The sequence below is a fragment of the Monodon monoceros genome, unplaced genomic scaffold, assembly GCF_005190385.1.
Source record: "Monodon monoceros isolate NGI ecotype Baffin Bay Population unplaced genomic scaffold, NGI_Narwhal_1 Super_Scaffold_5, whole genome shotgun sequence".
Lineage (NCBI taxonomy): Eukaryota > Metazoa > Chordata > Mammalia > Artiodactyla > Monodontidae > Monodon > Monodon monoceros.
In genome coordinates, this window is record NW_021703782.1 from 23,733,862 (window position 1) to 23,794,809 (window position 60,948).

At 37.1% G+C, this 60,948-nt stretch overlaps 1 protein-coding gene and 1 pseudogene across 2 annotated transcripts; both read right to left on the bottom strand.

Annotated features, from left to right (window-relative positions):
- Positions 1-30,698: 30,698 nt before the first annotated feature.
- ZNF484 (zinc finger protein 484) lies at positions 30,699-59,321 on the bottom strand. 2 transcript variants are annotated; one of them, XM_029204047.1, is made up of 5 exons: positions 59,217-59,321; positions 49,202-49,246; positions 41,007-41,133; positions 40,636-40,731; positions 30,699-34,199 (listed from the first exon to the last, which is right to left on the bottom strand). In XM_029204047.1, exons 1-5 carry the CDS (start codon positions 59,235-59,237, stop codon positions 31,873-31,875), a joined length of 2,616 nt encoding a protein of 871 aa, XP_029059880.1. In that variant the 5' UTR covers positions 59,238-59,321; the 3' UTR covers positions 30,699-31,872. The 2 variants fall into 2 exon arrangements, with proteins under 2 accessions (XP_029059880.1, XP_029059881.1); XM_029204048.1 differs by lacking the exons at positions 41,007-41,133; positions 49,202-49,246; positions 59,217-59,321 and adding an exon at positions 46,951-46,977.
- On the bottom strand, positions 31,472-31,782 carry LOC114884817 (annotated as a pseudogene).
- Positions 59,322-60,948: the final 1,627 nt, after the last annotated feature.

A 60,948-nucleotide genomic window follows, 5' to 3' on the forward strand; every position in this document is an offset into this window, starting at 1 on the left:
CATGCTTTTAAATATATAGATACTGAAACAGATCACATGAGCATGTACATGATATTTTGAATGTTTATGGGAATGTATGTATAGTTATTCATTTATTTATTAGTTCTTTCCCTGATACAGACAAGAAATTATAATATTTCAATAGCAATGTATACACAGCACCCAGATCTTGGTTTCTAATATTATCTTCTTCTATAAATAAATATGATATTATATTATCCTCATCTTCATGTATCCTTTATGACATTGCTAACTTGGGGCTAGGAAAAGAAAAATGAACCTGGAACACCTTGTGGCAGAAAATAAGAAGTACTCAAAAAAAAATGGGAATACATCCAAAGGACATAGGAGTTAGCCTGAAGGGATGCCCACTTGTCTAATATGAGATAATTTGAGCATCAAAATAAATAACGGGGGATGAAGGGAAGATAGCGGAAGAGTAAGACGTGGAGATCACCTTCCTCCCCACAGATACACCAGAAATACATCTACACGTGGAACAACTCCTACAGAACACCTACTGAACGCTGGCAGAAGACCTCAGACCTCCCAAAAGACAAGAAACTCCCCACGTACCTGGGTAGGGCAAAAGAAAAAAGAATAAACAGAGACAAAAGGATAGGGACGGGACCTGCACCAGTGGGAGGGAGATGTGAAGGAGGAAAAGTTTCCACACACTAGGAAGCCCCTTTGCGGGTGGAGACTGCAGGTGGCAGAGGGGGAAGCTTCGGAGCCGTGGAGGAGAGTGCAGCCACAGGGGTGCGGAGGGCAAAGCGGAGAGATTCCCGCACAGAGGATCGGTGCCGACCGTCACTCACCAGCCTAAAAGGCTTGTCTGCTCACCCGCCGGGGTGGGTGGGGCTGGGAGCTGAGGCTAGGGCTTCGGTCAGAGCGCAGGGAGAGGACTGGTGTTGGTGGCGTGAACACAGCCTGCAGGGGGTTAGTGCATCATGTCTAGCCGGGAGGGATTCCGGGGGAAAGTCTGGACCTGCCGAAGAGGCAAGAGACATTTTCTTCCCTCTTTGCTTCCTGGTGCGCGACGAGAGGGGATTAAGAGCGCTGCTTAAAGGAGCTCCAGAGATGGGCGCGAGCCACGGCTAAAAGCGCAGACCGCAGAGACATGCATGAGACGCTAAGGCTGCTGCTACCACAAACAAGAAGCCTGTGTGCAAGCACAGGTCACTATCCACAACTCCCTTCCGGGGAGCCTGTGCAGCCCGCCACTGCCAGGGTCCCGGGATCCAGGGACAACTTTCCCGGGAGAACACATGGCACGCCTCAGGCTGGTGCAACGTTATGCCGGCCTCTACCGCCGCAGGCCCGCCCCGCACTCCGTGCCCCTCCCTCCCCCCGGCCTGAGTGAGCCAGAGTCCCCAAAGCAGCTGCTCCTTTAACCCCGTCCTGTCTGAGCGAAGAACAGACTCCCTCCGGCGACCTACACGCAGAGGTGGGGCCAAATCCAAAGGTGAGCCCCAGGAGCTGTGAGAACAAAGAAGAGAGAGGGAAATCTCTCCCAGCAGCCTCAGAAGCAGCGCATTAAACCTCCACAATCAACTTGATGTACCCTGCATCTGTGGAATACATGAATAGACAACCAATCATCCCAAATTGAGGAGGTGGACTTTAAGAGCAAGATTTATGATTTTTTCCCCTTTTCTTCTTTTTGTGAGTGTGTATGTGTATGCTTCTGTGTGAGATTTTGTCTGTATAACTTTGCTTCCACCATTTGTCCTAGGGTTCTATTCGTCCAGTTTTTAAAATTTTTTTCTTAATAATTATTTTTTATTTTAATAACTTTATTTTACTTTATCTTCTTTCTTTCTTTCTTTCTTTCTTTCATTTTCTTTCCTTCCTTCCCTCCTTTAGACAACAAATCATCCCAAATTGAGGAGATGGACTTCGAGAGCAAGATTTATTATTTTTTCCCCTTTTCCACTTTTTATGAGTGTGTATGTGTATGCTTCTGCATGAGATTTTGCCTGTATAGCTTTGCTTTCACCATTTGTCCTAGGGTTCTATCAGTCCGGGGTGTTTTTGTTTGTTTTTTTTTAATTTTTTTCTTAATAATTATTTTCTATTTTAATAACGTTATTATATTTTATTTTACTTCATCTTCTTTCTTTTTTTCCTTCCTTCCCTCATTCCTTCCTTCCTTCCTCCCCCCTCCCTCCTTCCCTCCCTCCCTCCCTCCTTTCTTTCTTTCTTTCACTTTTCTTTCTACTTCTACTAATTCTTTCTACTTTTTCTCCCTTTTATTCTTAGCCATGTGAATGAAAGTCTCTTGGTGCTGCAGCCAGGAGTCAGTGCTGTGCCCCTAAGGTGGGAGAGCCACCTTCAGGACGCTGGTCCACAAGAGACCTCCCAGCTCCACATAATATCAAATGGCAAAAATCTCCCAGAGATCTCCATCTCAACACCAGCACCCAGCTTCACTCAACGACCAGCAAGCTACAGTGCTGGACATCCTATGCCAAACAACTAGCAAGACAGCAACACAAAACCACCCATTAACAGAGTCTGCCTAAAATCTTAATAAGTCCACAGACACCCCAAAACACACCACCAGACGTGGACCTGCCCACCAGAAAGACAAGATCCAGCCTCAACCACCAGAACACAGGCACTAGTCCCCTCCACCAGGAAGCCTACACAACCCACTCAACCAACCTTAGCCACTGGGGACAGACACCAAAAACAATGGGAACTACGAACCTGCAGCCTGCAAAAAGGAGACCCCAAACACAGTAAGATAAGCAAAATGAGAAGACAGAAGAACACACAGCAGATGAAGGAGCAAGATAAAAACCCACCAGACCTAACAAATGAAGAGGAAATGGGCAGTCTACCTGAAAAAGAATTCAGAATAATGATAGGAAAGATGATCCAAAATATTGGAAATAGAATAGACGAAATGCAAGAAACATTTAGCAAGGACCTAGAAGAACTAAAGATGAAACAAACAATGATGAACAACACAATAAGTGAAATTAAAAATACTCTGGATGGAATCAATAGCAGAATAACTGAGGCAGAAGAATGGATAAGTGACCTGCAAGATAAAATAATGGAAATAACTACTGCAGAGCAGAATAAAGAAAAAAGAATGAAAAGAACTGAGGACACTCTCAGAGACCTCTGGGACAACATTAAATGCACCAACATTCGAATTATAGGGGGTCCAGAAGAAGAAGAGAAAAAGAAAGGGACTGAGAAAATATTTGAAGAGATTATAGTTGAAAACTTCCCTAATATGGGAAAGGAAATCGTTAATCAAGTCCAGGAAGCACAGAGAGTCCCATACAGGATAAATCCAAGGAGAAATACGCCATGACACATATTAAGCAAACTGTCAAAAATTAAATACAAAGAAAACATATTAAAAGCAGCAAGGGAAAAACAACAAATAATACACAAGGGAATCCCCATAAGGTTAACAGCTGATCTTTCAGGAGATAGTCTGCAAGCCAGAAGGGACTGGCAGGACATATTTAAAGTGATGAAGGAGAAAAACCTGCAACAAAGATTACTCTACCCAGCAAGGATCTCATTCAGATTTGATGGAGAAATTAAAACCTTTATAGATAAGCAAAAGCTGAGAGAGTTCAGCACCACCAAACCAGCTTTACAATAAATGCTAAAGGAACTTCTCTAGGCAAGATACACAAGACAAGGAAAAGACCTACAAAAACGAACCCAAAACAATTAAGAAAATGGGAATACGAACATACATATCAAAATTACCTTAAATGTAAATGGACTAAATGCTCCCACCAAAAGACACAGATTGGCTGAATGGATACAGAAACAAGACCCATATATATGCTGTCTCCAAGAGACCCACTTCTGACCTAGAGACACATACAGACTGAAAGTAAGGGGATGGAAAAAGATATTCCATGCAAATGGAAAACAAAAGAAAGCTGGAGTAGCAATTCTCATATCAGACAAAATAGACTTTAAAATAAAGACTATTAGAAGAGACAAAGGACACTATCTAATGATCAAGGGATTGATCCAAGAAGAAGATATAACAATTGTAAATATTTATGCACCCAACATAGGAGCACCTCAATACATAAGGCAAATACTAACAGCCATAAAAGGGGAAATCGACAGTAACACATTCATAGTAGGGGACTTTAACACCCCACTTTCACCCATGGACAGATCATCCAAAATGAAAATAAATAAGGAAACACAAGCTTTAAATGATACATTAAAGAAGATGGACTTAATTGATATTTATACGACATTTCATCCAAAAACAACAGAATGCACATTTTTCTCAAGTGCTCATGGAACATTCTCCAGGATAGATCATATCTTGGGTCACAAATCAAGCCTTGGTAAATTTAAGAAAATGGAAATTGTATCAAGTATCTTTTCCGACCACAATGCTATGAGACTAGATATCAATTACAGGAAAAGATCTGTAAAAAAATACAAACACATGGAGGCTAAACAATACACTATTAATAATGAAGTGATCACTGAAGAAATCAAAGAGGAAATAAAAAAATACCTAGAAACAAATGACAATGGAGACACGACGACCCAAAACCTATGGGATGCAGCAAAAATTTCTAAATTCTTAAAAAGGCACAACCTGCCAAGACTGAATCAGGAAGAAATAGAAAATATGAACAGACCAATCACAAGCACTGAAATTGAAACTGTGATTAAAAATCTTCCAACAAACAAAAGCCCAAGACCAGATGGCTTCACAGGCGAATTCTATCAAACATTTAGAGAAGAGCTAACACCTATCCTTCTCAAACTCTTCCAAAATAAAGCAGAGGGAGGAACACTCCCAAACTCATTCTACGAGGCCACCATCACCTTGATACCAAAACCAGACAAGGATGTCACAAAGAAAGAAAACTACAGGCCAATATCACTGATGAACAAACATGCAAAATTCCTCAACAAAATACTAGCAAACAGAATCCAACTGCACATTAAAAGGATCATACACCATGATCAAGTGGGGTTTATTCCAGGAATGCAGGATTCTCCAATATATGCAAATCAATCAATGTAATATAGCATATGAACAAATTGAAAGGGAAAAAACATATGATCATCTCAATAGATGCAGAGAAAGCTTTCAACTAAATTCAACACCCATTTATGATAAAAACTCTCCAGAAAGTAGGCATAGTAGGCACAGTAGACATAGGAACCTACCTCAACATAATAGAGGCCATATATGACAAACCCACAGCCAACATCATTCTCAATGGTGAAAAACTGAAAGCATTTCCACTAAGATCAGGAACAAGACAAGGTTGCCCTCTCTCACCGCTCTTATTCAACAGAGTTTTGGAAGTTTTAGCTACAGCAATCAGAGAAGAAAAGGAAATAACAGGAATCCAAATTGGAAAAGAAAAAGTAAAGTTGTCACTGTTTGCAGATGAGATGATACTATACATAGAGAATCCTAAAGATGCTACCAGAAAACTACTAGAGCTAATCAATGAATTTGGTAAAGTTGCAGGATACAAAATTAATGCACAGTAATCTCTGGCATCCCTATACACTAATGATGAAAAATCTGAAAGTGAAATCAAGAAAACACTCCCATTTACCATTGCAACAAAAAGAATAAAATATCTAGGAATAAACCTACCTAAGGAGACAAAAGACCTGTATGCAGAAAATTATAAGACACTGATGAAAGAAATTAAAGATGATACAGATAGATGGAAAGATATACCATGTTCTTGGATTGGAAGAATCAACATTGTGAAAATGACTCTACTACCCAAAGCAATCTACAGATTCAATGCAATCCCTATCAAACTACCACTGGCATTTTTCACACAACTAGAACAAAAAATTACACAATTTGTATGGAAACACAAAAGACCCCGAATAGCCAAAGCAATCTTGAGCAAGAAAAACGGAGCTGGAGGAATCAGGCTCCCTGACTTCAGACTATACTACAAAGCTACAGTAATCAAGACAATATGGTACTGACACAAAAACAGAAAGATCAGTGGAACAGGATAGAAAGCCCAGAGATAAACCCACGCACATATGGTCACCTTATCTTTGATAAAGGAGGCAGGAATGTACAGTGGAGAAAGGAGAGCCTCTTCAATAAGTGGTGCTGGGAAAACTGGAGAGGTACATGTTAAAGTATGAGATTAGATCACTTCCTAACACCATACACAAAAATAAACCTAAAATGGGTTAAAGACCTAAATGTAAGGCCAGAAACTATCAAACTCTTAGAGGAAAACATAGGCAGAACACTCTATGACATAAATCACAGCAAGATCCTTTTTGACCCACCTCCCAGAGAAATGGAAATAAAAACAAAAATAAACAAAGGGGACCTAATGAAACTTCAAAGCTTTTGCACAGCAAAGGAAACCATAAACAAGAACAAAAGACAACCCCCGAATGGGAGAAAGTATTTGCAAATGAAGCAACTGACAAAGGATTCATCTCCAAAATTTACAAGCAGTTCATGCAGCTCAATAACAAAAAAACAACCCAATCCAAAAATGGGCAGAAGACCTAAATAGACATTTCTCCAAAGAAGATATACAGACTGCCAACAAACACATGAAAGAATGCTCAACATCATTAATCATTAGAGAAATGCAAATCAAAACTACAATGAGATATCATCTCACACTGGTCAGAATGGCCATCATCAAAAAATCTACAAAAAATAAATGCTGTAGAGGTTGTGGAGAAAAGCGAACCCTCTTGCACTGTTGGTGGGAATGTAAATTGATACAGCCACTATGGAGAACAGTATGGAGGTTCCTTAAAAAACTAAAAATAGAACTATCATACAACACAGAAATCCCACTACTCGACATATACCCTGAGAAAACCATAATTCAAAAAGAGTCATGTACCAAAATATTCATTGCAGCTCTATTTACAATAGCCCAGAGATGGAAACAACCTAAATGTCCATCATCAGATGAAAGGATAAAGAAGATGTGGCCCATATATACAATGGAATATTACTCAGCCATAAAAAGAAACGAAATTGAGCTATTTGTAGTGAGGTGGATAGACCTAGAGTAAGTCATACAGAGTGAAGTAAGTCAGAAAGAGAAAGACAAATACCGTATGCTAACACATATATATGGAACTTAAGGAAAAAAAAGTGTCATGAAGAACCTAGGGGTAAGACAAGAATAAAGACACAGACCTACTAGAGAATGGACTTGAGGATATGGGGAGGGGAAAGGGTAAGCTGTGACAAAGCTTAGAGAGAGGCATGGACATATATACACTACCAAATGTAAGGTAGATAGCTAGTGGGAAGCAGCCACATAGCACAGGGAGATCAGCTCTGTGCTTTGTGACCACCTGGAGGGTTGGGATAGGGAGGGTTGGAGGGAGGGAAACGCAAAAGGGAAGAGATATGGGTCATATGTATATGTATAACTGATTCACTTTGTTATAAAGCAGAAACTAACACATCATTGTAAAGCCATTATACTCTCATAAAGATGTAAAAAATAATAAATGACATTAAGGTGAATAAAATAAGAATCCAGGATTCCTTATGCATATAACAAAAGAGTAAAGGAAAGCATGGGTTAATTTAAAAAATTAAAGACAGAGAAAGGAAATATCTTTCTTATACTAGAAATCGTCTAGAAGAAGTGACATCACCAACATGGCAGGATAAGAGTTTCTACCATCTTCCCCCCAAAAGAAAACATATTTAGACAATTAACAATGGATAAGAGACATTTGTGGATGTCCAGGAGGACAGTTCTAGCACAGCATTGGAACAAAAAAAGAAAAATCTGAGAGTGGATGCATTAAATAGGGAAGATGAACAGTTTAACATTACCTGTATCAACCCTCCCCCAAGGCAGTTTATCTCAGTACCAAGAGGGAATTTCTTGGCCATGTTTTCTCCCATGGGGAAAAGCAAGCATATGAATGAGCACCCAGCTTCTTCAGCTCTGCAGGATGCTAAAAAACAGACCTACTTCTTTTTCACCCCACCCAGAATACTGAGGTGTGCAGTGAGATGAGGACAGGGAATGACTGGGAGAAGAGTAGCTACGTCTCTCAGAGGGCATCAAAGAGATGTGGATCCTATTAACTGCATTACAGGTTCCATCAGGGAGCCCACCCATGACTGCTGGTAATGCCTTGCCTACAGATCCCCCCAACTGACCCAATGCCTCACATGCCTCACTCACACATACCCTCACACATTGTGACCATCTCCCTGTGCATGCCCCCCCCACAGAATGGTGAGAGTGAGCCTGTGTGGAGGCCTAGTGAGCTTGCATAGGAAGCTGGCACAACTGCAGAATCAGGAGAAACCTCATAAACGTAGGCATTCAGCATCACCTTAGGGAAAGCAAACGGGAGGTTGTCCACACCCAACCTGGCTTTGCAGTATTGATAGAAGGCATACAATCTTATTGTTTCTCCCACAAGAGGCAACAAGAAGTGTGGCACCAGCATATCCATAGAAAAGGTCTGAGAAAACCTCAGAATCCCTAACAGGGCTGATGGAAGGTATTTCTGTCCCAAAGTTAGTCAGTAAAGATGGGAAGATGTCACATCCTCTTCAATACAAAGATAGCAATGCAAGACTTCAAGGAACATGAAAAATCAAGGAAACAGGATGTCACTGAAGGAACACAATAATTTTCCAATAATCAAACCAAAAGAAATGGAGATCTGAAATTTGCCTGAGAAAGAATTCAAAATAGTTGTTTTAAGGAAACTCAGGGAGCTACAAGAAAACACAGAAAAACTATTCAACAAAATTAGGAAAACAACACACAAACAAAAACTTTTCAGTTTAACAGAGAGATAGAAATAATAAAAAAGAACATATCGGGCCAAAGAGCATAATGCATAAAACAAACAAAAAATAGAGAAAATCAATGAGAGAGAGGATCAAACAGAAGAATCTGTATAGTAGAAGACAGGTTTCTTGAAATTATCCAGTCAGAAAACAAAGAAAAAAGAATGAAAAAGAATGAAGAAAGCCTGTGTGAACTATGGGATAAAATTAAGAGAAGCAATCTATGCACTATTGGAGTCCCAGAAGGAGGAGACAGGGAGTGAGGGGTAGAAAGCTTATTTAAAGAAGTAATAGCTGAGGGCCTCCCTGGTGGCACAGTGGTTAAGAATCCACCTGCCAATGCAGGGGACATGGGTTTGAGCCCTGGTCCGGGAAGATCCCACATGCCACAGGGAAACTGACAATGACCACAACTACTGAACCTGCACTCTAGAGCCCACAAGCTACAACTACTGAGCCCGTGTGCCACAACTACTGAAGCCTGCATGCCTAGAGCCTGTGCTCTGTAACAAGAGAAGCCACTGCAATGAGAAGCCCACACACCACAACAAGAGTAGCACCCTTCGACACAACTAGAGAAAGCATGCAGCAATGTAGACCCAATGCAGTCAAAAGTGAATAAATAAATTTATTTTTTAAAAAAAGCAATAGCCGAGAACTACCCAAATCTGGGGAGAGATTTAGACATCTAAGTTCATAGGTCTCTTCAAAATTTAAACCCCAAATGATCTTCTCCAAGACACATTATAACAAAACTGTCTAAAATCAAAGACGAAGAGAGAATTTTAAAAGAAGAGAGAAATTTTTTTTTACATACAAGGAAACTTCAGTTAAGCTATCAACTGATTTTTCAGGAGAAACCTTGCAGGCCAGTACAGTGGAATAATATATTCAACATGCTGAAAGGGAAAAAAAAAAACTGTCAAAGAATTATACTTTACTTGGAAAAGCTGTCCTTCAGAAATGAAGTAGAGATAAAGACTCTCCCAAACAAACCAAAGCTGTGGCAGCTCATCACCACTAGACCTGCCTTATAGGAAGTGTTGGAGCGTTCTTCAATGTGAAATGAAGGGCCCTAATTAGTAACACGAAACCATATTAAAATAAAAGCCACACTGCCAAAGGTAAGTATACTTCAAATTCAGAATATTCTAATACTATAATATGGTGGTGTGCTAACCTCTTGGTGCTAGTGTTAAGGTTAAAGGACAAAAGTATTAAAACTAGCTATAGCTACAACAATTTGTTAATGGATACACAATATAAAAAGAGGTAAAAAAAAAAGAGGTAAATTGTGACATCAAAAGCAAAAAATGTGAAGGGGAGTAAAAGAGCAGAGTTTTTGCATATGACTGAAGATAAGTTGTTATCAGTGTTAAATAGATGGTTACACGTATACTATGTTTTATGTAAGCCTCATGGTAACCACAAAGCAAAAACATATAGTAGATACACAAAAGATAAAGAGAAGGGAATCAAAGTATATCACTATAGAAAATCATCAATACACAAAGGAAGACAATAGAAAGGAAAAAAAGAAAAAGCAAACAATAAAAAAAGCCAGAAACAGTAAGATTGCATTAATAGGTGCTTCCCTATGAATAAGTACTTTAAATGTAAATGGCTTCAATTCTCCAATTCAAAAGCATATAGTGGCTGAATGGATTTAAACAACAAGAACCAAGGATATGCTGCCTACAACTCATTTCCGTTTTAGGGACATAAATAGGCTCAAAGTAAAGGGATAGAAAAAGATATTCTGTGCAAATGGAAACCAAAAGGAAGCAGGGATTGCAACACTTACATCAGACAAAAGAGACTTTAAGCCAAAAACTGTAACAAGAGACAAAGAACGTTATTGTATAATGATAAAGGGGTAAATTTATCAAGAGGATAAACAAATTGTAAATTTAAATGCGCCCAACAACACAGTACCTAAATATATTAAGCAAATACTAACAGATCTGAAGGGAGAAATAGACAATACAATAATAGTTGCAGATTTAAATACCCCACTTTTAACAATGGATAGATTATCCAGAGAGTGGAAGCAGTGAACTTGAATTACACTTTAGACCAAATGGGCCTAACACACATATAACAGAACATTCCATATTATAAAACCAGAATACACATTCTACTCAAGCATACAAAGAACATTCTCCAGAAGAGATGATATGTTAGATGACAAAAGAAGTCTTAGCAAACTTAAGATGATTGAAATCATACCAAGTATCTTTTCTGACCACAGTGATACAAAGCTAGAAATTACTAACATGAGGAAATCTGTAAAATTCACAAAGATGTGGGAATTAAACAGCCTGCTCCTGAACAAGCAATGAGTCAAAGAAGACATCAAAAGGAATCAGAAAATATCTTGAAACAAACAAAACCAAAAATGCAACATACCAAAACTTCTGAGATGAAGCAAAAGAAGTTCTAAGAGGAAAGTTTTAGCCTACATTAAGAGAAAAGAAATAACTCAAATAAATAACCTAACTTTACACCTCAAAGAACTAGAAAAAGAAGAACAAAGCCCAACTTTAGCAGAAGGAAAGAAACATCAGAGCAGACATAAATGAAGTAGATACCAGAAAAACAATAGAAAATATCAACAAATCTAAGAGCTAATTTTTGAAAAGATACAGAAAATTGATAAACCTTTTAACAAAGGAAAAAGAAGACTAAATAAATAATATCAGAAATAAAAGAGGAGACATTCCAACTGAAAGAGACATTACAACTGACAACACAGAAATACAAAGAATCACAAGAGGTTACTCTAACAATTATACATCAACAAATTGGATGACCTAGAGGAAACGGAAAATTCCTAGGAACATGCAACATATCAAGACTGGATTATCAAGAAAGAAAATCTGCACAAATCAATATCAATAACATTGAAGCAGTACAGATGCAGAGAACACTCCCAAACTCATTTTACAAAACCAGCATTAATCTGATACCAAAGCCACTACAAGAAAAGAAAACTACATCCCTGGTGAATATAGATGGGAAAAAACTCATGAAATATTAGCAAACCAAATTCAATTTACACATTAAAAGGATCATACACCATGATGAAGAGGGCTATATCCCTGGGATACAAGGATGATTCAACATACACAATCAATAAATGTGATACATCACATTAATAGAATTAAAGATAAAAATAACACAATCCTCTCAATAGATGTAGAAAAAGCATTTGAAAAATTCAATATCCTTTAATGATAAAGATTCTCAACAAATTGAGTATAGAAAGAATGTACCTCAACATAATAAAGGCCATATATGATGAGCACACAGCTAACATCTTACCCAGTGGTGAAAGGTTGAAAGCTTTTCCTCTAAGATTAGAAATAAGACAGGCATGCCCACTCTCACCACTCTTATTCAAGAGAGTACTACATGTCCTAGCCAGAGCAATTAGTCAAGAAAAAGAAATAATAGGCATCTAAATCAGAAATAAAGAAGTAAAACTGTCTCTGTTTTCAGATGACCTTATGTAAAAATAATCCTAAAGACTCTGCTAAAAACTATTAGAACTAATAAATGAATTCAGTAAAGTTTCAGGATAATGTAAAATCAACATACAAAAATCAGTTGCACTTCTATACACTAACAAATGATCAATCTGAAAAAAAATTAAAAAATGAATCCTATTTACAATAGTATCAAAAACAATATAATACTTAGGAATAAATTTAACCAAGAAGGTGAAAGATCTGTACAATAAAAACTGTAAGACAGGGAATTCCCTGGTGGTCCAGTGGTTAGGACTCTGTGCTTTCACTGCTATGGACCCAGGTTTGGTCCCTGGTCAGGGAACTAAGATCCCACAAGTCATACAGTGCAGCCAAAAAAACAAAACCAAACAAACTGTAAGACATTGATGAAAGAAATTGGAGAACACACAAATAAACAGAAAGACGTCCCATATCCATGGATCAGAAGGATTAATATTGTTTAAATATCCATACTGCCCAATGCCATCTATAGATTCAATGCAATCCCTATAAAACTTCCAGTGGTATTTTTCACAGAAATAGATAAAACAATTCTAAAATTTGCATGGAACCACAAAAGACCCCAAGTAGCCAAAGCAATCTTAGGAAAGAACAAAGCTGGAGGCATAATGCTCCCTGATTTCAAAGTGTATTTCAAATCCACAGTAATCAAAACAGTATAGTATTAGCATAAAGAAGACACATTGATCAATGGAACAAAATAGAAAACATGGAAATTAACCCATGCATATTAAGCCAAATAATATTTGACAAGGGAGGCAAGAATACTCAATGGGGAGAGAACAGTCTTCAACACATAGTGTTGGGAAAACTATATAACCACATGCAGAAAAATAAAATTGGACCCCTCCCTCACACCACTCACAAAAATTAACTCAAAATGGAAGTAAAGACTAAAGATAAGACCTTATATCATAAAACTTCTAGAAAATAACAGAGGGAAGAAGCTCTTGACATAGATGTTGGCAATCATTTTTTTTATGACACTAAAATCACAAGCAACAAAAGCAAAAGTCAGTAAGTGGCACTACATAAAACTAAAAACTTCTACATAACAAAATAAACAATTAACAAAATGAAAAGGAAACCTAAAGAATGGGAGAAAATATCTGCTAATCATACCTAGGATAAGGAGTTAATATTCAAAATATAGAAAGAACTCATACAACTCAGTAGCAGAAAAAAGAAACAATCCATTTTAAAAAATGGGCAGAGAACCTGAATAGACATTTTCCCAAAGAAGATATCCAAATGGCCAACATGTACATGAAAAGATGCTCAACATCACTTATCATAAGGGAAATGCAAATCAAAACCACAAGATATTACCTCACACCTGTTAGAATGGCTATTACAAAAAACAAAAACAAAAAGAAACAAGAGATAAGTGTTTTTAAGGATGGGAAGAAAAGGGAACTCTTGTGCACTGTTGGTAGGAATGTAAATTGGTACAGCCACTATGGAAAACCATATGGAGATTTCTCAAAAAATTAAAAATAGAACTAAGATATGACCCAGCAATTCCACTCCTGTGTCTGTATCCAAAGGTAATGAAATGAGTATCTCAAAGAGATATTTGCACTCTCATGTTCATTGCAGCATTATTCTCAATAGCCAAAGTATGGAAACAACCTAAGTGTCCATCAATGATAAAGAAAACATTATACACACATACATACATACACACACACAAATGCACACACAATAGAATATTATTCACACATAAGAAAGAAGGAAATCCTGCCATTTGAGGCAACGTGGATGGCTCTTTAGGGTATTATCCTAAGTGAAATAAGCCAGACAAAGGCAAATGCTGTATGATCTCACTTATATGTGGAATCTAATAAAACCAATCTCATAGAAACAGAGAGAGTATAGTGGTGGTTGTTGCCGGGGCTGGGGGCCAGGGGAAGTGCGACTTTGTCAAAGGATACACACTTCTAGTTTAATATTGAATAAGTTCTTGGGATCTAATGTACCTCATGGTAACTATAGTTAACAATACTGTATTATATACTTGAAAGTTGCTAAGAGAGTAGATCTTAAATGTTCTCATCACACACAAAAAGGTAATTATGTGAGACAATTGAAGTGTTAACTGACCTTATTTTATTAATCATTTTACAATAAATGTGTATACAGTCATCACGTTGTACACCTTAAATTTACACATTATATATCAATTATGTCTCAATGAAGCTGTAAAAATAAAAATATGAATTTTTTAAAATAGAAAGTCTTCTAATACACATATAAAAAGTATGGAATTAAAAAGTTATCATTTTGCAGCCATCAGAATAATAGATTCATGCAAGAAGCATCAGTAAATGCTAAGTGTAGTGGATGAATCGATGAGGAGTTAAAAGATATTTACATAGTCTCAAAGATTCCCCCCTCCAGGGAACTTATTAATATTAATGGAAAACAGAAACTTGACAGGGGAGAAATCTGGTAGACAGCAACCTTAAATGACCAAAGTTAATATAACTGGTAATGAAGTAAATCAATATCATATGAGTTCTGATATGATGAACTTACAATACAAAGTCATTTCTATGGTTTTCTGAACGAAAATGATCAGAATCTAATTACAAGGAAACATCAGACAGAGACAGTCTACAAAATAACTGGTCCATACTCTTCATTTAAAATGTCATGAAGAGGAGAAGCTTCAAGATGGCAGAAGAGTAAGACGCAGAGATCACCTTCCTCCCCACAAATACATCAGAAATACATCTACATGTGGAACAACCCCTACAGAACACGTACTGAACACAGGCAAAAGACCTCAGACCTCCCAAAAGGCAAGAAGTTCCCCCACGTACCTGGGTAGGGCAAAAGAAAAAAGAAAAAAACAGAGATAAAAGAATAGGAACGGGACCTGCAACAGTGGGAGGGAGCTGTGAAGGAGGAAAGGTTTCCACACACTAGGAAACCCCTTTGTGGGCAGAGACTGCTGGTGGTGGAGGGGGGAAACTTTGGAGCCATGGAGGAGAGCTTAGCAACACGGGTGCGGGGGGCAAAGCGGAGAGATTCCCGCACAGAGGATTGGTGCCGACCAGCACTCACCAGCCGGAGAGGCTTGTCTGCTCACCAGCCAGGGCAGGCAGGGACTGGGAGCTGAGGCTCCAGCTTTGGTAGGATCCCAGGGAGAGGACTGGGATTGGATGCGTGAACACAGCCTGAAGGGGGTTAGTTCACCACAGCTAGCCAGGAGGGAGTCCGGGAAAAAGACTGGACCTGCCGAAGAGGCAAGAGACTTTTTCTTGCCTCTGTTTCATGGTGCGTGAGGAGAGGGGATTAACAGCGCAGCTTAAAGGAGCTCCAGAGACGGGCGTGAGGCGCGGCTATCAGCGCGTACCCCAGAGACGGGCATGAGATGCTAAGGCTGCTGCTGCAGCCATCAAGAAGGCTGCATGCAAGCAAAGGTCACTATCCACACCTTCCCTCCTGGGAGTCAGTGCAGCCTGCCACTGACAGGATCCCATGATCCAGGGACAATTTCCCTGGGAGAACACATGGTGCACCTCAGGCTGGTGCAACGTCACGCCAGCCTCTGCCGCCACAGGCTCACTCTGAACTCCGTACCCCTCCCTCCCCGTGGCCTGAGTGAGCCAGAGCCCCCGCATCAGATGCTCCTTTAACCCCATCCTGTCTGAGCGAAGAACAGACGCCTTCAGGCGACCAACACACAGAGACACGGCCAAATCCAAAGCTGAACGCCAGGAGCTGTGTGAACAAAGAAGATAAAGGGAAATCTCTCCCAGCAGCCTCAGGAGCAGCAGATAAAATCTCCACAATCAACTTGACGTACCCTGCATTTGTGGAATACCTGAATAGAAAACGAATCATCCCAAACTGAGGAGGTGGACTTTGGGAGCAACGATATACATTATTTTTGCCTTTTTCTTTTTTTGTGTGTACGTGTCCGCTTCTCTCTGTGATTTTGTCTGTATAGCTTTGCTTTTACCATTTGTCCTAGGGTTCTGTCTGTCCGTTTTGGGGGGTTTTTTAGTATAGATTTTAGCGCTGGTTATCATTGGTGGATTTCTGTTTTGGTTTGGTTGCTCTCTTCTTTCTTTCTTTTTCTTTCTATTTTCAAATTTTTCTTTTTAATAATTTTTCTTTTAATAACTTTATTTTATTTTATCTTCTTTCTTTCTTAATTTTTTTCTCCATTTTATTCTGAGCCATGTGGATGACAGGCTCTTGGTGCTCCAGCCAGGCATCAGGGCTGTGACTATGAGGTGGGAGAGCCAAGTTCAGGACATTGGTCCACAAGAGACCTCCCAGCTCCAGGTAATATCAAACAATGAAAATCTCCCAGAGATCTCCATCTCAATGCCAAGACCCAACTCCACTTGATGACCATCAAGCTCCAGTGCTGGACACACTATGCCAAACAACTAGCAATACAGAAACAAGACCACACCCATTAGCAGAGAGGCTGCCTAAAATCATAATAAGGTCACAGACACACCAAAACACACCACCAGTCGTGGACCTGCCCACCAGAAAGACAAGATCCAGCCTCATCCACCAGAACACAGGCAACAGTCCCCTCCACCAGGAAGCCTACATAACCCACTGAATCAATTTTACTCACTGGGGGCAGACACCAAAAACAACAGGAACTACGAACCTGGAGCCTGAGAAAAGGAGACCCCAAACACAGTAAGTTAAGCAAAATGAGAAGACAGATAAACACACAGCAGATGAAGGAGCAAGATAAAACCCACCAGACCTAACAAATGAAGAGGAAATAGGCAGTCTACCTGAAAAAGAATTCACACTAATGATAATAAAGATGATCCAAACTCTTGGAAATAAGATGGAGAAAATACAAGAAACGTTTAACATGGACTTAAAACAATTAAAGAGCAAACAAACAGTGATGAACAACACAATAAATGAAATTAAAAATTCTCTAGAAGGGATCAATAGCAGAATAACTGAGGCAGAAGAACAGATAAGTGACCTGCAAGATAAAATAGTGGAAATAACTACTGCAGAGCAGAATAAAAACAATGAAAAGAATTAAGGACACTCTCAGAGGCCTCTGGGACAACATTAAAGGCACCAACATTCGAATTATAGGGGTGCCAGAAGAAGAAGAGAAAAAGAAAGGGACTGAGAAAATATTTGAAGAGGTTACAGTTGAAAACTTCCCTAATATGGGCAAGGAAATAGTTAAGTCCAGGAAGCACAAAGAGTCCCACGTAGGTTAAATCCAAAGAGAAACACTGCAAAACACATATTAATCAAACCATCAAAAATTAAATACAAAAAAATATTAAAAGCAGCAAGGGAAAAACAAAAAATAACATACAAGGGAATCCCCTTAAGGTGAACAGTTGTGCTTTAAGCAGAAACTGTGCAAGCCAGAAGGGAGTGGCAGGACATATTTAAAGGGGAAAAAGCTACAACCAAGATTACTCTACCCAGAAAGGATCTCATTCAGATTTGACACGGAAACTAAAACCTTTACAGACAGGCAAAAGCTAAGAGAATTCAGCACCACGAAACCACCTTTACAACAAATACTAATGGAACTTCTCTAAGCAGGACACACAAGAGAAGGAAAAGACCTACAATAACAAACCCCAAACAATTAAGAAAATGGTAATAGGAACATACATATTGATAATTACCTTAAATGTAAATGGATTAAATGCTCCAACCAAGAGAAATAGACTGGCTGAATGGATACAAAAATAAAACCCATATATATGCGGTCTACAAGAGACCCACTTCAGACCTAGAGACACATACAGACTGAAAGTGAGGGGATGGAAAAAGATATTCCATGCAAATGGAAATCAAAAGAAAGCTGGGGTAGCAATTTTCATATCAGACAAAATAGACTTTAAAACAAAGACTATAACAAGAGACAAAGAAGGACACTACATAATGATCAAGGGATCAATGCAAGAAGAAGATAACAATTGTAAATATTTATGCACCCGACATAGGAGTACCTCAATACATAAGGCAAATACTAACAGCCATAAAAGGGGAAATTGACAGTAACACAATCAGAGCAGGGGACTTTAACACCCCACTTTCACCAATGGACAAATCATCCAAAATGGAAATAAATAAGGAAACACAAGCTTTAAATGATATATTAAACAAGACGGACTTAATTGATATTTATAGGACATTCCATCCAAAGACAACAGAATACACTTTCTTCTCAACAGCTCATGGAACAGTCTCCAGGATAGATCATATTTTGGGTCACAAACCAAGCCTTGGTAAATTTACAAAAACTAAAATCGTATCAAGTATCTTTTCCTACCACAACACTATGAGACTAGATATCAATTACAGGAAAAAACCTGTAAAAAATACAAATACATGGAGGCTAAACAATACGCTACTTAATAACCAAGAGATCGCTGAGGAAATCAAAAAAAAACCTAGAAACAAATGACAATGAAAACACAACAACCCAAAACCTATGGGATGCAGCAAAAGCAGTTCTAAGAGGGAAGTTTATAGCAATACAATCCTACCTTAAGAAACAGGAAACATCTCAAATAAACAACCTAACATTACACCTAAAGCAATTAGAGGAAGAAGAACAAAAAAACCAAAATTAGCAGGAGGTAAGAAATCATAAGATCACATCAGAAATAAATGAAAAAGAAATGAAGGAAACGATAGCAGAGATCAATAAAACTAAAAGCTGGTTCTTTGAAAAGATAAACAAAATTGATAAACCATTAGCCAGACTCATCAAAAAAAAAGGGAGAAGACTCAAATCTATAGAATTAGAAATGAAAAAGGAGAAATAACAACTGACACTGCAGAAATACAAAGGATCATGAGAGGCTACAGCAAGCAACTCTATGCCAATAAAATGGACAACCTGAAGAAATGCACAAATTCTTAGAAATGCACAACATTCCAAGACTGAATCAAGAAGAAATAGAAAATATGAACAGACCAATCACAAGCACTGAAATTGAAACTGTGATTAAAAATCTTCCAACAAACAAAAGCCCAGGATCAGATGGCTTCACAGGCGAATTCTATCAAACATTTAGAGAAGAGCTAACACCTATCCTTCTCAAACTCTTCCAAAATAAAGCAGAGGGAGGAATACTCCCAAACTCATTCTATGAGGCCACCATCACCCTGATACCAAAACCAGACAAGGATGTCACAAAGAAAGAAAACTACAGGCCAATATCACTGATGAACATAGATGCAAAAATCCTCTAAAAAATACTGGCAAACAGAATCCAACAGCACATTAAAAGGATCATACACCATGATCAAGTGGGGTTTATTCCAGGATTGCATGGATTCTTCAGTATACACAAATCAATCAATGTGAGACACCATATGAAAAAATTGAAAGAGAAAAAACATATGATCATCTCAATCAATGCAGAGAAAGCTTTCGAAAAAATTCACCACCCATTTATGACAAAAACTCTGCATACAGTAAGTATAGAAAGAACTTACCTCAACATAATAAAGGCCATATATGACAAACCCACAGCCAACATCATCCTCAATGGTGAAAAACTGAAAGCATTTCCACTAAGATCAGGAACAAGACAAGGTTGCCCACTCTCACCACTCTTATTCAACATAGTTTTGGAAGTTTTAGCCACAGCAATGAGAGAAGAAAAAGAAATAAAATGAATCTAAATCAGAAAAGAAGTAAAGCTGTCTCTGTTTGCAGATGACATGACACTATACATAGAGAATCCCAAAGATGCTACCAGAAGACTACTAGAGCTAATCAATGAATCTGGTAACGTAGCAGGATATAAAATTTGTGCACTGAAATCTCTTGCATTCCTCTATACTAATGATGAAAAATCTGAAAGTGAAATTAAGAAAAGACTCCCATTTACCACTGCAACAAAAAGAATAAAATATCTAGGAATAAACCTACCTAGGGAGACAAAAGACCTGTATGCACAAAATTATAAGACACTGATGAAAGAAATTAAAGATGACACAAATAGATGGAGAGATATACCATGTTCTTGGATTGGAAGAATCAACATTGTGAAAATGACTCTACTACCCAAAGCAATCTACAGATTCAATGCAATCCCTATCAGACTACCACTGGCATTTTTCACACAACTAGAACAAAAAATCTCACAATTTGTATGGAAACACAAAAGACCCTGAATAGCCAAAGCAATCTTGAGCAAGAAAAACGGAGCTGGAGGAATCAGGCTCCCTGACGTCAGACAATACTACAAAGCTACAGTAATCAAGACAGTATGGTACTGGCACAAAACCAGAAAGATAGATCAATGGAACAGGATAGAAAGCCCAGAGATAAACCCATGCACATATGGTCACCTTATCTTTGATAAAGGAGGCAAGAATATACAGTGGAGAAAAGACAGCCTCGTCAATAAGCGGTGCTGGGAAAACTCGACAGCTACATGTAAAAGAATGAAATTAGAACATTCTTTAACAACATACACAAAAATAAACTCAAAATGGATTAAAGACCTAAATTAAGACCAGACACTATTAAACTCTTAGAGGAAAACATAGGCAGAACACTCCATGACATAAATCACAGCAAGATCCTTTTTTCACCCACCTCCTAGAGAAATGGAAATAAAAACAAAAATAAACAAATGTGACCTAATGAAACTTAAAAGCTTTTGCACAGCAAAGGAAACCATAAACAAGACGAAAAGACAACCCTCAGAATGGGAGAAAATATTTGCAAGCAAAGCAACTCACAGAGGATTAATCTCCAAAGTTTACAAGCAGCTCATGCAGCTCAATATCAAAAAAACAACCCAATCCAAAAATGGGCAGAAGACCTAAATAGACATTTCTCCAAAAAGATATACAGCTTGCCAACAAATGTATGAAGGAATGCTCAGCATCATTAATCATTAGAGAAATGCAAATCAAAACTACAATGAGATATCATCTCACACCAGTCAGAATGGCCATCATAAAAAATCTAGAAACAGTAAATGCTGGAGAGGGTGTGGAAAAAAGGGAACCTTCTTGCACTGTTGGTGGGAATGTAAATTGATACAGCTACTATGGTGAACAGTATGGAAGTTCCTTAAAAAACTAAGAATAGAACTACTATACAACCGAGCAATCCCACTAATGGGCATATACCCTGAGAAAACCATAATTTAATAAGAGTCATGTACCACAATGTTCATTGCAGCTATATTTACAATAGCCAGGACATGGAAGCAATCTAAGTGTCCATCGACAGATGAATGGATAAAGAAGGTGTGGCACATATATACAATGGAATATTACTCAGCCACAAGAAGAAACGAAATTGAGTTATTTGTAGTGAGGTGGATGGACCTAGAGTCTGTCATACAGAGTGAAGTAAGTCAGAAAGAGAAAAACAAATACCGTATGCTAACACATATATATATGGAATCTTAAAAAAAAATGGTCATTAAGAACCTAGGGGCAAGACGGGAATAAAGACGCAGACCTTCAAGAGAATGGACTTGAGGATATGGGGAGGGGGAAGGGTAAGCTGGGACAAAGCGAGAGAGAGGCATGGACATATATACACTACCAAATATAAAATAGATAGCTAGTGGCAAGCAGCCACATAGCACAGAGAGATCAGCTCGGTGCTTTGTGACCACCTAGAGGGGTGGGATAGGGAGGGTGGGAGGGAGGGAGACGCAAGAGGGAAGAGATATGGGGATATATGTGTAACTGATTCATTTTGTTATAAAGCAGAAATTAACACACCATTGTAAAGCAATTATACTCCAATAAAGATGTTAAAAAAAATGTCATGAAGAGCACAAAAAGACTGAGGAGCTGTTGTAGGTTTAAGGAGACTAAAAGACATGATAACAATGTAAAACATAATCTAGGATTTGCTTTAGCAATTAAGTATGTTATCTGATGAAGTAGTAAAATCTGAATAAAGTCTGTTCATTAGCTAATAGCATTGAATCCGTATTAATTCCTGTTTTGGTAATTGTGCTGTGGTTATATAAGAGAATGTCCTTGTTTTTAGAAAATAAAAATTGAGAATTTGGGATAAAGAGGAATGATATCTTCAATATACTCTCAAAGTTTCAAAACATGATGTGTGTCTGTGTGTGTTTGTGGACGTATGCATATTTTAATGGGGAAAGGGTTGAAGTAAATGTAGTTAAATATTAACATTCGGTGAATCTGGGTAAAGCATATATGAGAATTTTGTAATGTTTTTTCAAATTTTCTTTAAATGTGAAATTATATCAAAATAAAATTTGATGCATAGCTGAATGTATCACAAGCAAAATCAATAGAGAAATGACAGATTAGTAAGAACCATATGCATGGTATATGACAAAGGCATCATTTCCTAAGTATATGGAGCCAACAAAGAAACAATAAGACAGTAAAACAATGGGCAAAGAAAATAAGTAGGCAGTTCATAGTAAAAGAAAAAAAAATGGCTTCTAAACACACAAAATTCTACCACATTCATATGAAAATATAATTTAAAAATATATAGTTACCTTTTTCACTTATCAAACTGTCAGTAAAATTTGACAATCTTTTAACTTCTATGATGTATAAGTTTAAAATATCCCCAACCTGGAAATTCTCTTCATTAAAAACTATACACTTTCTGACATATAAAAATACTAGATACAAACAAATGCCCATCAGAATGTGATGGGGTAAATAATAATGGTACACCAACTATTAATGTATATATAGGATATATACAAGTAAAATTTTAAAAATAAGTGATACAGATATACGGGTTCTAATATCTAGACTAATTAACAAGCCATGCCTACTTTCTGCTTACATTTTCAAAGATTATAATCGGCAGAGGAATGTGCGGACCATGAAATAGTGGAGGTAGCATTTACCTGCACTTTCTTTTGTAATGTTTTAAATATTTCAGGCTGGTGCATATATTATCAATAATAAAAAGTGAATCACATTTTCTCATAGAATTAAATGCCACGTCTGCTGTTTTAAAACCCTCCTGCCACTAAAATCTATTCTTAATTGTTTCCAATGTTTGTATCAATACTTGCATTTTTCATCTTATTTCATACGTCGTATTTTCTAATAGTATGTTAAACAATAATGGTACCAGTGGAAATCTCTAATTACTGATTTTAATTCAACTATTTACTTCCACTTAAAATATTTGTTGCTGCTTTTAGAGAATAACTAGTAGTTTTCTACTATGCCTATTAGTAAAGAATGATGAACTAATCACTTTTCAGTAAATATTGATATCAACATATTGCTTTTCTCTTTTAATTTAATTACTTATTCTAATTTCTTGATATTCCATCACTGTTGAGTTTTAGAATTAAAATCACTACTAATTTTCATTTTATATACTGCAAGATTCTATTTGCTAAAATGCATGTGTAGTCATACATAACAAGAGTCAATAATTATTTTTGTATTGTACTTACTATGATGGCTGTATAGTGACAGCATATTTTTAAACCACAAATGGTGCAATGAAAATAGTAAAATGTACTGGGAAACACTATCTTTCTCTAGGACTTGGAAGTATTGAATAAAATTATCTTGTCTTTAAACGTGAGCTAAATTCATATATAAGTCCATCTTTTCATGTTATTTTTTAAAATCAACTTTATTGATATAATTTACATACAATAAACTGCACCCATTGTGTTGAATTCAATGCATTTTGACAGTTGCGTACACCAACACAATAAAAATACAGAACATTTTCATCATCCCCGAAAGGTTCCTTGTACACATTTTCTGGTCATCCCTCCCTCTGCCCCTAGCCCCAGGCAACCACTGATGTGATTTTTGTCACTTCACTGTATATTAGTTTTCATTTCTAGAATTTCATATAAATGCAACCATTCAGTATATAATACTGGTTTGTGTCTGCTTCTTTTACTCAGAATGGCTTTGAAATTCATTTATGTTGTTACATATATCAGTAGTCCATTCCTTTTCATTGCTGAATAGTATTGTAGTATTAATTTATGAACATACCACGTTTTGACTATCCATTCACTTGATGATGGACATATGGGTTATTTCCAGTTTGAAGCTATTATGAATAAAACTGATATCAACATTCATGTACAAGTCTTTGTATGGACATAAGTTTTTATTTCTCTTGGATTAAATATAGGAATGGGATGGCTGTGTTGTATAGTAGTTGTATGTTTAACTGTTAAGAATTTGCCAAACTATTTTACAGTGTTTGTGTCATTTTATATTCCCATTTGCCATGTATGTGTTCCAGTTGCTTCACATCTTTCAACACATGATGTCAATCATTTTTAGTGTTTTTAATGAGTGTATAGAGGTGTCTCATGATTTTAATTTGTATTTCCCTGATGGCTAATGTTGAAAATACTTTCTTGTCCTTATTGGCTATTTCATATCTTTTTTCATGAATGATCTCTATTTGAATTTGTTGCTGCTTTGCGGGGGGCGGTTATCTGGCTTTTTACAATTGGGTTGTAAATTTCTTTATATTTTCAGAATACAAATCTTTTGTCAGATGTCTACTACAAATATTCTCTCCCATTCTGTATCTTGCCATTTCATTTTCTTAACAGTACCTTTCAAAGGACAAGTTTTTAATTCTGAAAAGTCAAACTTAACATTTTTTCTTTTATAGTTCATTATTTGTGTGTCCAATCTAAGAAGTATTTTCCTATGGTCCCGGTACATTTTAAATGGTTGCTCTATAATGACATTTATAATTTTTTATGATTGTTGACTTTTTTCAGTTTTTTCTTTTTGAATTTTGATCAATTATGTCTTGCTAGGGAATCATTTACTCTTGGTAGTATTCTCTTCTGGTCCTATTGATTGACCCAGTATCTGTGGCTGTTTTTACTCATTACACATCTTGTTTAATTTTGCTATCTGTCTACTTCATTTCGGTTTCTGTGGGGTATCTAGTTTACTGGGGTTTTAAAAAATCTTTTCTATTTATTTTAATAGAGAAAAGATGGACTACTTTATAAATTTGGTGCCTGAATAAATTCAGGCATACTTCCCCATGCAAGAGAAATTTAAAATAGAACGGTTTATATAAAGCATGTCTATTTTTATCACATAGTAAAAGTCAGGAGGTAACTTGCTGCTAGTGTTGATTAAACATATGTCAGGACATGTCTCTGATTCTTTTGGCCTCTCCCCTATGGTTGAGAAAATATTGCCTCTGCCCCAGGCATCATGTAAAAGGAAGAAAGCATAAATTGATGACAGCAGCTAAGTCTGTCCTTTTCTTTAGGAAAGCAAAGGTTTTTCCAGAACTACCAGTGTTTTGCTTCTCCTGGCCTGAGTCAGTTCACTTGGCCACTACAAGCTTCAAAACGTGCTAATGGAGTAAGCAGTGAGAGAGGAGTATTGCAATTGCTCAGCAAACCAACAGTGTCTACAACTGTGAAAGTGACTATCAATATCCAAGAAAAAAGATATACAAAGTATACAAAAAACCCCACAAACACTTAAAAATCTTATAATATGTGAAGATTAACTAAGACTAGAAATTCAGAAACTGTGGAAGAATTGAGGCGCATATTTAAACATGTAAAAAGGGCTTCCCTGGTGGCGCAGCTGTTGAGAGTCCGCCTGCCAATGCAGGGGACACGGGTTCATGCCCCGGTCCGGGAGGATCCCACATGCCATGGAGCGGCTGGGCCTGTGAGCCATGGCCGCTGATCCTGTGTGTCCGGAGCCTGTGCTCCGCAATGGGAGAAGCCACAACAGTGAGAGGCCAGCGTACCACAAAAAAAAATAAAAATAAAAAATAAAATGTGAATGGGAAAATATCACATACAAATTCAAGAGACAAAAAATAGGCTATTTTTTTTTAAAGGAGTCACTACCTTTAGAACATAAAAAGCTGTTACAAATTGACAAGACAATCCAAAAAGAAAAATTTAGGATGGTTTATAAAGGCAACTTTGCAGATTAGCAAAGTGGCGAAGGAACTTTTAAAGAGGTATATTAACATGTCAATTAAAATAAAACAGTTATTACTTTGAAATCATAAAATTCCTCAAGGTTAAAGAGTAACAGCTACTTGTAATACAGGGGAAGGGCATATTTTTATACTAATGTTAGAAATATGAAATGCTAGTCTTATTCTAGAGAAATCTGGCAACATCTATTAAAATAAGAAAACACAATTCAATCCATCAATCTCACTCTTACAGGGGGAAAAAAAAGCTCCAGTAGGTAAGGGCATGATTATGCTTGTCCACTAACCTATTATGCTATGTCAGCTCTTGAAGATGTTTATCAGATCATTTTTCCTAGTGACAAAAATGTCAATAAACAGTGGCAAAGTGGTTGAACAAATTATGGCATTCCACACCATGGAGTCTTCAGCTGGTTAAAGTACTGTTGAGTGCAAAAGATGCAAAAATGTGTGTATAATCCCATATTAAGACAATTGAAACACACACTCATATATGTGTGCACAGATAACATATTAATGTGTCTACATATGGTTATGAGTATAAAGAAAAATAAAAGAAGTTCATCAGCATTGCTTATCTGTTGACAGACTGTTGGTGGCTGGAGTGGCTGAGAATGGAGAAAGTACAAAATTCAAGAGATAAAATATATTATGTCACATTTATATAAAGTTTTATGTGTGTGCACATGTGTGTCTTTAAATATTTTTTTTAATTAAAAGAAAGGAGATTTTTGGACTGACCTATTTGTCCCCACTGGTTCTAGAGACATGGGCATGAAATTAAAGCAACAAACAAGAGGAATCATATTTCTTGAGGAATTTGCTTCTATAGGAAGGCTTCTTCCACTGTATCAAATATATAGTTTCCTCCCACTATGAATTTTGTGACATTTTAAGAAAATGATGTATTCTTAGAAGACTTATTTTTCTCAATTATTTATCTGATGTCCAGTAAGGTGTAACTCATGGACAAAGACTTTTTGACATATAACATACAATATACAATATCATAGGGCCTCTCTGTAGTATGAATAACTTGTAATTAATAATTTATAATTCTGACTTGTGTAAGAATACTTTCTCACTTTTAAGAAACACACAATTTTACTTGTGTATAATACAGAATACTGAAAACTGATTTCTGAATGAAGCTATTCCCATATTTAGTGCATTTGTCTTCCTCTAGCAGAAATTTTCTGATAACTTCCAGGTGTAGTGTTTTCTAGTCACTGCTTTTATAGGTTTTTCTCTCCAAAATGAGTTTCTGTAATGAAGTATGATTTGTGAATGCAGCCCTACCCACATTTAATCAAAGTACTCTCCCCTATGAATTACCTGATGTATAATTAAATACTGGTCCAAGTGACCGTTTTCTTACATTTACTGAATTCACAGAACAAGGTTCCTTTTTGAAAAATTAATATAAAGTGCATTTTTAATTTAAAAATTTCTATTGTAAAACTGCCTTAAAATAGTTTTGCTGTAAATACAAGTGAACTGTATTATAGTGCTGTCATAAAAAGATACAGCTGTGGAGAATGGACTTGAAGACATGAGGAGGGGGAAGGGTAAGCTGGGATGAAGTGAGAGAGTGGCATGGACATATATACACTACCAAATGTAAAATAGATAGCTAGTGGAAAGCAGCCGCATAGCACAGGGAGATTGGCTCAGTGTTTTGTGTCCACCTAGAGGAGTGGGATAGGGAGTGGGGAGGGAGAGGCAAGAGAGAGGAGATATGGGGATATATGTATATGTATAGCTGATTCACTTTGTTATATAGCAGAAACTAACACACCATTGTAAACAATTATACTCCAATAAAGACGTTAAAAAAAAAAAAGATATGGCTAACTCACACTACTTTCCCAAGTCTATACTCCACACTTCCCCCAATCAATTTATACCGACCTTGGGGTTTACCTACTTAAGATTTAGCTCTCATATTCCACTGATAATTTTCCATCATCCATTCCTCAATCAATTCCCAAGTATCCCTTGAGATACATGGAGGCCCACAAAACACTCTTCATTTCTCCTAGAGATTGTGTGTTTACGAAAGGTAAAGTATCTTTTTTTATTTTTTGGCTTGGTAATGTAGAATTGTATTTTTTAAAATATACCTGAGAATAAAAAGTTGAGGGGCTTCCCTGGTGGCGCAGTGGTTGAGAATCTGCCTGCTAATGCAGGGGACATGGGTTTGCGCCCTGGTCTGGGAGGATCCCACATGCCGTGGAGCAACTAGGTCCGTGAGCCACAACTACTGAGCCTGCGCGTCTGAAGCCTGTGCTCCACAACAAGAGAGGCCACGATAGTGAGAGGCCCAAGCACTGCGATGAAGAGTGGCCCCCGCCTGCCACAACTAGAGAAAGCCCTCACACAGAAACGAAGACCCAACACAGCAAAAATAAATTAATAAATTAATAAACTCCTACCCCCAACATAGAGGAAAAAAAAAAGTTGAGAATCAAACTGCTGGGCTCTTGCCACCAGTTTTCATTAACTCAACTTTCTATTAATTAGCCAATGGGTGGGGGGGGGCATACTATCAAAGAAGGAATCTGAGAGGCTTTTAGTCAATCTCATCCTTTTGCTAAAATTTGGCAGCTACCGTAATAAAATCTGACACCACCAGAAGTAATTTTCTCATATGTATCAAAGTTTATAAAGTGTTTAACAAAAGAGTGAATGCCTTAACTTTTAGCAGCAAAAATTGGTAATAAAGTCATGTTGCAAATCAGAGCACTTTCACTTTTTGGAAAGTTTGGAGAGTTTTGGTAATTAAAAATATGTATTTCTGGACTCTGCATTCCTTAAGTAGCAACAGCTATCTCAGTGAATTAAAAACTTATGTTAATGGCAATGTAGGTGGTCTGTACCAGTACTCCCTCTGAGAACTAAAAAAGGTGGAAGAAAATATTAAAAACGTTTAGCTTTGTGACAGCACTGGAGAGCTACCAAGGAAGTGAGAAACTGCAAGAATAAGATTAAAGACATAACCTCTGGAATTTGGAACTATTTATTAAAAAGAGTTGTTTACTAATTCTTAAATACTGGGCAAGAGAAACTTACGACAGTTTTTTGACAAACTTATGGGACTAAAGGGACAAATAGTAGAATTAAGTTCCCTCTAAGGAGGAGCGTCCTGATAAATCTCCCAAAGTCCTAAGTCTTGTGGGTATCCCCTAAGAATAAGAGTGAAAAAAAATAGACAAGCCCTCACAGGGACTGCAGCCCAGTTTCGAATAATCTTAGTACATGATTGGATGAAGGCAATCAGGGATTGCTCATGTTCCTAGGCTGGTCACCTGTTAGAAGCAAAGGAAATCCTCTCTGAAAGATATCCAGGTCATCTAATCATATCTACAATTTTTAATATATAATGTCTAAGCAGTTCACTTAAAAGCACCAGGTATATGAGAAGACAAGACATCACCAAAACCCAAGAGAAACAATAGTCAACAGAAAAATACTATGGGATCTAGACAATGGGGTCATCACTAGGAGAAGGAGAGGAACATAATGAAGTAAATGCATAATTTGAATAAATAATAGCTAGAAATTTCCCCAAATGTGCAAAAAAAAAAAAAAACCCCAAAGAAAAAAACCATTAAGCTCCAGATTTTAAAAAACACTGCAAACCCCAAGCAGGATAAATACATAGAATATCATACCTAAGCATATCACTGTCCAACTGTTGACAGCCTAAGACAAAGACATAGATTTTAAAGGAGAAGAAAGAATAATTTTAAAAAAACATAACCTTCAAAGGTAACTGGATTGAAAGCTTACTTTTCAACAAAACAATGAAATACAAATCAAAACAAAATATCTCAAAATACTAATAGAAAATAACTGCCAACTTAGAATTCTATACTCAGTAAAAACATCCTTTAAAAATGAAGGCAAAATTGAGACATTTTCCAACAAATGAAAACAATTTGTCACTAGCAAACATACACTAAAAGAAATACTAAAAGGTGTTCTTCAGTCAGAAAAAAAAATGATTCTAGAAGGAAATTCAAGAAGGGAAAAAAGTAACAAAAATGGTAAATATATGGATTAATTTAAATGCATATTGACTCTGAAACAGTAATGATTGAGTGTTTCAACTACATTCAGAATTAAAATGCATGCTACCAATACCATATAAGTCAAGAAGGAAATAAAGTTAATGTTCTAACTCTTCACCTTATACAGAAAGTGGTGTACTAATTTACATTAGCCTTTAATAAGTAAAGTATGCATATTGTATTAATATCTTACATAGTAAATTTTGAGACAAAAAGCACCACCAGAGATAAAAAACAGATATTTTATAATGATTGTTTCAACTAACCAGAAAGAGTATAACAATTCTAAATATGAATATATGTAAAGACAAAGACTTAAAATATATAAAACAAAAACTGGTAGCTCTAAAAGAGAGACAAATTCACAATTATTCTGGGAGATTAGTACACACATTCTTTTAGTATCTGATACAATATAGAGGATTAAGAATTTAAGAATATAGAGGATTTGAAAACAATTGATTAATTTGTAGAGATTGAAAGGAAATAGTACTCTTCCAAATGTGCAGCTATCTTCTAAGAATACAAGCTCAAATGCAAGACAATTGCCCCATAATAACCTAGTATGTAATAATAAATATGTAGAGAATGCATTAACGAAATTCGAAGGAAAGAATTCTAGGTTTTAAAACTCATTTTCTTAATTTGTTTCTTTTTCAAACAGAAATCAGTAAAAAGTAGGGGTTTCTGTGGAAGATGCTGAGAATCAGGAGTGCTAAATCTGTAACCTGCAGCTAAATTCCATGATCTCAGGGCTAGTTCTAGTGTGACAGGTAGTCTATGGGGTGCTGCTTACATCATTGATCACTTTTGGGATATAGGCTGGGAGCACTTTATACCTCTTGGCCATGAGTTATCTGCTGCCATGGCAGGGAATTAGTAAACGAGGGAACACATTGGTTACTTAAAGATGCCTGTGAATATTCAGGTAAGTCTGTGGTTCTGCTTTGCCAATCTCAAAGTCAAATTGTTAATTTTAAATTTACGAATCCAAATTTCCACACACTAGTAAACATTATAAACAATAAATAATACTGACTTCCCAAAGGAAAAAAAAGTAGAGTCCTTCTTTGTGCGTTTAATGTCAATTTTCACAAAAACGTCTAGCTTTTCTTCATTATAGACCTGAATTGTCTATACTGTTGCCTTGATTTCAGTGTCCTTAGGGTGCTTGGACAATGAAAATTTTTCTTAGAACACTGTTCATTAAGAAATTCCTTTGGTCAACATTGAATATTTTTGCTATGCAGGGCATGAAAAACTCAACAGCCCTGATTTATAAAGCTCCTTATCCAAAATGTGAAACAAGAAAGATTGCCAAGTTATCTCCTTCCAAATGTACTATTTGCAGGGGCTTGACAATCCCAAGTAACCAAGCATGGCCATTAAACACTGCTTAAACACTTTCTCCAGAGTGTCTCCCCATATGTATAAAACTGGACGTCAGCTGTGAGATCCAGATATTCATACTTCTGACTAGATAAAGTGACTTTGGTTACCTCTTGCTTCTTAGTCAAGCTATAGCTCCTCAAAACTTTTATCCCCACACCATGATTGTGGCACTGAGCATTCTACTTCCCCAGTATCAGATTTCTGATGTATACTGAGTTGTACTTTCCAGTTGAAGGCTTTCCTAAAGTCACTACATTTATAGGGTTTCTGTTTAGTATGAATTTTCTGGTGTTTAATAAGATTTGATCTGATGGTGAAGGCCTTTCCACATTCAGCACACATATATGGTTTCTCTCCTGTGTGAATTCGATGGTGTTCAAGGAGTTGTGTCTTCTTAATAAAGGCCTTCCCACAGTCACTGCATTCATAGGGCTTCTCTCCAGTATGAATTCTCCGATGTCGATTTAAGTGTGACTTCTGGATGAAGGACCTCCCACATTCAGTACAAATATAAGGTTTCTCTCCTGTATGAATTCTCTGATGCATAATTAGTGTTGATTTTCTTGCAAAGGCTTTCCCACATTCACTGCACTCATAATGTCTTTCTCCAGTATGAGACTGCTGATGTATATGGAGGCCTGATTTCCGAGTGAAAGCTTTTCCACAGTCATTACATTTATAGGGTTTCTCACCAGTATGAATTTTCTGGTGTGTAAAGAGATTTGATCTGTCAGTAAAAGCCTTTCCACATTCAGCACATCTGTAGGGTTTCTCTCCTGTGTGAATTTGCTGATGTACATGAAGCTGTGATTTCTTCGTGAAGGATTTCCCACAATCACTGCATTCGTAAGGTTTCTCTCCAGTATGAATTCTCTCATGTGTAATAAAATGTGACTTATGGAAGAAGGCCTTCCCACATTCAGTGCAAACATAGGGTTTTTCTCCTTTATGAATTCTCTGGTGCATACTCAGTGTTGACTTCTGAATAAATGCTTTCCCACATTCACTGCATTCATAATGTCTCTCTCCAGTATGACATTTCTGATGTATCCTGAGCCGTGACTTCCAGGTGAATGATTTTCCACAGTCACTGCATTTATAGGGTTTCTCTCCAGTATGAATTTTTTGGTGTTTAATGAGATTTGACCTGTCAGTAAAGGCCTTCCCACATTCAGTACATATATAGGGTCTCTCACCAGTATGAATTTTCTGGTGTATAATGAGATTTGTCTTGTGGGTGAAGACCTTCCCACATTCTGAACATATAAAGGGATTCTCCCCTGTGTGAATTCGCTGATGCACATGGAGCTGTGACTTCTTTATAAAGGACTTTCCGCAGTCACTGCATTCATAAGGTTTCTCTCCAGTATGAATTCTCTCATGTGTAATAAAATGTGACTTCCGGATAAAGGCTTTCCCACATTCAGTACATACATAGGGTTTTTCTCCTGTATGAATTTTCTGATGCATACTTAGTGTTGATTTCCTTGTGAAAGCTTTTCCACATTCAGTACATTCAAAGTGTTTCTCGCCAGTATGAACTTTTTTCTGTATATTGAGGTTTGAATTCTGAGAGACATTTTTCCCAAATTCATTATAATTATAGGGTTTTTTCCCTCCAGTATGAATTCTCTGGTGTCTGAACAGATCTGACTTTGGGATAAAGGCTTTTTCATGTGGACTGAATTTACAATCAGTCTCCTCAGTGTGAGGAGTTTTCTCATGGTTTGAGTTGAGGGAAAAGTCCTTCCCATATTCAGTGCATATATAAGGTTTCTCTCTTGTATAAACCTGAGGTACAACAAATTGGGACTTCCGAGTGAAGACTGTTTCACATTTGCTGCACTCATGATGTTTCTCTTCAGTATAAAGCCTTTGATGTGCAAAAAGGTGTGACTTATGGGTGGAAAGTTTTACACAATTAGAAAATAAACAGAGGTTCTCCCCATGAAATTTTTGATGTTGAATGAGAGTTTGCTTATGACTCAGAAGTTTCTTACATTGATTATATTCACAAGCATTCATTTCTGTATGAGAATTCATATGAGTAAAGATATTACCATATCCAATAATCTTATCAAAATTTTCTGTTACATTGTTTCTATTATAATTACATAGGCTTACAATAGGCTTCAAACTCTTTTGAAATGAGTCATAGTTATGGAGTCTTTTTCTTGAAGGAACAAGGTATGTGTTTACACGAAACATTTTCCTAATGTCTTTATTATATTCACAGTCTCCCTCATTAGCTAGTGTATCCTTGTTGATGAAGGCAACATGACTTAAATGTTTGTTCTGGTTTTCCTCACATCTCCCTGTCTGTTCATCATCTTGCCACAATTCTTCTAAAATGGAATACAGGTCATCTCTTGTGAAGAGATTAATTCTCTCAAACTGGATTGAAACTTCTTCAGACATTCCCTGTTGTGACGTTTCAAAACCAATACCCTGATCTAAAAAATAAAATAAAATAAAACACACAAAGAACAGTTAGCAGAACACAGAAGGGATGATACATAGAGTGGATTCAGGGTGAACACAGAGAAATGGAAGAGGCTTATATAAACATAATACTAAATATAGATAAATATATGAATAAATATATGTGTAGTAATCTCTTTATATATAATAATATGCAATAATAAAATAAGCATTTACATTAACTTGCTGTCTGATAAACAATAGCATTTAGATTTGCCAGGCATTTTTCCAAGTTCTAACTCATTTAAACATCATCACAACCTTTTGATATTGGTGTTATTATTATCCCTATTTTACAGATGAGGAAACTGAGCCACAGAAGAGTTAAGTAGGGTGTCCAAATCAAATGTTTAGTAATTGGGGAAGATGAGATTCAAACTGAAGTACATCAGTTCTGTGCATGTAGCAGAACTACATAGTAAGGGGTCAGAAAAACAAAGTGACAAACTAAGTGGCTAAAAAGAAGTGTTTCTGAGTCTAGATTCTTACTATCCTTCATCTATAAATCTTAATCTCCCTGCTTTCTCTTTTCCCTATTAACCACTGTGCCCTAAATACCAACTTATTTATGTTTAGAAAACTATTGTAGCCTCAGTCATCCTGAATTAGCTTTACCATTACAAACAATAAATGTATGTATATGATTCAATTCTTTATGTCCTGTTTGGGGTGCACATACATGCATCTAATAGGAAGAATATAACAGCAAAAAGGGCCAACTCTGAAGCAGAGACTGAAAGTTGTCCATCTGTCCCCTTCCTTCAACAGTATTAAGCTTGTAGCCAAGCATGTGCCTGCCTCAAAATAGGTCTAAAAAAAACAAAAAAACAATAGGTCTGTGCAGCCTCATTTGTCATTAGGTAAAGCCAAGTAATTCAGTTATCACCAATCAATGGGAGTAAAAATTATATTTGTTGTAATCGGGCCAAGGTCTTAAGGAAGTGGGTGTGTCTCCCAAAACCCTCTCCTCTTCCCACTGGCTATATTCCAGACTTGCAGCTGGCAATGCCCAAGGCGGAGATAAGAAAACTACAGCCTCAGGCTAAATCCAGGCCTCTACCCAAAAGCTAAGAAAAGATTTTACAGTTTTGAATGGTTGAAAAAACAAAAGAAGAGTAATACTTCATGGTACATGAAAACTATATGAAATTCAAATTTCCATGTCCATAAAGTTCTTATTGGAACACAACCACATCCATTCGTTGATGTATTGTCTATAGATGCTTTGGGGCTTCAAAACAAAATTGAGTAATTATGACAGCAATCCCATGCCTCACAAAGCCTAAAATATTTACTTCTGGGCCTTTACAGAAAATATTTGCCGACCCCTGCTCTAGGAGATGATGGTGCAATGACTTTCTAGAAACTCTGTCCCTAAATAGTCGTTGGAAGCAGAGTGGCCTGGCAGACCTGGACCACTCACTTTGGAACTGTCATGTGATGGGTCAATGTTTATATTCTCTAAGTCACTGTTTCTTGGGGGTCTCTCAGTGACAGGGGCTTAGTTTTACTCCAATATACCATTCTTGCCCAGAATAAGAATCACTAATATTCCAAATTCTGGAATAGTGTGTAAGACAAGATTCTCAGTAAATATTTAAGTAAAAATTAGATTATTCTTGAATATAGACACAGTCTAACCTCATATCCATTTCATTCTATCTCTAAGGCCTTGTAATGTCCCCAAACACATTCTTTATTTTTTACATTACATTTTTACTCACACACATTAATGGCTTTCATTAATCCTGAGGACCTCTAATACTGATTTCTAAACATGGATTTTCATCTTTTGCAACCTTTCACTTTCTTTAGCTTATAAATCCATTGCTACACCTGACAACATTTACATTATTACCAAACAAAAAGTTTGCTCCTGTGGTAAAAAGTTTATCCATAATTCCTCTGTCACACATTGAATTACTCATTCAATAAAATACAGAGTCATAATTCAGGCCAATAAAATGAATGTATGCAAGCTATCTTTCCACCAGTCACTAAAATCTATTTTATTACTGAATCCAAACATCTATTCTTTTCCTTTTCCCCATTAAGCTTCCTTTTTCTGGTCCTCTGTTCCTATTCAAAATTCATTTTCTTCATGGATCATTTAGGGTTCTATGCTCTGAAAATGAATCTCAAATCTCAGCACAACTCTAGGAAGACTCTCTTTTCTTTTAACTTAAAAACAAACACAGATATTTCTGAGCCTTTCATAGTCATATTTAATCGGCATAGATTTGCACAATAACAAATGCTTAATGCTCAAAGCCTGAAATTTTAAACATTTCTTGCAGTTATCTTCCCTTTCTAATTACAATTATTGGCCCTTTGAATTACTCCTAGCAGAAAAATTTTCAAATCCCTCTGAAATAGCACAAAATAACCTCCTCTGCCTATCACATAAATTAAAGAAGTTAATTTCACTAACTATTCACTAAGGAAACATTTTAAAAAAGAGGTAAAAGACTCAGTTATCACACAAATTAATGTTGTTTTCTCTGAATTTCTGGGGGTTGAAGAATTAGAAAAGGGAAAAGCAATGTATGCTGTAATAGTTAGGTCCAATTCAAGGAGTAAGTGAAACCTGAGAGCAAAGCATAAGTATGTGGATTATCTGAATAGGCAGATAGGCCAGAAAATAAAGGGTCAGACGCAGGGGTATCATTAAAGAAAGTGTTAAAACAAAGTAAACATGATTATGGAAACTAAACAGAGATAAATGTGAATTGCAAATATGAGGCATGTTCTTCCTTTAGTTTATAAACCCATTGAGAGAGGAATTTGTCATATGTTAGATAATATTTTGCACCATATAGCTATGACAAGATAAGCAGAATATTTTAATCAGCATCTAAGAAAAAAAGTTAAAAAAAAAAAAAAGGAAACAGTACATCCAAATAGGGTTAGAATAATCCAGGCATAAGTAAATACAGACATGGTTTTGGTGATATCACTGGAAAGTAAAAGGAGGAGGGCATCTAATTGATATTTTATAAAAGAGAAAAATTCGTAGAAAGAGCATAAAGAATTATTTGAGAAGATGAGTCACAGGGAAAAGCAAAAAGCACAATAAAATATGACAAAATTTTGAAAGGTGTACCATCTGCTGTTAGCATGCTGCACTGTAACTGCTCTTCCTCCACACAAGCAGCCACCTGATGGGCCCTTATATGTGTAAGGTATCAGTTGTTCCCCTGAAAGGCTTATGCCAGAATTGAGACACATGATTCAATCTGAGACACACAGATAGGTCTAGGCCACTTTAACGAAGGCATTGTCCTTTACTTATGTCCCATAATGCCAATAACTTACAACTTCAATTGGTTAAAAATATGACAGAGCATTATAATTTATTTATATTGTTTAAAATCTTATAAACCCTGCTAAGGTCTGTGTGTACATTACATGTATTTAAACTCTGTGTTGATTATTTGTTTTTGCTTCTTTCACATAACATTTCATAGTACATTTCTGTATATTAGTACTTCCTATACTTATAATTTTTTTTATAGCTATGGTAGTTTTTCCTCTGTTTGGACCATTTGGGATGTTTAGTTTATCCTCATACATAGTGTAGCCATAAAAATCTTTGTGTCAACTTCTTGACTTTTCTTTTGCTTACTTCCTTGGAGTATGTCCCCAAAGTAGAATTTCCAGGGCAGGAAGCATGTTCAGTTTAATATCACTTATTATATGTTTCCAGAGTTCTTTCCACAAAGATTTGGCTAAACTTACAGAGCTTTCAGCATTGTACCTGTTTCTCAATGTACCTGCCATCATTGTTTTAACTGTTATTTGTTTTTTGATGTTTTTATGTTTGTCATTTTTATTTCAATTTCACTTATTGCTAATCAGCCTACAAAATATACATATAAATGTGATTATTTACTCTGATTCTTATTTCCACTTATTAAGTATACTCTGAGAGAATAAATATATCCTCACCCACCCACAGAGAAAAAAAAAAAATATGACAGAGACTTGTGGCACTCAGCAAATGTAGCATAAAGTAACACAGCTCGAAGTGTATACTCACCAGAGAGCAGTAAAGCCACAGAACAAGAGAAGAAAGACCCCCTGGTGGTGGTCATCGCCTAAAGATCCTGCTTACTACATCAACTGTTAAGTCACCTGCGGAGGAGGAATGGACTCCCACCCCAAATTTGGTTCAAATGTCAAGAGTGATGATTTGACACACATACCAATAAGGTGTGAAAAGGTTCATTACTCACACAATGAGGCTTTTAAAGGGAGAGCTCCCAGGCAGGTCCAAAAGTGACTTAAGAGAGCAAGAAAAGGAAACTTGCTTGGGTTTTTTATGGTGGTTGGGATATGGGGCTAAGCTGACTGATGAGTGCAACTTCCCACTAGTACCAAGGGAAAGAGCACCTGGGCTTTCTTGTCAGTTTGCCCAGATGTGGGGCAGAAGGTGAAGAGACAGTGGTGAAGTTTAGAAGGTGTCAGCAGTCAAATACCAAAAATGAAGTCAGGATCTACTACAAGGTACATGATAAGATGTTCAAAATATTTTGTTATTAGAGAAACACAAATTAAAACAATAGTTAGAAATTAAAATCCATCAGATTAGCCACATTATGTGAAATTATTAAAAATATGGGCAGGGATGTGGAGAAACTGATGCCCTTGTATGTTCAGGGGATTGCAGACTAATACATCCAATCTAGAAAACAACATGTTTATACTTAGTGAAATAAAGTATTAGTATACTCAGTAATAAAACAATCCCACTACTCTTCCTCAAGAAATTCTCATTTCCTATAAGAATAGAAATTATTACAGTACTAGTTGTAGTAGCTAGAAAGTTGGACAAGTAAATGTGGTATATATACACACTATGAAATGTATGCGTCAATTAGAAGAAATGAACTAGAAAAACACATTGTAACATGAACCAATTTAGTTCTGAGAGAAAAAAATAAGAAACTGAGTAGGACATACAGCACAGTACCATTTCTATAAATTAAAATGACCAACAATTTAAATTTTACAAATACCCCACAAATACAAGGATAGATTGCAAACATATCAAATATAATAGAGCAGTTGCCTCTGGGAAGAATAAAAACAAACAGGAAGTGAGGATTAAAAGGAATAAGTAAAGAAATAAAATAAAATTTATTTTTAATTGTAAAATAGGGAATTCCCAGGCTGTCCAGTGGTTAGGACTCTGAGCTTCCACTGCAGGGGGGCACAGTTCGATCCTGGTCAGAGAACTAAGATCCTGCAATGCTGCAGGGTGTGGCAAAAAAAAAAAAAGAAAAAAGTTATGAAAGAAATAAAATAAGAAGGGGAGCTTAAACAGAGTGATGAATATATTGACTACAAACTGGGGACTGTAATTTACTCAATTTCCTGCACACAAGGTACAGAAACTTTTTGTAAAATATCAAAATTAATAAATTAATCAGAAAGACCTAGTGAGTGTTGTGTTACACTAGCCAGGTAGGAAGAAAATGTCAGGAAGCATAATTACTAATATCACATACAATAAAAAGCTGTCCCCAATTGTAGGTAATGGTACCCTCAAAAGTCAACAGTTGGAGGAGAGGCATGGGAGAAGATATAATAAGGCCATCTCTAGGTGACAATTCTGAAGCACTAAGGGAAAAGAAAAACAATGAAAAGAAATCAGCAGGAGTGTGACCCACAGTAATTTTTTTAAAAAGCAACTCTATGAGCCCCTGAATGTGTAAGAAAACGATTTAAGACCTTGATGGAGGTAAAAAGAATAAAAAAATGCTATAAAAAGGGAGGAAAAGCAAAAAGGCAGTATCTTAAATCCAAAATACCAGTAGTTGTAGCACATCCCTCCTAAAAAGTCAAGCAAAGTGGGATGAAGAGAGTGGCATGGACATATATACACTAGCAAATGTAAAACAGATAGCTAGTGGGAAGCAGCCACATAGCACAGGAAGATCAGCTCAGTGCTTTGTGACCACCTAGAGGGGTGGAATAGGGAGGGTGGGAGGAAGATGCAAGAGGGAGGAGATGTGAGGATATATGTATATGTATAGCTGATTCACTTTGTTATAAAGCAGAAAATAACACACCATTGTAAAGCAATTATACTCCAATAAAGATGGTTTTTAAATTAATTAATTAATTTAATTTAATAGACAACCAGCAAGGACTTACTGAATAGCACAGGGAACTCTGCTAAAAAAAAAAAAAAAGTCAAGCAACAAAGACACTGATATTGGAAGGGGCCTGAAGTGGGGATGGCATTTAGATGTCCAAGGGGCCAATATCAACTCTATCCATGCAGTTCCAAAAGTTCAGAATGTTGAGAAACATCATAATAATAGCACTTCAAAGTTGTCAGCCTCTGCCAGTACAACTGCAGTTCGGTTGTACTATCTCTTATGCTTTTTGTTCCCTACTCACCTAGATAGCTCTGGCTTGAGATTTCACCATTCAACATACATGGCTGTTCTCCCCGCTCCAAGTTGAAAATGACTTCTGGTTTGGGAACTTGACACCCTAATAACAGGAAATGATAAAATACTTGATTTCAGAGGTCATACAATGAAATATTCCATTTACTTTCCAGAAAAGTTCATGGGGAACAGAAGTATATTCATAATATTGTTAAGAACATAGGACAAAAAATAAGGACAAAACTATTACACACTTCAGATGTCCTGCAGTCTTTAGAAGTCCCACGTACCTCAGAAATCTCACAGATTTCAGAAATTCCACTGAGAAAGAAAATACACTCAATTAGGTACAGCCTTACCCAGCAGAGCTGTGCTTACCCACTGAGATCAAGTTGAAATAGTTTTCCAGCATTACATCCCTGTATAGACTTTTCTGAGCAAGGTCCAACTGTTGCCACTCCTCCCTGCTGAAGTCTACAGTTACATCCTTGAAAGACACTGATCCCTGGAAAAACACATGCTTATTCAATGTAAAGGATCAGGATTGCAGGACAGGAACAAGATGTTTAGAAACTTATTTTTAATAATTTTTAACATGATATGACATATAAGATTCCCACTAAATACCTAAATTTTACATTATTATTTCAAGGAAAAAATAAATATTAAAAGTATCATGCCATTCTTTCTATGGTTCTGATAATATTCTGGAGTTTTATTTTGTTTTGTTTTTATCTGTATACTGGTTACAAAAGAATAAGCTGTGAAAACTCATCAAGCTGCATACATAATTTGTGCATTCTTTTCTATGTATGCCATATTTCATTAACACTTCACTTAGAATATATCTTCTGCTTTTCACTTTGCACTCATCAATCTACTAAGTCAATTCTTTCTTTAAAAAAGATGAATAAAATAGGCTTCTTTTTCCAATAAACTGTGTGGTATTGGTATAAGTATAGACGATAGAATTCAATGGAATGTAACCAAGAATCCAGAAATAAACCCTCATATTTAGGGTAAACTGATAATTCAACACAGGTGTCAAAACAATTTAAAAGGGGGAAAATAGTCTTGTCAACAAATGGTGCTAGGACAAGTGGACATCCACATGCAAAAAAATGAGGTTGGACTCCTACCTCATGCCATATTAAAAAAATAAACTCAAAATGGATCAAAAGACCTAAATGTTCTTAAGTTTTAGCTAAGGGTATATCTTTGTGACATTGGATTTGGCAATGATTTCTTTTTTTTTTAATAGATCTTTATTGGAGACTAATTGCTTCACAATACTGTGTTAGTTTCTGTTGTACAACAGAGTGAATCAGCTATATGTATACATATATCCCCATATCCCCTCCCTCTTGAGCCTCCCTCCCACCCTCCCTATCCCACCCCTCTAGGTCATCACAAAGCACCCAGCTGACCTCCCTGTGCTATGCTGCTGCTTCCCACTAGATAACTATTTTACATTTGGTAGCATATATATGTCAATGCTTAGATATAAAATCAAAAGCACAAGCAACCAAAGAAAAAAATAGATAAATTGGACTTTATCAAAATTAAAAACTTTGTGTTTAAAAGGATACCATCAAGAAAGTGAAAACACAGGGAGAATTCTCTGGTGGTCCAGTGGTTAGGTCACTGCGCTTCCACTGCAGGGGGCATGGGTTCGATCTCTGGTTGGGGAACTAAGATCTCACATGCCCTGTGGCGCAGCCAAAACAAACAAACAAACATATAAAAGGTGTACTTTTAAAAAAAGAGAGTGAAAAGACAACCCAAAGACTAAGAGAAAATGTTTGCAATTATATATCTGATAAGGGACTTGTGTATAGAATAGATAAAGAACTCTTACAACTCAATAAAAAGATAAATGATCCAATTAAAAATGGATCAAGAATCTGAATATACATATCTGCAAAGAAGATATACAAATGGCCAAAAAAGCACATGAGAGGGTCTCAATATCTTTAGTCATAAGGGATATTGAAATTCAAATCAAAGAGATACCCTTCAAATTCACTAAGATGATTATAATTTTAAAAATGCTGTTTGTGCCTATTTGTATTTTTATGATTATTTTGTAGCAAAATAATAAATGACATTAAAATTTTCATTCTGACATTTAAAAAACTGCTTAAATCATTAGTCATTAGTCATCAGAAAAATACACCCATTAGGATGGCTATAATTTAAAAAAAAAAAGACACATAATAACAAGTGTTAGTGAGGAAGTGGAGAAACTGGAACCCTCATACAGTAAAGATGGGAATGTAAAATGGTGCAGTCATTTTGTAAAACAGTCTGATACTTCCTCAAAAGGAATAATATGACCCAACAGTTCCACTTCTAGGTACATACCCAATAGAAATAAAAACACTTATCCACATGAAACTTGTATAGGAATGTTCATAGTAGCATTATTCTTAATAGTCAAAAATAAAACCAGTGCAACGTCTGCCAACTAATGATGAATTTTAAAATGTGGTATATACATACAAGAGATTATTCAGCCATAACAAGAAATGAAGTATACTGATTTATGCTACAATATGGATGAATCTTGAAAATACTATGCTAAGTGAAAGAAGCCAGTCACAAAAGACCACATATTATATGATTCTATTTATATGAGATGTCCAGAACAGGCAAACCTATTGAGACAGAAAGAAGACTACTGGTTGCCCAGGGCTAGGGGGGAATGGAAGGATGTCGGCGTGGGGGGGTGGGGTGTGTGACAGCTAAAAGGTATGTGTCGGAGTAGGGAGGGAAAGAAAGAAAATGTTCTACAACTGTGAAAAAGGGTGCACAACTCCATGAATACACTAAAACCCACTGAATGCACACTTTAAATGGGCAATATATATGGTATGTGAAGGAGACCCTTTTGAGGCACTGTCATTTCCAGATGGCATACAATAGTTTGTGGCAGTCCAGTGTTTCTTCCAAGAATAACTATAAATGCCAGATGAAATACTGAAATCATCTGTTTGGAAGTACTGGAAGCTTGTTAGGTACTAAGACTCTCAAGAGAACATTGAAGATTTAAGTTGATGTACGCAGACACTTTTACACTGGGAGTATTTACCAATTCTGGGTGTGGCAAAAGGTGAAAATCCAGCTTTGAACAAGTAGAAGGCTACAGTTGGGTGACAGAGAAACCAGAACTCAAACACATGGCCAATTTTCCCCTCAGGACATCTGTCAAATTCTAGGGTTGTATGGGCAGAAGACTAAAAACTTAAGCAGAATAACCTCTGAAAAGCAAAGCAAAATTTTAGTAGTCTGGTAAGAAGACAGAGTTGGCATCTATCAGGAGGAGGGTCCACAGAGGACAAACCAGGCTCTCAGCTGAAAATCTTAGGTGGCCAGAGTGAACCAAAGGTAGACTATTATTAGGGCTTAAACTCAGCCTTGATTCAACATAACACTGTGCCTGACTGGATAAAGATGTTCATCTTCTACTCTATCTGCTCAGGGAAAGATGAAATCACTATTGAGAAAGATATCATAATCTAGATCTTCTACAATGCTTTATACATGTTTTGATACAATAAAAGAAATCCTATGCCTATCAGAAAATGGGGCCAAATATCCAAAACCAGAGGAAAAGAATTCAAAAGAAACAGTCCTACAGCACTTTGGAGTTAGAAGAAAAGATGGAGAATTTCATTAGAGAAAATGGGACTTATAATAAAGATATCAAATGAAAACTGAAAAATTCAGTATCTAAAATTAAGAACTGAGAGAGGTTTAATTGCAGAATACAGAATTACTGAAATGGAAGACAAGCAAACAGAAAATATACAAACCAGACCACAGAGTTTTTTTTTAATAAAATAAACACAAGTGCATGTGACGTATCACATGTACAACACAGTGAAAAGGAATAACATATTGTAGTCTGAGAAGATAAAGAGGGAGAATATGAGGCAGAAGCAAAATTTGAAAAAGTAATGGTGAATGACAGCAACTCAAAGATTCAAGAAGTTTCTCAAATCCCACTTTACAATACTGTAAATACTGACTATGCAAAAACAGTAACAGTAATATCTTGTGAAGTTTAAAATATGTGTAGAATTTAAATGCAGCAAATGGAATTAAGGTGTTTTAGTATCTACTGAGAAGGGGGAAAGGTAATAATGAGTTAAAAATGGATATTGTAATATCTAGGGAAACAAATGAAAGAATGTATAACAAGCAAGTTAACAAAATTAAAATTAAAATTTTGACTAATCTAAAAGAAAGTCAAGAAAGGAATGTAAAAATAATATTAAACAGACAGTTCAAACATAAAACTAATAAAACTGGATATAGGACTTCCCTGGTGGCATAGTGATTAAGAATCTGCCTGCCAATGCAGGGGACACGGGTTCGAGCCTTGGTCCAGGAAGATCCCACATACTGCGGAGCAACTAAGCCCTCACACTACAACTACTGAGCCCATGTGCCACAACTACTGAAGCCCGTGTGCCTAGAGCCCATGCTCCACAACAAAGAAGCCACCACAATGAGAAGCCCAGGCACCACAGCAAAGAGTAGCCCCAGCTCTCTACAACTAGAGAGAGCCCGTGCCCGGCAACAAAGACCCAACGCAGCCAAAATAATTAATTAATTAATTTAAAAAGAAAGAAAGAAAGAAAAAAAACCCCGGATATAAATTCAAGTATATCAGTAATTGCATTAAATATAAATAAACTAAACAATCAAATTAACAGCAAAGATTGAGACTTCCAGTTCAAAAAAAAAAAAAAAAGTTAAATGCATTCCACCCTATTCATCCTGCTAAATACCTACATTTTCTAAAAACCTAGAAATATATACAAACATCTTTCCACACCCTTGACTTTCTCTCAAGAGCATACTTTCCTACAGTGAAACTAATTTTAGCATCTTTTGGAATCTTGATAGCCCCCAAATTTCCCAAAACATCAAATCTAGTTCCTTTTTGCTCAACAGTTCTTCCTTCAATCTGTCTCTTAACATTCATATTTTACTATAACCAAGAAGAAGAAACCAGGCTACATCTTCAACCTTTTGCTTGAAAATCTCCTCAGAGAAAAATACAAGTTCATCATTGACAAATCTGCTTTTCACATAACTACAGGACAAAATTCAGCTAAGCTTTCTGCCACTGTATAACAGAGATGTCCTTTTCCTCTAGTTTCCAGTAACATGTTCCTCATTTCCTTCTGAGTCTTCAGCAGCGGCACCATCAACACCCATATTTCTATCAATAGTCTGTTTATAATAATTGAAATATTCTCTAAAACAATATAACTTTTTTCCTAGTGTGCTCCTCACTTCATTCTCAGTCCTCTAGCAGAGTTAACATTCATATTTCTATTATCAGTCTGTTCGAGGAAATCTAGGCTCTTGCTATTATACTCTTCAAAATTTTTACAGTTTCTATTCCCAAATTCCGAAGCCATTTGACATTTTTGGGTATTTGTTACAGCATCATTCCACTTCCAGGTACCAAAATCTGTAATGGTTTCCTATTGCTGCTGCAACAAATTGCCACAAACTTAAAACACAAATTTATTATCTTACAGTTCTGGAGGTCAGAAGTTGAAAATAGGTCTTACTGGGCTAAAATCAGTGTGTTGGATGCACTCCTTCTGGAGGCTATAAGGGAGAATCCATTTCCTTGTCTTATATGACTTCTAAGAGGCTCATGGTCCCTTCCTCTATCTTCAAAGCCAGCAGAGTAGCATCTTCAAATCTCCCCTTGACTCTGACCCTTCTGCCTCCCTCTTTCACTTATAAGGAACTGTGATTACACTGGGCCCTCCCAGATAACCCAGAATAATCACCCCATCTCAAAATCCTTAACTTAATCACATCTTCAAAGTCCCTATTGTCATGTGAAGTAACATATTCACGGGTTTCAGGAATTAGGATGTGGATACCTTTGGGGGTTATTATTCTGCCTATCACAACCAGTAAGAAAAGATGGCATAGTAAAAGTAAAAAGAGTGGCTTAAAATTTCTGAGTAAAAATGACTTACAATCTAGAATTAGCTATGAAATTACTGAGGGTAAAATAAAAATATTTCCAGACATCCAAGGTCTCAAAAAATTTACTTTCCACACAATACTTTCTAGAGAGCTACTGGATAATATTCTCTAAAAATGAAAGCATAAATCAGGAAACAGCCAGAAAACAAGAGCTCCAATACTTGAGAGACATGAAAGGAATTCCTAGTATCATGCCAAAGGGAGACCCCCAAGTCAGTAGATGAGTATCAAATAGAGAGCAACTTCAAGCAGGTCAAAGACTCTAAGGGAAGCTTCTTTCAACAGCTGAAATAAATACCTATATTCTGGAGCCAAATTGCTTGGGTTTTACTTCTGGCTTCACCACTTACTAGCAGTGTGACCCAGGGCAAGTTACTTCTCTGTGGATGTTTCCTTCTCTGTAAAATGAGGATAATGATTATAGATACCTCAAAGGGGTTATGATTAAATCAGTTAATAGAGAATGTTTATAGTGCCTAGCATATAGTAAGCCTATATTAATGTTTGTGATTACTGTTATTATCTAATATATTTTAACATATTGAGAAGATATTTATATACCTGGGAAGAATGTGGAGTTGAATTAGTGATCCAAATATGGAAAATGAAACAAATGATTAAACCAAACAATAATTAATTCCAGGTAACACAAAAAATAGTGCATAAAAGGTAAAATAAATGGTTCAGCTGTGAATATAATTAAAATAATCATAATAATAAATACAGCCTATTGATTTACCCAAAATTATGATATACCTATATTAGAAGGAGGGGAAGAAGAAATGTTCGTATAAGTGTTGAAGCCTTAAGTGTCTGAAAGAGAGTTAAATCCCTATTTTCCATTGTGCTAAGTCAGTAGAAACTGCCTAAAACTGAAAACCAAAAGGTACCAATATAAACATGTTATTTAGACATGGGAACGTAAATACTAAAAAAATTAGTTCAATTGAATTCAGAGTGATGTGATTACCTTTAAGAAACTGCAGTTTGAGGGATAAGAGAGCAGCTAACAGGTGGTTTGTTTTTTTTTAAATGAAGCTTCAAAAAACTATTTGATTGAGTAAACATATCTATAACCTTAATGATATTCAAAATTAAATATTTACTTTTAAAAGTTAAAATGCAAAGAACAAAGAGGTTAAAAAATTGAAAAAAAAAAAAAAGACCATGCTTAATATATAAATAACTCCTTTAAAAGAAAATCAATGAACTGACTTCAACCCCTGGAAAAACAGAGTAGATGCACTTGTCCCTATTCACCCACTAAGTACCTCTAGTAACCATAGACATTATCCATAAAGCAAACATAAGAAGACTGAAAGCTTAAAGAAAAAAAAGCAAACTGTCTAGGGACCTCAGGAACCAAGGAACTACACAGCATGAGTTTCCTGAAGTCTATTGACTCATACAGCCCTGACCAAGTACTAGAAAAGCCTACAACCCAGAAACACCAACAAAGGCACAACAAAAAAACTCACAGAAAAGTCTGCTCTCTCTAGCTAAAAGACCAGGAAAGGGGCAATCTAGAAACAGAAAACCTTTAGGCAAAACATGCTCCAGCCAAACATAATAAATAAACAGAAAACTCTGGGCCTGATCCCCTGCCCATCAGCAAAGACCCAGTGCGTAGCTTAGATTCCCACTCTTGCCAGGCTGAACAGAGGGGCCCCATCACGCTCCAATGGAGTGGTATGGAAAAAGAAAAAAGCCAAGTGGAGTTTTGGGACTTTCATCCATGCATAGTAGTAATGAAAGAAAAAAACAGAACAATATCCCTCCTAAACATGATACAAAATCCTTAAAAAATATACTAGCAAATACAAATATATAAAAAGAAGTGTATGTCATGACCAAGTGGAAATTATTCAGAGGTTGCAAGGCTGCTCAATATGTGAAAATCAATCAGTGTAATCTACCGCAGCAATAAGCTAAAAAGGAAAATCACCTGACCATGTCAACTGATGCAGAAAAAGCAACTGACAAAACTCAACATCCATTCACTCAAAACTTTGCCTCACAAGGTGGTCCTTGCACCAGCAGCACTAACATCCTGTGGGAATCCCAGTCCTATTAAATCAGAATCTGATGTCATGTGCAAGTTGAAAAGCACTGCTTTGTAACTCACTATAGAAAACCTGTTAGTGAACTTCTAACAGGGTTGTTAAAGACACTGTCCTATCTCCATTCATCTGAAGATCTATCAAAAATTTTCTCAAACATCAAAAACCAGGAAATAGTTACTATAGATGAAATAAATTACTTTTCAACAATATAAACCATGTATTTCACTTCCATCATTGCTATGTCTTTCAGGAAGATCAGAGACAATTTTACAGTTCAAAGTTCATAACTGTGTGAAGCCACACAACTCACATATACCTATAATCCAAGCTTGACTTGGAGTTCATAATCTCTTCTTTACTTTCTCTGATCTTAGTTTTCATTTATTTATACTTACACATTTACTATATGGGTTAATAGATGCCTCCTAAAATCCACTAAAAAATAAAGAAAGCAACAAATAAATACATGAACAAATAAGAACTCACCAGGGGCTTGGTCATTTCTGGTTCTTCTGGGAAAGGGGCAGAGATCTGAAAAAACAGATTGACAGAGGGACCGATGAGAGAAGGAAGTGTGTCAATGGCACACATGGACATATACATCATTTAGTGTCCATGCAACTGACCCAAAAACTTATTCCTAGAATTACATTATAAAAAAATCATCCTGTGTTGCACAAAGATTTAAATCCAGGAGTTTTACCACAGCTAATACCAAAAAAAAAAAAAAGTTTAGAAACATCTTGATAACAATTGTGGACAGCTAAATACTTTATAGGGCATCCATAGACATAATGTCATGTAAAATTAAACTACTGTAGAAAAATGTGTTAAAATGCTAAGTAAAAATAAAAATATGTACCAAACAGTATGAGTCCATTTTCATTGAACAATATGTGTGTACATACACACATACATGAATGAATTCATGCACATGGAGAAAATTATCTGGAAGGAGCTGTATGTTAACAGATATAATATTTGGGTGATGGTAAAATTATAAGTAATTTGAATGTTTATATTTTTCTTATTTGCTAGTAAAAAGCAAAGTAACTTTTTAATGATTTTGCTCTGAGCTTCTGTGACCAGCCCATCACAAGTAGTGAGAACATCCATAAGTAAGACCAAAAAATGGGAGACTGCTAGCTTTTTCACTGTTCTTTGCTTACAGTTCTTTTTTTGGGGGGCCACACCCCATGGCTTGCGGGATCTTAGCTACCAGAACAGGAATTGAACCAGGACCCAGCAGTGAAAGTGCTGAGTCCTAGCCACTGAACCAACAGGGAATTCCCGCTTCCCATTCTTAAAAGGGAACTGTCAATGGAAACTTTGTCTTAACTACAACATAGTAAGTGGATTTGGTTCTAGTTAATAAACCTTAAGACCTAAGTCACTTACTGACAGAAGCCACTGTTTTCTAATGTTTTTTTTTTTTTTTTTTGCGGTACGCAGGCCTCTCACTGTTGTGGCCTCTCCCGTTGCGGAGCACAGGCTCCGGACGCGCAGGCTTAGCCGCTCCGGGCCTAGCCGCTCTGCTACATGTGGGATCTTCCCCGACCGGAGCACGAACCCGTGTCCCCTGCATCGGCAGGCGGACTCTTAACCACTGTGCCACCAGGGAAGCCCCTCTAATTTTTTTATTGAGTTTTCTAACATAAAGAGTTGAATTATTAGTACAAGAAATACACATATACCTTCCATCTAGTTTCAACAATTAGTATTTTGACATATTTGTTTAATCTTTCTATATAAACATATAGTTACATGTAAATGCATACATATATATGAGTATACTGGTGTATATACTTTTTCTTTGGCTGAACCATTTGAAAGTTGCAGATGTCATGACACTTCATGCCTAAATTCATAACATCAATCTCCTAAAAGATTATTATCATGCCTGAGAAAATTATTAGCAATTCTATAACACGTTAATATTCAGCTCATATTTAAAATTCCCAATTACCCCAGAAAAACCTTTTCTTGCTGTTTTGTTGAAAGCATGTTCCAATCGAGACTCATACATTGGGGACTGTGTCCCTTTTACCCTAGACCTATCCTCCCCAGTATCTTTTTATGATGGACTTTTAAAATTTTTGCTTCTAACATACACTTTCTAATATAAACAACATTTTGGTTACTTCTTTGCTAATTTTTTTGTGTGGTATAACTTATGTAAAGTACATTAATATTAAGTATACAGCACTTTCCCCTATTTTTCACATCTGCCATCCAGATCAAGAGAGAGAACACTTCTAGCACCTTTGGAAAGTATTAGGGAATCAAACCGTTATTTTTGAAACTTGTCAAAAAGCAAAAGAGTCAGTCAAGCATAACCAAACACTTCATGAAGGAATTTCTTTTTCTGCTTATATAATTATTCCAGCTACAAGTTGCCAACTAAAAATTGGCACTTGCCATCTGCCTCTACAAGGGTTAAGTCACTAGCCACTGCAGCTGCTGACCTTCAACACATCCTGAAAGGAGTTCAGGGTGGAGATCAGGAATGAGGCACTTGATGCTCTGGCAAAAACTGGCAGAACAGCCCTGCAGATAGTAAGATATTTTCAGGAGAATATTTTATGAGCCCAAATTCTTGCATCTCCTCATATCTAGAAAGGCATTAAAATCATTAACAGAGACATCTGCTCCTTGTGACTAGCAGCAACCTTCGCAGGACTAGCAGCAAGACTTTGCCAAAATGTGTGCTTGACTGTACGTACCACCCCCTTCACCTGAATCATATATAATAGTGACCCTCTCTGCTAGCTCTCGGAGCAGTTTCTCAGAGCTATATAAAACAGTCTCCTGGGCTATGGTCCTCATTTTGCCCCAAATAAGACAACTCTCAACTCTCACATTATGCATTTTTATAAGTCGACAAAGTAAAGGAATGGTAGAAATAGAAATGTCCATTTTGCACACATAATGAAATATGGATCTAAGAAACAATCGTCAATGGCTGCTCACATCACAAAACAGATAACCAGACATTATGTGCCTCCTGATCAAGTATATCACCTGGGAAGTAGTCTTGCTCCCCAGAAAACAAAAACAAAAAAAGGAATCTGAATCTGATCAAGCCTCTAAATCTTACCAATCCAATCCACATAAAATGATACTTTAAAATGTATTGTAATTTTTTAAGGTGTGATAATATCACCGTGGCTATTTTTATTAAAGGAATTTTACATATTGAAATATTTATGGATAAAATGACAAAATCTTTGAGATTTGCTTCAAAATAATCCAGCAGAAGAAAAAGAATATTGGAGGAAGGGATAGACGACAAATGACTGGGCATGAGTTGATAATTGTGAAAATTGATGGGTAATTGCGGCACGAGGGTTTCTCTCTAGTTGTGGCGTGGGGTTTTTCTCTCCTCTAGTTATGGCACACGGGCTCCAGAGCGCGTGGGCTCTGTAGTTTGTGGCACATGGGCTCTCTAGTTGAGGCGCACAAGCTCAGTAGCTGTGGTGCACAGGCTTAGTTGACCCGTGGCATGTGGGATCCTAGTTCCCTAACCAGGGATCGAACCCACATCCCCTGCATTGGAAGTCGGATTCTTTACCACTGGACCACCAGGGAAGTCCCCTAAATGAAGCTTCTTTATACTACTTTCTCTACATTTGTATTTTTTTAATTTTCATAGGAAAATTTAAAAAGTCATTTTTTAGATAACATCGGCTGAAAAAAATGCACAACCTAAAAGGTGAGAATTATGTTTTATTTGGCGGACTTGCTGAGAACTTAAGCCCAGGATGCAGCCTCTCAGATAGCTCTGAGAGACTGTTCCAAAAAGGTAAGGGAGGAGCCAGGATATATAGGAGTTTTTACAAAAAAAAATAAAAATAGGTAGCTGGAACATGAAAAGATTACTGTTAAAGAAAATCCACTGTAATAGCCTATATGGGAAAAGAATCTAAAAATAAGTGGATATATGCATAAGTATAACTGATTCACTTTGCTGTACACCTGAAACTAACACAACATTGTAAATCAACTATATCCAATAAAAATTTTAAAAAAAGAAAAGAAAAAGAAAATCCAGACATCTCAAGTTAATGAATTTAGCAGTTCTCTATGTATGGGAAGATTCAGAGTCTGGGCTCATTAAATCATGGCTTTGATATGCACCTTAAATATCTAGGGCCAGTATCCTGGTTTTTTTCCATCCTGAATCCCCTCAGGGTGCACAGTGGGGGCGAGTGCAGTGGCTGATGGATTGTTGACCACAACTTCCTTTGTTTACTGATACAGCAGATGACAACTTTCTTTGTCCAAAATAATCAGAGATCTCTGACTATAGATTGAATAGCAGATGATATTAAGGAGCTACTGTAACTTTTGTTAGGTGAGTAATGGCCTGGGGGTTATGTGGGGGAAAAAAGTCCACATCAGTTGGATTTGTATGCTAAAGTATTTGTGGGTAAGATGACATGGTATCCAAGATTTGTTTTAAGATATTCTAACTAGAACAAAGCAAGTGAGAAGAGATAGGTGAAACAACACTGGCAAATGGTTGGTAATTATTGAGACTGGGTGATGAGGGCATTTGTAGGTTCATTATAACATTTTCTCTACTTTCCTGTATGTTTGAAATTTTCTATAATAAAAACTTAAAAAAATAAATCCTCTCCCACTACAGGGAACAGCCTTTGAGTACATGACATGAGCCATGCATGGTTCGCATTGCAAAGGATCATGCTTTGTTTCAGCAAGTCCACCTCTGAGAAGATTCGTGCTTCTGGGCTTCCCTCTCCCCACTCACAGGAACTGTCACATTCCTGCCAAGCCAGGATTTGAACTGGATATGGGATCTATGAGACAAGCTCTTTTTGGCTGGCATGTTCACAATGAGCTTCACCTCCGTTTTCTTAGAACTCCAGACTTCCCAGGAGCCCTAAGTTGAGTGAGGGTCCAAAGACTGCCAGTGATTATCGGGCCAAGTTGGGCTGGAGTCTGAAAAAACGATCCTGAAGGTTCAACTAAGTGGTCTGACCTCAGGGCTCTGTGGAAACACAAAGGGATCCTGACAGAGAGAGTGCCACTCAGTGACAGCCTCTCAGCTGTCCTCGCAAGAGTGCATCAAACAGTATGGAACAGGGTGGCACAGGGGAAATATATGAGGTGTGGAGCCAAATCAACGTACATTTGAATCCCAGGTCTTCCATCTTCTAGCTGTGACAATCGGAAGAACTTACTTCAGTCTCAGTTTCCTCATCCTTATACTTTTAAGATAAACCAATTTTATAATACTTAAAAAGCACTCAGTCCATGTGTGGCACATAAGTGCTTGTTATATATTAATTACTGCTATTATTACAAAATCAGTAATCCACATAGAATGCAATTACTGTATCAAACATTATCTGACTTCACCAGTCCCTCAAGTCATCACCAACCCTGACACTCAATTCCTCACTCCCACTCCTCAATCTGCTTACTACAACTGTCAACTGCTGCACACTGACCTCACCCCAGCAGCCATTACTCACACATCAGAATCACTGGTTCCCTTGTCCTGCTTCCCACAGGCCGCAACTGAGGCAGAAGATAGATGGGTTCCAGGCTAGACATTTACAACCATCCTCTGTTTATATTTCTTGAGGCAAGAAATAGATGGGCTCCAGGTTAGACATTTACAGCCAGCTTCCTGTTTACACTTCCAGATAGAAAGAACACAGGAACAGGGTAAACAGCTGCACTTTGCCTCCAGTGGACACTTTAAGATAACAGTAATGGCAGGGGCAGACAGGAGCTGAGTCCTGCCCAGATAAACGATAAAGAGACCACATATTTCTCATGTTTGAGGTCAAGGAGACCTCCCCAACTACACATGCATAGAAAGGCTCCTCAGGGGTCAAAAAAGGGAGGGGGTGCCACCCCATAATAGGTGGTGTCAACCTTCCCACAGGCTTCTGCACTGGAATCCATCTTGGCAAAAAGATGTGCATACATGTGAGGGAGGGACCTAGGATAGGTCAGGTGTGGAAAAAGAAGTGAGATAACTGGTTAAAGATAAGCAAAGACCCAGATGAAATGCCTTATATAAATGATTTAACCACCTCCTTACTTCACTCCTCATTAGGGAGGATGCCCATACTCTTTCTCTCCGGGTGTGTATCTCTGCCTTGCTTCCGTCTTAACTACACAAACTGTTTCTCTATGTCTCTCCCACATGCTGTGCTGTGTCTCTAATAATAAACTTTGTACCTGTTTTTACGGTTTCTGCCTCCTTGAAACATTCTTGCTTTCAAATGGGGCAAGAGCCAGGGAAACTTTGCCCTTGCTGGTCTAGGGGCTAGGATTTTTGGTTTTCAGCCAGGCTACCCAGGTCCAATTCTTGGGCATGGAACTAAGATCTCGCTTCAAGCCACCACTCACTGCTCTCTCCACGAGATCACAATCACTCATTCTACAGTCCCTGATCACAGAACCTCCAACATCTCTACCTCATGGTCCTGGTTCTACATCAATCATGCCCTGAAAAGGAAAAACTCCTCCTGTGTATTTTTCCTCTATTCTCAACACTTCTGGCCACCAAATGTGTGTGTGTGTGTGTGTGTGTGTTGTGTGTGTTGGGAGGAGGGGGCCGCAAACCAAGCAATTCTACAACACCAGCTGGGTGTCCTACAATTTAACTCGGTTCTGACACCATCTACTTAAGAGTTAGCACTAGATCACACAGGTTAAGGGCTTAGTCCTATGAGACTGTCCCCACCCCAACTTCAGGTGCCAATCACAAGTTCAGGTTGTTACTTGTGCTCTGACCAACTGGTTATAATCAGAGGTTCCCACGACCTCCTCCTCAGTCTCCATTAATTTGCTAGAGCAGCTCATAGAACTCAAGAAAATATTTTACTTATTAGATTACCAATTTATTATAAAAGAATATAACTCAGAAACAGCCAGGTAGAATAGAAGAGATGGTTATGGCAAGATATGTCGGAAGCAGTGCATCTCTCTCCCAGAATCTCAACATGTTCAATCCAGAAACTCTCCAAACCCCACACTTTTGGGTTTTTATGGAGGCTTCACAATGTACAAATGATTGATTAAATAACTGGCCATTGGCAACTGATTCAACCTCCAGCCAGAGAGTGGGTTTCAAGTTCTAAAACGCTAATAATTTGCTTGGTTCCCCTGGCAACCAGCCCCCATCCAGCAATTCACTAGGGCCTTTCCAAACATCACTTCAGGTGTGGTTGAAAGGAATGTTTTATAGCAAAAAACCCCCACTAATTTCACCCTATCCCTTTGATGCTATTTCAAGAGACAGGAACAAAAGAAGCCCCTATAGCCCTTATCACTTAGGAAATAATAAAGGTGTTAGGAGCTATGTGCTGGGAACTGTGGATGAAACCCAAAATATATATTTCTTATTATATCACAATACCACATGTACCAATAACTGGCCTCCACACTGTTATCACTACTGTCGACTGAAAAAAAAATGCACAGCCTAAAAGGTGAGGATTATTATTTATTCAGCAGACTCACTGAGGACTTAAGCCCAGGATACAGCCCCTCAGATAGCTCTGAGGGACTGTTCCAAAGAGGTAAGGGAGGAGCCAGAATATATATGAGTTTTTGCAAAACAAAACAAAACCAAAACCATCTAATTGGAACATCAAAAGATTACTGTCAATTAAAGAAAATCCAGACATCTCAAGTTAATAAATTTAGCACTTTCCTATATATGGGAGATGCAAGAGTGTGGGCTCACTGAAATCATTCCTTTGACATGCATCTAACTATCTAGGGCCAACATCCTGCTTTTCCCCATTCTGGATTCCCCTCAGGATGCACAGTTGGGGGTGGCTGCAGTGGCTGATGGCTTGATAGCCACAACATACTTTGTTTACTGAAATGGCAGGCAGTGTTCTTTGTCCACACTACCCACAATGCATCTCCATCAGTGATCCCAAGACTCCAATTCCAGACATACCTGCACCTGTGATGGACTCTGAGAAATCACCCAAGGACTCCTACCACTATCCACACCACTCACTAGGCCTACACCATTAGCCTTTCCAACAAATTTACACACAAACACGCACACCAGTTGGAGCTCAATCAGTGAACAAATCTAGGAATATTTTTGAATTTTAAAGGTAAACTTTAAAATCTAAAACACATCTAAATCATGTGTGAAAGAACAGATTATTTACAGAAAAAGAATTAAGAAAATCAAGATGCCCCATCTGCAGTAATGAAAGCTAACTGACATCAGAAGTAGCATCTAAAGGACCACTTCTGTGAGGGCCAAAGACATTTTCAGAAATAAAAGCACTTGAAGAATATCTCTTATCATTACCTGAGGAAAATACCCACAAAAAGTATTCCAAACAAATGTAAAATAAGTCAGATGAGAAACAGCAAATGGAAAAATTGTTCGGCAATAATTTTTGCAAGAGATATATAATTATTTAAAAAGATGATTATGTGATAAGGAGGCCATTAAACAGAAAATTAATAATACTATCCTATGACAAAACATTTTAAACTATCTCAGGAAAAAAACAGGAGTTATCTGGGGTGTAGAATGGAAACAATGAACAGAAATTTCATCAATCCAATAAAAGTATGAAAAAGGAAAAGAAAATGAGTTAAAATAAATAGTAAACATTAAAACAGAAGGTATAAAAATCAGGTAAATCATTATTACACTAAACTGAAAAGGTAAAATTATCCTACTGACAAACAAAGACTAGGTTATAGGTTGGATTTGAGAAAACTAAAATGTATCTATTATAAGTAGTTAACCTAAACAATGAGACAAATAGAAATATAAAATAAAGACCTGGGCAAAGATAAATCATCCAAATGAAATGAAAGTGAAAACAAGGATAGCAATATAAATACCAAAGTGAAATTCAAAATTGAAATTGCTTTGTGTTGAAAAGAGGGATCCTGTAATAATAGCATCCAATAAATGAAAAAAATGATACAAAATGCATTAACCATTAGGTTTATGTGTGTCTCTCCCCCAAACACACACAAATAAATCTAGCAAAAAAGCATATAGAACTACAAAGTGAATTATTAGTGAGAGATTATTTTTATATCTTTTTCAGAATATGATGAATCAAGTAGACCAAAAATAGGAAAGAAAAAAACTTGAAAAATACTAACAGGCTATATTTAATATACATTAAGAGAAGTTTATACCACACAAACAGAAAATATACTTTCTCCTATAGCCATTGAACAAAGTTCAATGTAACTTGTGTAACTTGTCTTCAAGGAAAATCTTGACAAATTTTTAAAAGTTGAGACTTTGTAGTCTACAGTTTATGACAATATAATAAAATTTTAAATAAACAAAACATATCAATAATTTGGGAATGAAGAAACTCCAATAACTCAGGATCAAAGTGGAACATCAAACTGAACTTATACATTTCAAAGATAAAGATGTATATAGAAGAAACTTTATACCCCTAAACGTATCCAGTATAAAACTGGGAAAATAAGGGAAAGAATGGCAATTTACATAAAATGGAGATAAAAGAGAAACTATCTAAAAATAAAAAGATAAAATTAATATAAAAACAGAAGAGAGTATAAACACAATCGGTACTTGAAAATGACCAATAAAGTAAACCTTGAGATGATTGATAATAAAAAAGGGAAAGAAAAATGATACATAAATATTAGGAATGACACAGTAGCTACTAATCTGGATATGGAAGGGATCAAAAAGTCTCTAGCAAAGTGTACCATGATAACGATAAAGAAAATTTTCACATACAGAAGTATGGGGAAGTCATTCTGGCTTATACATGGTTCTGCCTGAACTTGTGTGAACACACACAGCACATCCGCTTTAACCATTAAAGTAAAGAAGTCTGTTTCGAAGATAAAAATAAATAACTCCCTTCCCATGGCATCCCCTTCCTAGACACCAAGGTCCTGCTCTCTCACTTTATATGTACTAAATCTGGTGCTCTTAAAACCTTGAAGGAATATATCCCTGTCATGTTTGATGTATGATTTTTGTTCTGATAAGGTATAAGACTATGCTAAAAATCATGCTTCAACCCAGAGGTTCCTCAGAGCCTTCTGAGACGCTATCTCCTGCGCTACAGTCCTCAGTTTGGCTCAAATAAAACTCTTTTCTACTCCTGTTATGATTATTTATTATTTCCATCAACAACTTTTAAAATATCAGAAATAGAAACAAACCAGTAATTAGAAAAAAGAGTAAATCAATGAAGATCTAGCATCCTTCCCCCTCAGAGCCTTCATTACTCAGGCCCCACAGTTATCCTCCCCACCCCCCACAGACTGCGGGAAGTCGTCCACAGATCCAACATCAAAGATCCCACAGACCCCATCACTCCGCCTGGGAATCCACCATCGTAGACCCCATCACTCCCACCCCATGTCTCCGCGGATCCACCATTAAAGACGCCACTATCAATCCGCCGGGAAGCCACCATCAAGACCACACCGACCGCTATTATTCCATCCACTGACCGCCTCCATCACTGACCCGATTGTTCTTCACGGACATCAGAGACACCTCTTCACTCAGCCCTCGGAAACTCCCTGCACTCACCAGCCCCTCACCCTCGCTCTTTCAAGACAGTGGTCATTTAATCACTGGAACGACAACAGCACCCACTTCCTTTTTCTGGATCCCTCCCTGTCCCTGCGGAATTCCTTAGGCGCCTCCTGGGTGTGCGCATGCTCAGTAGCGGCTTCTTTGCCAAAACTTGCCAGTATCCAGCATGGCGCTCTGCTGAACCCCGCCCCTCTCTAAATGTCTTAAATTTGAAGTCATTATGGCGGCGCCCCTGTAGTCACTCAGGCCTGTGGGCGGCCATGTTGAAGTGACGTAGACTTGTGTGTAGTTAAGAGTTGTCAGGAGGAAAGGTGGACCAGAGGTATGTATCCTGGAATTAAGCCAGGAACAACCCAGAGCTCTGGGTACCCAGAGCTCTGGGTGACCAGAGTCGGTCACCCCAAGTAGCCCCAGGCCTTTCCCCTACTCCTGTGGCTTCAAACACCATCAAACAATAATATCTAATCAGCAGTTATTAAACACTCCGCCCCCAAACAGTAGAATAAACATTCTATGCAAGCACCTATGGAGCATTTACCAAGGGATACCATAAGCTGGGCTGTAAAACAAATCTTATCGAATTTAATAGAACTGAAATCTTAGACAGTATTGATGGAAATAATAAGTAAACAATCTAAGATAGGAATATAAAAGAGTTTTATTTGAGCCAAACTGAGAACTGTAGCCCAGGAGACAGCTTCTCAGATAGCTCTGAGGAACCACTCCCCTGAAGCATGGTTTTTAGCATAAGCTTAAACCTTATCAGAACAAAGAGCATACATCAAACATGACAGGGGTATATTCCTTCAAGCTTTCAAAAGAGACAGATTTATTACATATACAGCGAGACAGCAGGACCCTGGTGTCTGGAAAGGGAACTTTATCTTTGAGGGAGTGTTAACATTGGAAGCTATAGGAAGGGAGTTATTTATCCTTACCTTTGAAACAGACATTCTTTACCTTAATGGTTAAAGCAGATACACTGTGTGTACTTGACAGGCCATGAGTCAGGCTGCTTTAGTTCACCCAAAGTTCAGGCTGAACCATGTATAAGCCAAAATGACTTCTCCATACCTCAGTATGTGAAAATTTTCTCCATCAAGAGTATGTTCTCTGGACACAATAGAATCAAACAAGAAACCAGTAACAGAAAGACAATGGGAAATTAACACTTGTAAATTAAACAACACAATTCTAAATAATCCGTGGGTCAAAAGAGAAGACTCAAGGAAATTTTTTTTTTTTTTTTTTTTCCCGTATGCGGGCCTCTCACTGTTGTGGCCTCTCCCGTTGCGGAGCACAGGCTCTGGACGCGCAGGCCCAGCGGCCATGGCTCACGGGCCCAGCCGCTCCGCTGCATGTGGGATCCTCCTGGACCGGGGCAAGAGCCCATGTCCCCTGCATCGGCAGGCGGACTCTCAACCACTGCACCACCAGGGAAGCCCTCAAGGAAATTTTTTAAATACATTGAAATGAATGAAAGTGGAAACGAAATGTATCAAAATTTGTAGTTGACAAGTAAAGTAGTGGTGAGAGGAATTTTATACTGCTAAATGTTTACATTAGAAAAGAAGAAAATTCTCGAATCGATAACCTAAGTTCCCACGTTAATAAACTAGAAGAGGAAGAGCAAAAAAAAAAGGTCATGAAAAACTTAGGG

Bases quoted from the DNA above. Each gene is read 5' to 3' on its own strand.
- ZNF484 (XM_029204047.1), bottom strand. From the start codon at position 59,237: ATGTCCGTGAAGAACAATCGG. The intron at 41,134-49,201 runs GTGAGTTCTTAT...GTGTTTTTCCAG, and splicing joins CAGAAATGACCAAGCCCCTG to GGATCAGTGTCTTTCAAGGA. The intron at 34,200-40,635 runs GTGAGTAGGGAA...TTTATTTTTTAG, and splicing joins CTCAAGCCAGAGCTATCTAG to ATCAGGGTATTGGTTTTGAA.